We start from the raw sequence: 56837 nt of genomic DNA, 5'->3' as shown, positions 1-56837 counted from the left end.
TGTACAATAGAAATTGTATGCAATTTGACAGGCACAACCTTGTCAAGATGAATGGTTAATGTTGTAGTAATTAATTGCTTATTGCCATTCTAGGATTCTAGCAGAAACTTGTCCCCGACCTTATACTTTACGTTATATTTTTACTAACTACCATCTCATTATGCTCTTATTACCGTAGTGGAAGACATATTTGTTTATTATCACTGGAAATGAGTTTTCCATTAATTATATATTCCGCTGTGTGTGTGTTTAATTATCATAAATTAAATGTGAATATATTTAAAATGAGTCAAGGTAGCAAAACATTGCCTTTGTCATAAGATGTGAATTTGTATGTCATAGAGAGATAATAATGATCGACCTACGCAATGATTCAAATTAAGATTGAAAACTGTGATTAAATTGTAAAAAATTCCGTTTCGTAATTACGTTAACCACATAACCAGAGACTAATTTTCACGGAATGATCCAATTATTTCGGTAAGCTTGACTAATAATAGCATTATAGTGGGTAGGTGGTAAGGTAATTGTGCACGGCAACCTTTTTCAAATAGCGCCTGTAAATGTATTAATTGCCGTTCAAAAAGACCGTAAAAGTTATATTCGAAAGGTTAAAGTTAGATTCGGATTTCTGTCGCGTTTTTGGAGATTTTGGTGTAGATTATGGCCATTGTTTTTGGTCTTGCTATTATTATTAGAGCTGGTGGATGCGGTCAGTTGGTTGTCCGTTGTTCTCAGAATTCAAAACAGGAAGCATCTATTAAAGCTGAAAATACGCAATGGAAATATTTGAATATAATAAATCAGTACGAAATAATACCTATCAATGTCATCTAACGCAGCGATTCTCAACCTTTTTGTAATCGCGACCCCCTATTTTCTGGGTCTGATGATCGCGACTCCCTAGTACTTAATCCTATTGTTAATGCCATTGAGGAACCCAGTTAAATGAACTACACGCTAAACTAAATATTTTTTATTTATTGTTAGCGAGTTGAATACATACAACAGTTATGTAATGCCCTTATACGGGGTGTCAATTTTAAAACTATGCAGTCGGCCATATTTTCCAAACTAAAGAAGATATTGACAATCGCGCAAAACCGTTTCGGGGATATCGAGGGTGAACCAGAATGACGTTATGAGTGACAACCCCCCACCCCTCCTTAACTCCCCAGCCCCCCTCCTCAAAAAACCTAAATGGCAACCCCATACTTGTGACACATCGTTGGAAAGTTACTAAAAAATGCTTTCCAGTGGTTCCAATAAAGTCAGTATTCATTAAAACAACTTAACAAAAATTTAATAATTAACAAAAAAAATCTAAATGTTGACATTGAGCGATTTATGTTGTTATTGTCTTTAGCACTTCCAGATTTCGTTAAAAATCCAAACAGATTTTATTGCGTGCTCATTTTGAAACTAAATAAATTAACCACATCACACACATAAAGTTATTGGTAAATTGAAGCAATGTTCTCGACAAATGGCGAGTTCGTGTGGTATCACTACCAGGCGTCTCGGAGTCGGAACTCCCAGCGGTTGTAGCTGACTGTGTAAATTTTAATTACTACAAAACGACTTTTCCGTCACAACTTTCTTATGCACTTTGCATTTTGTTGAATTCGGAATTGAAATCGAAATTATCTTGCCTATCCTGTACCTACCGCGACCCTCAAAAATCTACGCGCGACCGACCCCCCAGGTTGAGAATCGCTGATCTAACGTACTCAAAGTGTAAAATGAGTTGCCTATACGCCTGAAGTGGATAAGTGAAAAACCAAATCATTTAACAATAAATCGTATATACAAGGTATAATACTCATTGCAATGTTGTCAAAACGACTACCCAAAATTAATAACTACGCGACGACTACACCACAGGAATATTATTCTGTTCTTTCAACGTCTTTAATCACACTGAAAGGGAATATGATCATGGTCTATTAGTGAGCACTCCTCGGAGCACTCTTAATTATCTGCACGAAAATCGGACACTAAATAATACATGAATATTATTACAGTACGCCGTGTTCCTTTCTACAGACGCTGTATATTGATAGCAATTGGCTGGCGGGTTTCCGGGTAATACACAATCTTGACACGTCTCTTCGTCAACCGGAACTGACTTCTACAGTTGGTCGCGTACTAAAAATGTCAAATCTTCCCTTCGGAAAGCGACCGGAAGGCTGCTAACCCCTGCTAACCCCTCTCTGTACAAAACTCGTACGCAAACTGACGCAGGTAAGTTAAGAGTTAAATGCCGATTCATAACACGAGTTTGCTTATAAATAGCTTACTACAAGTCTGACTCTCGTTAAGATTTTAAACGAACTTATGTCCTTGCTCTTGAGCTATTAGTTGAAATACGAATGGCTAGCGTTTTTAGTTATAATTAAATTGACGGCGATCAAATTAGGGAGAATACAACGGTGTACGGTACACAAAAAGAGCAAAAGTTGGAAATTGTTGGTTGCAATAGGATGATGCACCTACACACAACGCCCTAATTGTGCGGAAAAGTCCTATCGCACGAATGTCCTGGTAAATGGAAAATTTGTTCGATAGGTATTCTCGCATGATTGTGTGCGGGTCCACCATCCTGTTGAAACCAACAGTTTCCAAATTATGTTTTTGTATGTGTGCCGTATTTATTATATTGTGCCTTCACCGTATCCTGCGAAAATCAGATCTGGTTCAGAAATTCATGTCTTCATGTGAAGAAGTTGTAACGGTACGTTACGGAGTCAAAGTTTTACCGGATCGGATATTTACTGTATATGATACCGACAGGGATACCGATGACGCTCTGATCACACGGCATTTGGTTTTCCTTTTCTGCAAAAACCCGAATATGCTCTTGCCTTGTTCTTTTCTACCCCCCCCCCCCCGGTTTCTTTCGGAATTCGGTAAAACACCAAATCTGCACTCGCCTACACATCATTGTGCTGGTATCGACATGACACAAACACCATAGTTTTGTGCTTGTTTTATGCTGATTAATGCACCACTGCTCAGGTTTTCTGCGCCTTTCCCTTCGGAGTAATTCAAAATTTCTAAAAAGTGTTTTGTGTCTATTTTATCATTTCCTCAGATCGACACGATACGTTGCATACCTGCTGCCGGGAATGTAGAAATTATCAAAATTTGGATTTGTGCATGTTATAGCCATACCCAGGAGCTCGTTTGCTATATTTGATTACACGTTTATTATTATTTGATATTGCTGACTATTATACACTGCGTTCAAGATATCATACGGATCTCGAACACCATACAAGATACTATAATGATCAAATTAGGGAAAAGTTGGACAATTAAACAGTTATTATCATGCTGTGAATGAGACAAAATTGCGATTACTTTCGAAAAACCGAAATTTGTCGATTTTGTTTTTATCTTTTCGTGATGTTATTTGAGCAGTTACAGAAAAAGGAGAAACACTTTCTCATTGCCACTGTTTCGTTTCTGAGAAATAATCATCAATTTTTTTTTTGCCCCGTATAAAAGTACATACTGTATTGAGTAGCATTTTTTATTATGAAAATAACAATGTACGTCACACAAAAAAACAAAAGTTAGGAACTGTTGGTTTCAACAGGATGGTGCACCCGTCTTAATCGTGCGAGATTACATATCAGACAAATTTTCCATTTTCCAGGGAACTGGAATTCAAACCTAGAACTAGTGGGTCGCGTGTCCTGTGCCGGTTGACTTATGGGCAGATCAACGTAAGAACTAGTCAAAATTTTTAAAGCTGAAATGGACGAGTTGTTCTATTACTTCTATCCATAACTTTGTGCTACTGTTACTTACGGATAACAGAAAAAGTGGGATAATTCAAACAATTACAAGTGTTGGGAGAAGTTCAATGTTTTTGCGATAGATCGTGCCACATTGACATGAAGTTGGAGCATAAAATTTCTGCAAAATAAAAGGCGCAAAAAACCTGACTATTGGCGCACAAAACAAGCACAAACTAAGGGTGTTGTGTCTTATCGATATCAGCATGACGATGACGATTATTATGGTGAACTCCCAACTAAACATTTTGATTTTCTCTGAGGCGGAAGGCGCACAAAACCTGGGAATTAGCGCACAGATTAGCACAAAATAGGCACAAAACTATGACATAGGTTTCAAGTCGCTCCGATTGTAAGAGGTGCTACGTTACGGTGGCACTCCCTTTAGAAATGTCGAATTACTCCGAAAGGAAAGACGCACAAAACCTGAATATTGGCGCACAAATCAGCACAACACGAGCACCAAACTGTGGTATTAGAGAGGAGAATGATGGTGGTCCATCATTAAGTTGGACCCCCAATGGAAAATTTTGATTTTCTCAGCGTACACAAATGAGCGCAATATTTTAGTGATGTAACAAATTGGGGTGTCGATTAAGGGGTGCCAATTTAACCCGTCCTTTAAAACTGAATAATTAATCCAAGCAGTGTGCGATGAGAACGCTCGAATCTAGCTGAATAAACATAAATAAACTCCACGTTTGAATACCATCCACTTGCTTTTGATATCGTCTTGATACACGTATAGGCACTCTGTTCTAAGAAAGGAAGGGTTGATTTCGATTTTATTTACATGTTATTAGCTTCGTATCGATTCAAGTGTGACCTAAGGGGTACATTATATACTTACATCTAATAAAATAAATAAAAGGTTCGAGACGTCTCTTTTAAGTTATCCTGAAAGAAAAATAAATTGAAATTGTACAAAGAGATATTTTATCCAGGATTAAAAAGCGCCTTTGGAAAGACCACTTTATAGCGAAAAAACTTTAAGCCAAAGTGTTTCGGAAATTTTTGAAAGCTCTTTAATTTTTAAGTCAAAAGTTGATCGTGTCAGGCACCTACGGGTAACTGCGCGTTTGAGTTATGCTTTCTACAAACAATCGGGCGATGCCAAAAGTTTTTCCAATTAATGGCACTTGCGTGGAATGCTAATAACCAGGCACGATTTGCAGAGAAATGAAAGAGCGTTGAACGGTTATAGTGATACGGTTTTCAGTTTAAAGGATGTGATCTCTCGAGGTAATGGTCGTTTTATGCTTCTAACCGAGGAACGTATTTCATTAATTTTATCGACTTTTCAGGCGCTTCTAGTAGAAATACTCGCATGTCCGGATGTTCACTTCACTGTCCAGTTTTATTAATTGTTAAGTGACTTGCTCTGTTCATAAGATCAAACTCGGACGCTGTCGCAGTATTACTAAATTTACGACCAGATGCAAGGGGTGAACGTGTATGACGCACAGAAACAGAAGTAATGGAAAAATTAAATAAGAAATAGTTTAGAAACTGAAAATAAATCAGTTTAAAATAATATTACAATAAACGTGCAAAATATTTTCATTTTATGAACGTTTACACGTGGATCGTAGGTAATCAAATGTGATCACTTTTATGATAAACGGGCGCTCAGCATACTAGTTACACGTACAGGGTGTCACACCAGGCCATATCCATGGAACCCTTGAAACAGATTTTGTTAAAAACAGAAAGGCCAGGAGAATCCGCTGGAAATTATTTTCAAATTTCTAGGCTTGCCGCCAGAGGGCGTAAGATTCATGGATAAGTAGAAATAGTATATTAAGATACAAGTAGTGTATAATCAAGTATTTAAAGCACGCGCAACGAGTTTAATGGCACGACGCGAAGCGTTTCAAAAAATTAACTACAGCTGACACAATTCTTGGACACGAGAAGAAAAATCTGGCATGAAAACTCCATCCGGGTCGCACAAAGGATACGAATAACTACCTAATTGATTGACAATTACAAACATTGATTTTAAACACTCATGAAATGAAAAATTATAACAACATTCTTGAAAGAAAGAACATCTCACCAAGTTTGTTGGGACAAATTACACCGCACGCAAGCGTGCGACAAATAAAATAAGAAAATCTAAAAGTTACTTAGTTTTTTCTTTTCAAAGATCGTAATAATCTGGTCGTACAAAGGTTTGCGACAAAGAAGGCGTATGTATCTTCACACACAAATGCTGACAGCTTCTTTGGTTTTCTTTAACACGCAAACTCGACGACAAACAACTCTAACTTGATAAATAAAATGTCGAATTGCTTAATTCGGCTTAATTAAACAAAATTATTTTATAATTATTATGACTTAAGATCAGTTCCCGTGGTAAGCGTTAACGGAGTCACTGCCAAGTGTTAAAATGTTAACAAAGCTGTCAAAGCCAGAACGGAGGCTGCTGTCGGTTGAATAAAATCTCCCCCGTGTTTTATTTGTTTAATTTGAAAGAATATAGACAACATGCGGCATCTAACGGAAGAATTTTACAACATATAATACAGGATGTTTACAAACAAAATTTTGACTTTTGTTTTTCCTTGCAGTATATCCCGTTATTAGGACCAAATGTGCATTTTCGTTGAAAGCAATTAAATTTAGCGTTGATGCCATTTTCGTGAAGCTGATGAATATTGAGGTGGCATCCAAAGAGGCCTAAGCAATCTTCGAAAATGGCTAAACGAACGTCAGCAAATGATAAGCAAACGAATTGTATACAAAAACATGAAATGTTTGTGGGTACCACAACCGTGATAGCTGGTAGCGTCCATTTGGCATATCGGCATACAGATAAGGTGATCTAAACAAATGTCGAAAATGAATCGAATTGTATCGAGGCCTACGATACTTACAATGTATACGTACAATGTACATGGTCCTATACTATTTTGGTATTCAAATGTGCGTGTAATTGTTTTACATTCCAGGGATTAATAAATTGACACTTTTTTGTCTACAGGGATATAACTCTGTGTCATAAATACCTACTGTAAAAAGTGTAAGATGGTTGAAAATGTTTCACATGAGGGTACAATAAAAATATGGATGAGGTTCAGTACAAGAGATATCACACTACACAGTAATCCCTTGTGTGTGTGCTTGCAACTTTTAGGTTTGGGTCGGACAACAACCGTTACAAGGGTTACACCCTTCGTGCATTACTATAGTTTGTTATCTAGCGAACATTATGCTTATGCAACTAAATGCACTCTACAGATTATTCATCCCGTGGTTTATAAAGAGTAGTGGTTACGTTGGGGATGTGAGACCGGAATTAATTGAGTGTAGATAATTTCATTTTCTATGTATGCTATTATTACTGCCGTCTCTGAATATTGGGGTCCGGACAAATGTTACTACTGTTACTGTCTACAGCCTGACAATAACTTCTTCACGTAAAATAAAACAGTTGGTCATTCTTGGTGAACAGTTGCCAGTCACATTCCCATCTTTTGATGATCATCCATTTTCATCGATTTAGTTTACCTGTAAGAAAAACTTTAGGAAATGAACATTCCAGTTTCTAACATTCATCAGCATACATATTACAGTAATGTAGGACAGTGTTTAAATGAAGCCCTATAAAGCGAACTCCTGTAAAACCTTTAGTACTATTTTTCTGTAATAAATAGCATTCAGGCAGCTTCATAGACCATCGTAATCGATTCCTTGCCCTTGAAAACATACATTTAGACACCTTAATAATGAGTATAACTGTCACAGCAGCAGAATATATATATACCAAGTAAAATTGGTGTCGGTCATTTTGAAAATGGCGTCTAAAAAACCCCGTCCAGAATACGGTGATTTCTACCCAGTTTTTCTGATTCTCCTGTATGTATTTCATTCTGTTACGTAAGACAAATCATCACTCCAGTACAGGGACTGTATTATATAATATGATTATTATAAATATTATATTAAACAATATTTCTTTTTGTTATAGGTGAGTACCCTGTTCGTCAGATTGGGCATCCTTAACCAGCACCAGTGACGGTTGAATTCATGAAAGGTAGTAGCGCACAGTGAAATTCGCACAACGTATTTGGGAAGGCATGGTGAACGTAATGGCGGTTTTGCACAGGCATTCGGAAAACCAGCTGATATGTGGAAAAATTGTTTTTGAAAATTTCGGAGCCTTTAAAAAAGCCGACACTCATAGAATAATGCCCGGTTCAATCAAAATGTTATTGTACAGGGTGGTTCGAATTTGTGGTTAACCATTCGGATCTCTGTGACGGTAAGAGAGGAAGAAAGGTGTCTCCTTTTGAGACTAAAAAAACGCATTTGAAATTTTTCAAAAATCTTTGAAAATAACTGAGATATCACCGAAAAACTTGAAATATCAAATTTCGTTGTCATTTTCTCTAGCTTAAACGGTCTGAAATCACATACTTTATCACGGTCAATAAATACGACTAAATACTTCAAAAAACTGCAGTCATTATTATGGTATACAATTTTACAATAAACTCCCTCAGAGTTACCGTTCGTTATCTGTAAAAGAGTTAAAAAAAACCGTTACCAGTTATTTAAAATTAAACGCTTTCTATTCTAGTCATGAGTTTTTGTCATCTCGGTTTTGATAAATGAATGTGCCTGGTATATTGTCTGCGATTTTAATTATTTATTTAATGTATGTTATGTTTGTGACTAAATGTAATGTAATATGTACGTATATCTCTTACTGGACAAATCTTATATAGTCTATGGCTATTACAGAGAATAAACTTAAAAAAAAAAAAAAAAAAAATATAGCTTTTTTGTTTAAACGCTGAAATTTTCTTTAAAATCGGCTTTCTCTGTAGAAAAATAATCCTGGTAGCCGGTAGAGGGGCGTTAGTCGCTAGAAAATAATAACAAACATTTTCCGGTATCGCGTGTATAAATTGCATTGTGCGTTTGCCATTTATAAACATTTAAATTTAAAGTTGTGATTAGGATTTAATGCTTCCTGGGAAAGGTACCTACAGTGATATAACACAAACAACGATAAGGGGTTGTTGTGGTATTATACCACTGTACTGACCATTTTTGGTAAATTTATTTAATTTTAATATTCCAGTAAGATATTGTAGAAGTGACTTTTCGTGGCCCACTGAAAAGTTTCCATGACCTACCAATATTCTGTCTTTCGTTCGTGGCCCCTAAGAAATACGTCATGGTCCCCGTTGAAAAACACTGGATTAGATGACTGTCTCTTTGCTTGTCCGTTATGCATTACTACACTATATTATCCCCATAGGGCACTCCTGCGAAGTCTTCTAACAATCCCACCTGGTAAATACGTCCTACGACGAATGCCGGCTATGTATATCTCAAAAAGAACACATGGCAATATTTTGAAAATTTCACAATCAATAAGAGGAATTCATTTAAAATTTTTCAAGTTGGCTGCACTTCCGGTCATGTCGGAAGTTGTACCAGCCTGATTATTTTAGGTAGAACACCCTATATATTTCATTTTCATTTTCTACGTAATATCCTGTATACATTTCATGTATAATGTCCTATACCTAAATTTAACCGTATTTGACACATTTTAATTTTTATATGTTATTATATTTAATTTGAGCTGGGTAGCTTTTAGAAGAAGTTCTGCTTGAGTGGATTGTGCTGATGTGATTACAAATAAATATAAGGTCTCGGTGTAAATTACCTGTATAAATTTCACGCCCAACTTCTGAGCAACACCCTTCTGTAATCTAAAAAAATTCTCTTTTCGGAAACATAACACACAAAACAGAAATTTTCCAAAAAATTAAAACAAGATTTAGAAAAAGGCCAACAAAATTTAAAAATCAAATATCTTTTTCGGATTTTTTTAATCACCTGAACATTTTTTGAATTTGTTTAATATTTTCATCTTTGTTGAATTGCTTTCAACCAGTTTTCAATCACTTCAGTATAATCCATGGTATGTTACCTATACCTACTTTTAAAAAAATAATCTAGTATAATACCTTATTAGATTAAAATATACACCGTGTTCCATTTAAAAAATGAGGTTAGATACGATAATTTTTTTACTTGGCCTCGTATAATTATTCTGAAAGTGGAAGATTATTCAACAATCATTATAAAACACTTTTATATGACTTTTCTTTCAGTACCTCTTGTAACTAAGAAAATATATGTTCATTCTGAAATTGACAATTATTTTTGATGATTGAAACGAATATACGGAATTGGAAATGCATATAAATGCATATTCGGAAAGACTGTTTAGATGCTTGCATATTTAAGAAACTTTAAACATACCATCGCATTAATATTATAACAAATGCTAACTTATTTCGGAATTTTTAGAATCGGAGAATGTTTGTCCACGATTTTCTTTTACTTTTAGAAAGTATCTACAAGTAAAGTATTTACGGACTGTTGCGACGAACTTACCAGTACCTCGCGCGCCACCAGGAGACTTTGACAACTTGCTTCTAGTCAAGGACGGTCGGTTTCGGTTGCGGAAATTCGGAACACACCCACTACTCCAGGGTACGGGTAAATGGTGGCGGGTCACCGGCGAATAATCTAAAACAGAATTACGGCACACGGCAAAACAATGTACCAGAACGGGAACGGAAGCAAAATTTTAATTGCTATTGGAGATCGAAATCAAGGAAAGAGACCCCTAACGGTAATAAAAAGTGTCAAACACCTACCTTGAAATTATACGGTATGGTTAGTGTACGAAGTAAAAGCAAAAAAGATTTCTAAATAACGTCCTTTTATAAAATTCGGCAATTTCGGCACGAGGAAGTCGGATCATAACATTAAACGATTAGAACATTTTTTCATTACCGTTTCGGCTATCTATCATTCCAACAAACTTGAAAACGGCTTAAAATTCACACGCTTCATTTGACACCAAACACATGTCAATCAGACGCCGATTGCTGCAACACATCTGATTAGCTACCTGTAATTATGCTTTCTTAGTCCGGGAAGTCGAGGCACTATAAAGATTAGTCACCGGCGATAACTGTAACATTAAGCAATTATTTCCCTCTTTAGTATAAAAACAGTCACGTCAAGCATCGCAAGTAGCCGCCCACTGCAAAACTGGTCAGCTGTGAAGAGTACGCAAATTATGCTATTATACGTTCACATCTACCTAGCCCATGCAAACAAAAAGACATAAGTTTTGCAGTAGGCGGATATCTGTGACTGTTTTTATACTACACGAAATATAGGTCCCACCAAAGAACAAGCCCAATTTGAAGTACTCAGTTCTCGACTAATCAGAGAATGCAATTTTTAAACTGCGTTTTAGGAGAGGAAATAGTTCGTTAGTGCAGGGACCGCAATGACCGGGATCGAAATGGCCAGGACCGAAACGGCAAGGACCGTAACGGCGGAACCCAAATGTCCTGCTTCGTTCCGTAAGACGCACTCGCTAGTTATAAAGTGAGTGCTGATGTAGAAATTTATGATTCAAATATTACTCAACAAACATTACATGTAATGACACGTTTTCATTCAAGAACCGTACACTGAACCAAAAACTTAAAACACTAACACTTTTGCGTAAATTTTGTATGATCATACTGTATTCTTTCTTCTGGTAAGCCAACATGTTACAAGTCATATTTTGTGACAACTGAATTTTTTGTTGTAATGTGCCTCTTTGGAGGAAAGAGTGACTTTCAGTGCTTACTGTAATCGTGACCATAACTGCACGGTTCTACTATAATGTTGGGTTTAGCTTCCTGACGACTAATACGTTAAAATTGGAAAACGCAGAAATTGACTAATTCACCTGCTTCATTGCCACCATGTGTGAAAGCGCCAGTGATGCGTCCCGCGTCTTTTACAAAAGACCCTTATAATTGTTCCCTCTCCATCATCCTATGAATACGTTGCTTAGAAATAAAGCACCCAATGCGAAACTTGCTATGTAAGCGATTTCTGTTATATCCTCTTTCGCCTCGTCTTGTTTGCTTCAATTTATTTTCCCTTTACTCGGCCAAGATGAATTTAATATCAATTTTGCTTACGCTGCCGGATTGTATTAATTCAATTATTGATTACCAAGTTGCTTCTGGTGACAGTTTGTAGATAAATCAATGGAAGGAGAGTGATTGATGGCAAATATACAATATTATATAGATCAATCACGAAAGCCTCCTTTCCAAACCAATTAGGTCTTACTAATGAATTCCTATTTAGATACTAGGTAAGTAGCCGAAATTTAATGATTGCGGAGTTAAAACGCACACCGCTCGTACTAAATTAATCTGATTCACCTGTTGATTTTCGTGAAAAAAAAGGTTACGGTTTTGGAAACGTCTGTCCGTGTGACAAATACCAGAGCGCGCTGATTAATTTCGATTGAACCCAAATGCGATCACTTTAAAGATAAATCACAAATCCGTTTCCCACAAGAGCGTCTGAAGGATCGGGCGTTTTGTAGGACGAATTACGTACAAACAGTTCAATTTGCGAACTTCGGATTAGAGTGTCACACGTTATTATCATTCGTTCCGCATCTTACGATTTCGCATTCAAATTCGTTTTCAGTTGCGAAATTCGCGTCCAATTATTTTTTTTATTTATTTCGAGAGCGCTTTTCTAGGGATGGAATAATGCCTTCCACTCGCTTCCACTACTAAAAAAGTAGTCAATCGTACATCTCTGGTTAAATGAGCAGTTGTTCAAAAGGAGCGCAATTCAAGGTTCAACTGAACCACGAGTGGATACAAAAAATGTAACTAATGGATTTTCAATAAATGAAGGTTTTCTTATATGATTGCATTTGGTACACTAACGGCGTAAAACCCATCGCATCGATGATAAATTACTAGTTGGACTTGGGATAGCATATTTTCCATATCAAACCTTTCCAGAACTGTACTATAATATACCATTTCCTATTTCGATTTTTAAATGTTCTTAACTCGTGTTCTTATTAACCTATGAGTCCTATTAACGCACAATTTTTAAGTTGGTAACCTAAATTCCCTGCCGTATTTAACAATCGATTGCATTTATTTTCAAATTAGGGTTATGTTTTGACTTTTGATATACAGAAATACAAGATTCCCTTTCTAGTTGACTAAAAGCGAGACATGTATGGCTGATCAAGTGTTAATCAAATTACAAGAAGAAAAATATGAAAAAACCACTTTACTTTCTCCCAAAAGGGAATTAAATATTACGTTATGTAGCGTGACAGCCGAGGTAACACATTGTGGGGCTTTGGAGTAAATTTTACATTAATGATTAATGCCTTTTTTGTAACAAGTTCAAAGTCTACGTGCAAACTGTGACCAATTACAAGTACGAATTTTGTACCTATCTATTCCGAAAAAGAACTACAGGTTATGAAGTCGAAGATAGAGGAGAGAGAGAAGGATAACGAGGATACCGTCGGAGACGCTTGAATCAATTTTAAAGAAGCAGCTTATTGCGTTTAGCACTTTTCCTCTGTTATTAATATCGTGAGCCTGATTTGTGTAGTATCGTTATGCTAGAGGAAGGGGTACATGACGCTAATAAGCCCCCCAGGTATGATCATGAAATTAATGAAAATGAATAGAGGACACCTTAATAACGCGCTTTGAATAAAAAAAATTTGCAGAGGAAGCCTTAAATTTTCCACAATCTTAATTAAAAGTTCACTTCATTTCGTGGAAAGATGGTGTTATTTTGCTTATATTTCGTCATTCTTTAGTTGGCGATACTGAAAAATGTTATGTGACAGCTTTCTTTATTCATTTATAAACAAAGGTAGAATATTATACAATACAATTTTAGATTTTGCTCGTCTAATACACCGAATAAGCGACACTTCCATGTCACACGTGGATACACTTTGATAACACCACTTTTCGAAACATAGACACTCTAAACTTGAATGCATTAGGAAGAAGAACAAGAATGTCGTAAAAAAGGCTACATATTGCATCTCGCAAAGATCGACTTCTCTGTATCAATCACCGATAGGGGAATCCGGGGCACTTCCTCCATGTTTCATATACTAATTCGTTCGTATCGACTGCCGATTAACTTGGAACGCCTTTTTTGTATGAATCGCTGCTTAGCATCCACCGCCTTATACGGTCAAGAGGGGAAAGAATATATTTCGCATCTTCATGAATCGCCTGTATGCTAGAGAAATTGTGTTTCGTGATTATCAGATACTTGTCATGCATTCTTGATGCCTTTTATAATATGCTCTACACCGTTTTTTGATAGTATGGACCAAAATCGCTCTTCTTTGACTCTAGTTAACTGCAGAAACCCATTTTTCCTTATTTATCCAATAACCAATAACAGGACTATTAAACAATTTTGTCATTTTTGGCGTACTTTGAAGGGCACTGCATACATTTTCCAAATTACTACAATAATTTGTTAATGTAGGGTTCAATAAAAATTGTTTTGTTACGTTAACATATCGGTTAATTATTAATTACTTTTTTTTACCAAACTTGTATAAATATTGAAACTGTGTTAGGTGTCAAATTGTCCGTAGAATTCAAAAATGTAAAATTTATACAGGATGTGCCATTTAAAATTTGAAACTTGGTTGAACCGGAGATGACAGAAAAATGCTGTTTGAGTACGTCTTTACTCATATCACCCGCTGTTACAGTTGCGCGCCTAGTTTGTTTACATAAAACAAACATTTGAAGAGAGAAGTAGGGTACTTAACACACTATAACTTCAATTCAAATATATTTCTAGATTTAAATATGAATTTTCAATTTTGAACTGATGCGAAATACATTATAGAAGAGGACACTAATTGTAATTACACTGATATATATATTTTTAAAAAGTAGCTTACATTTTTTTATATATTGCTTGCTGTGTGCAATGGGGATTCACTATTTGATGGTTGCGCTGGTGTTCTTGTTTCCTTTAATGGGCCACCTTAACAATGGTTCATTTACAATACAGGGTGGCCCACTGAAAACAGTCAATGCCAATTTTGCCAACTTAACGACAGTTTTGCCAGAAACGCTCGAACACGTTAATGTTAGTTTTGAGCGGGACACCTAAATTAAGTAATACTACTTACATAACTAACTTTAACCCTGAGAAGGGCGTGAATTGCACCCCAAAAATTTTAAATGGGAAGGGGTAGTAAATGTTCGATAGGTCGAAAGGAATGTTCATTATGTTTTCAGTACTGTTTTTATTTTTCAAATCCGATCAGTAGTTCCAGAGAAAACTTGTACAGAAACTATTGCAACTTGCGCCCCAAGAATATGGTTGAAAAGAGGTTATTTATAGGCTATAGACAAGGGAAGTGTATTTCTCAAAGAGTTGGCATCCCTACTATTGGCGGTATACCAAAAAAAATATTTGCAGTTGGAGCACCCTGAAAGGTATACGGGGCATTGCTTCCGTCGTACGTCGGCGACTCTTCTGGCTAACGCTGGCGCCGATATCAACGTGCTCAAACGACACGGAGGTTGGAAGAGTTCTTCCGTAGCTGAAAATTACATTGAAGAGTCTATTGAAGGAAAGACGAAGGTGGCAAGAATTATTCAAGGGGTGAATTACTGTTAATATTACTAATAATATTCTTAAGCTTTAATTCGAATTTTTTTTTTTTTTTATTAAACACGCACTAGGCGTATACATTGCAACTAGTAGGTACTATCTAGCAATTTGTTTTTAACAGTTTCTTACCTACATCTAAGTCTACAGTCTTGAATCTAGGTAAGTCTTAGCGATTGGTGGATGTACTCCCATTGGCGCACTCCACATATGTTAAAAAACACTTAACTTACACTAGTTCGAAGGGTTTTTGCCTTTTCAATCTACGGATAAGTCCACTGTTGTCGAGCAGTCGTAGCACTTCGATATTTACATGTTCATGTAATCTTGCTTCATGTTTTTCCGCAAACCGTTTAATCACCTCGCTGACCATAGGCACTTTTAGGTCTTTGTGGATGTCTTCATTTCTGATGTACCATGGAGCATTTACAATGCTGCGCAGTACTTTGTTTTGAAAAGTTTGAATAATTTTTACATTAGATTTTTTTGTGCAACCCCACAGCTGCACTCCGTAGGTCCAGATTGGTTTGTACAACAATAGCTTGTTATGCAGTGACAGCTCAGAGTGTCTTCCAATTAGCCACCACATTTTTCTAAATCTAATGCAAAGTTCTTCGCGTTTTTTCTTTATATGTTCTTTCCACCTGAGTTTGGCATCTAGTGTCATGCCCAGGTATTTAGCTGTGTTAGCGTAAGGAATTATTTGCTGGTTGATCACTACAAGTAAGTAATTAATTCTTTTATTTGTGAAGTTTATGTGGGTAGACTTGGTCTCATTTAGTTTGATTCGCCATTTTTTAGTCCAATTGGTGACGTTGTTGACGGCTGCTTGTAGTTTGTTTGTAGCTGTTTGTATTTCGTTGCTTGTGGCTAGTAATGCAGTGTCGTCGGCAAATGTGGCTGTCGTCACTTCTACACTCATAGGGATGTCACTCGTGTAAAGCAAATATAAAACTGGCCCAAGGACACTTCCTTGCGGTACACCTGCGGCAATATCTTTTAGTCCAGAGTATGCTTCGCCATATCTCACCCTGAACTGGCGGCCAGAGATATATGACTTTAGAATGTGGCTCATCTGCTTAGGCAGATTTTTAGTTATTTTGTAGTCGAGGCCCTCGTGCCATACCCTGTCAAAAGCCTGGGCCACGTCCAGAAATAACGCTGCGCATATTTCTTTTTTTTCTAGGGTTCTTTCAATTGTATCGGTGATTCGATGTACTTGATCAATGGTCGAATGTTTGTTCCGAAACCCAAACTGGTGAGTTGGAATGAGCTGCTTTTCCTCAATAATAGGCTTGAGGCGTTTCAGAAGCAGCTTCTCGAATAGTTTGGATATGGTTGGCAATAGTGAAATCGGTCGGTATGATGCTTTCTCATTGGGCGGCTTCCCTGGTTTAGGAATCATAATAACTTCTGCAATTTTCCACTGCATCGGTACGTACTTTAATCGTAATGCTGCATTGAATAGATGCGTCAGCTTCATTATGCCCTTTTTTGGTAGTTCCTTGAGCAGAAGTCCACTTATTAGGTCATAGCCGGGGGCTTTTTTAGCACTGAGATTCTTTTGTATCTCATTGAATTTCTTTAGGAGTTGCCGGCAGGATGAGAACAGACTCCCTGTTGCTTATCTCCGGTAGGTTCTCGTTGTCGTCAGCTGGATGTGGTTGGAACGTATTCGCTAGGTGTTCTGCAAATATTTCTGCTTTTTCCTCATCTTTTTTTGCCCATCCGCCGTCATCTTTACGAATGGGTGGATTGTGATTATGTGGCCGTTTTAATCTCCTGGTTGCTTTCCAGAGAGAGTATTCGGTGTCTTTATCATCTGTTAGGCCCTTAAGGAATGTAGTGAACGTGTCATTTTTGACAGAGCGAATCTCTTCTTTGAGCTGTTGGCTTAATCGGTTTAGCAGTGTTTTGTCTGCCGGTGCTCTGGTTTGTTGCCATTTCTTACGTGCTTTTCGTTTCTCTGAGACAAGTTCTCTGATTTCCCTAGTGTAGTTCACGCCAATTTAATTCGAATGATATTGTAAATAGTCTTAAATAAATTTGACGTTCCATCTTGTCAGAAAATTATCAGTTGCTACGCAACACTTTTCGGCCTTGTGATGTAATAGGCCACTTTCTGGACTCAAATGAATGATGTAATGTACGGTATAGCGGACAGTATGAAATAAACATAATGAACATTCCTTTCGACCTATCTAACATTTACTAACTGTAACTAACTGTAAAAACGGTTTACGCACCGTATGGATGTCAATGGTAATTTCTTTATATCGAAAAATTTACTTTCCTAATTACTTTACAGCGAAGTAGTGTACATAAATTTGTTGTAGATTGTAAATTTCTGCCTCTATTCATGTGCCCACTTGTAAACAAAAATTAAGATTTTTACGCAAATAGTAAATTTTTTTTCCCGGTTTCCCGAGTTGAAAAATAATAAATTTAACGAGGACATGAGCAGACGCAGAATTGTTCAAACTACAAGTAAAGAAGCCTTTTTACAACTTCCCTCTAAATTATTTGGAGAGAAAATATTGCGATATAAAGAATTGCTGTCGGAGGGCCACGAACTTATAAATTAATATCGACTTCTGATCAAACAGTTGCATAGAGGTAGAAATGGCCTAAAGTCATTAGATATAGAAAGTGCCGCAATCATCCGCCATTTTTGGGCAAATTTGCTGCCAACTTAAAAAAATTGACAAATAAAATCTGAATAGCTGTAATTTTTTATAACCTAACTTCATAGTACTGTCATGTTTTATAAAAATATATACAGATATCTCCAAACAGGTGGAACAATCCCTAACATTAAAGTTACTAGAATCTGGTAACTTCCGCCATTTTTGGGCAAAAATCATGCGTTCTCTCTCTAACACACGAGCCCAATGGATTGCGATACTTTCTATATTTAGTGACTTTAGAAATGGCCCTAGCATGGGCGCCGCCATGATGTGCACATTTTAGTTATTTTCTAGGGGAATTTTCCTAGTGCTCAAGTTTTGAGACTATTGCAGCCTTGGAAAATGACATGTGTCACAGTAATTTATTTAGAAAACGTGAGGTTAATGCTTGTTTATTAGTTGATTTGAATTTCGCGCCAAGTTTGTGCACATCATGGCCATGGTACAATAAGACAAAGTATGCCTATAACTAAACGCAGATGACGTTTTTATCATAATGACGTCACAAGAATCACCGCCAAGTTTGAAAATGACATACACTTCATACTTGAATTAGAAGTGCAATTACTCAATTAATTTGGTTGAGTAATCATACTGAATGCATCTCGGAATGCATTTAGATATAAATATAAGGCAACAGAGAAGCTAAACGTACCACTTAATATACTTATTTCAAATTTAATTAGCCTTGTAAGTTTTTTTAATTGCCGCTAGAGGTCTCGTCCTTATTTGAAAACGCTAATATAATTTTTACTTTTTTTACTTACATATTTTATTGTAACTTTAAATATTTGTATTGATAACATGCAATAATTGATACTTCGTAAGTTTAATGTGAGACGCAGTTGACATGGATTGAACAAATCTTATCACATCCGTAAAGGGGATACACTTTTATTAACTGGTAGGACTATACAAACCCCATTACTTTATTGAACGGTAGAGCCAAGACCCAATGACGTCACGTATAAGCATACCTTGTCTTATTGTACTATGATCATGGCTGCCCTCATGTAGGTGTCATTTGTCAATTCAGCATTAGCGGTCCATCTTAATTTATGAGTTCGTGCGGAGGGCGTTTCTTTTGAGGTCGTTTGTAGGCACCGTTGTTGGATTAATGTACCGGTAGGGAACTGACACGTCAGCTAGCAAGCGGAAACTAGTACGGAAAAGTGTTTAAAGAAACTAAGAAGAAATTGTGGGGAGATAGGGAGAGAAACCGAACGATGACATGGACAATGAAAACTGTAATATAAAAACTTGAATATATATGAAAATTATGTAAGGTTGCCACATTAGGGATTTGGTTGAGAAATTTTGAAAAAACAGAGGCGAAATATGTTTAGCAAATCTCCATATCATTATATAGGGCGCAGTAGAAAGTAACAGGTCGCAAAAGCGGGAATAGCTTGAATTACACCTCGTGATAGCATAAAACGTAAGAAAATGAATAGCATTAAATGAAGAATCTAAAAATAGCAATCGGATTTCACAAAGAATGAAAACGATGGTGTTTGTATATGCAAAGAGGTTACTCTTTGGTATATGATCCAAATGAAGACGATCTTGCAAAAACAATAAGAACACAATAGAAACAAACATAAGAAAAGATATAATATCAAACAATAACAAATCCATTCTTTGGACTTAAATCAATACATATGACATACACCAGAAAACCATAGCGTAGAGTAGAAGCATTTATAATAGATAACATTATAATAAACAGAACATTTAGAAGAGGAATAACAGATGCGAGAGAACACAGAGGAGCATAAACATAGTTTGACCACGCCCTATTGGTATTCAAATACAAAGGCAAGACAGTAAACAAAACAAAACTTACAAGTTATATAAAAGTAAGATCCCAATATAAAGAAAAGGTAGAAAAAGGTCTAATCTTGAGGATAGATGATGCAAAACGAAAAAGCATAGACGAAGTACGAACGAAAATATAAGCAGCCACAAAAGAAACATGTGGAGTAATCGGGATAAACAATACCTAATATGTAACAGTTTATTTTCGTAAATACGTATTAATTATTTTTGCTTTATGGTCACTGTAATTAATTGTTTAAGGTTCGCTGGCATACTTAAATTTGTCAACTGTCATTGCGTTTTCTTGTCACCTATCGGTGGATTTTCTGCGCAGGCGCGCTTTTCAACTTTCTCTTCCGGCATCATTATTTTCTAAATCAAGCATGATGTAGTTTAGCACGTTGAAAGAGGGGGCAGAATTAATAATCCATGTGGGTCTAATTGCATCAAACTGTTTCTGGCGATTGACCCTGTCGTTATGCATATGCGAGCTTATAGGCACTTATCTCCAATTTGGGGGATATCTTTTGGATGTATTAATCTGTAAGTTGGCCGCCATAAACCCTTGATTATCTTGTGCATTCTTTTAGACCTCCTCATTGGAAGTTCGAACTGATTTCAGTGCATTGTTGTGTTGTGGTAATTTAATTGTTCATGAACAGTCCTCTTAGTTTATGAGGTAGGTTTAAAGGATTTAGTACATGTGGCTTTAATGAATACTCTTCAGTAAAAAACAGAATGTTGAAAGAATGCCCTAAATTAAAAAAAATAGTGATCATCTAAAAATGGTTAAACCAATTTATTTAATGAATATTCTAAAAAAAAATTAATAATCATAAAAATTATGAAACCCTATTAGGGACTTTATAAGAAGAAACACAAAATCTAAATAAATGAATAATATGAATGGTGGTTTTGTTGAAGTAAAATTGATTCAAAAAAAAATAAAAAAAATAAAAAAGTTTCCATTCAAACGGCTAGTGATTTTCCCAAGTGACAAATTTAGTTTTTTATTGGAACGAAATATTCTGATACCTTATATATATTTTTTTCCACGGTTTTTAGGGCTTTAGAAACGAGAAGATAGTTTTTAACGTAGTTTATACTTGTATTCTGCATGCATGGGATTTTTGTTTATTTTTATTACCATATCAGAAAATTTATTTTGTTTATCATTATCAATAGATAACTAAGTTTTGTATAGGTATAGTTCCATTCAGTATTTTGTATGTATAATCCAATCGTTCTTTTTTTAGGAGCCTCCTTAGGTAACACTTCTTAGTTTAGTTAATTTTTCTTTTTTTGCGGAAAAGGGGAACACATAGTGAACTGTAAGTACCCACTGAAGTACATTTTTCCGTACAATCCTTTTTCTTTCGTGTAAAATTTTTTATAGTGTCAATTTTAATTTATGAATACAAAAGATACTTGTGTTAATAGTTTATTTATTGTTCATGTCAATGTCCGTTCTTTAATGGGGAAGATTACGCAATTTAAAGAGTTTGTTTTAGAAAATGAACCAGATATCGTTCTAATAAGTGAAACATGGTTACATGAAGCAATAGATTCATCTCACGTTCATATTGCTAATTACAATGTACTGAGGAGAGATCGTCAGGAGCATGGAGGAGGAGTTGCTATTTACATTAAAGATCATCTGAAATATTCAATTATAGAAAGTGAGTATGACATAGAACAATTGTGGATCAAGCTTAAAAGTAAAGGTACTGTTTTGGTGATTGGAGTTGTCTATAATCCACATCGTAGATTTTATGATACGTTCTTGTCAGGACTCTATAATTCCTTATTAGAAAATTCCATTCTGTCAGAAAACTTGCTAGTGTTAGGTGATTTCAACATTGATTACAGTGATATCCTTCAGAAACCTACCTCTGAACTGATGTCTTTATGTGAGAGCTTCAATCTGAAGCAGTTAATTGAAATTCCAACTCACAGTGCATCTACAATTGATCTCATTCTGTGCAGCAAAACAATCACTGTGGTAGATTCTGGAATTATGGGGGCTAGTCGCATAGCTGATCACGAAAGTATTTTTTGCACCATAAATTATAGTCACTCAAAGCCTAAACAAGTAATTAAAAGGTATCGTAACTTAAAAAGTATAAATATTGATCAATTTAATTCAGACTTAAGATCAATTCCATGGAATAACATTTACTACTATGCTGATATCAATGCTAAAGTAAACTTTTTAAATACCTCTCTCAATGACTTATTTAATAAGCACGCACCCTTTAAAAAGAGCCTTATAACGAAATTACCGGCTCCTTGGCTAAACGACAACGTCAAATTCCTCATGCAGCAGCGGGACTTTGCTTTTAAACTTTACAAAGAAAATAAAACTCTTCATAACAAAATTCAGTACAACCAACTACGGAATGAAGTTAGCAAGTTACCACATTGTGTAGGCGTGTCAAAAAAAATTACTACGATGAGCTCTCTCGTAAGAAACGTACAAAACAAATTTGGAAAGATCTGAAAAATTGTGTTACTACAATATCCAAAGATAAGTTAACCCTGCCTGAACACTTGGAAGACGTTGATGCAATAAATGATTACTTTTTACGGTCAGTTCCTAAGTTTCAAGTAAGTCAGAATGATATCGCCCATTATTATAGGCAACGTTCCAATATCGATGGTGCCGATACACAGTTTAACTTTCATTCAGTCACAGAGTCTGATGTCCTTAAGGCGATAATGTTAATTAAATCCAACTGTGTGGGTCATGATGGACTTAATCTCACCATGGTAACACTTTGTTTACCGCACTTATTACCTATACTTACGCACGTTATTAACTTCAGCTTTAGGAGTTCTCAGTTTCCCCTTGATTGGAAAATTTCACATGTCTTACCTCTAAAAAAGATTCATAACGCTTCCGATTACAAAGACCTTAGGCCAATTTCGATTCTTCCAGTGCTGTCTAAAGTCATGGAACGTATTATGGATACACAATTAAGAAGCTACTTAACAACTCACAATATTTTGCCTGAACACCAATCAGGATTTCGAACGGGTTATAGTTCAGTCACTGCGCTACTTAAAATCACCGACGATATATTCTCAGCAATAGATAAACAACTTGCCACAATCCTAGTTCTGCTTGATTTTTCAAAAGCATTTGACACTCTTGACCACGCTTTGCTGTTGGTCATTCTCAAACATTGTGGTTTGTCCCTTCAATCAATTTCACTCATTGAGAGTTATTTGACTAATCGTAAACAGGCCGTAGTCTACAAGAATAATAAATCCAAATATGTGCATATCACCAGCGGTGTTCCGCAAGGATCCATTCTAGGACCTACTTTGTTTGCGATTTATACGTCAAGCATTGGAGGCTGTATCAAGGACTTGCGCATGCACATGTACGCAGACGATACCCAAATGTATTATTCTTTTCCTCCACGTGACGTTAAGCAAGCGTGCGATATAATAAACAGAAATCTGCAATCGTTTGTGCATTTAGTGGAATTACATTCGTTAAACATAAACCCGCAAAAGTCCAAAGTGATGTTGCTATGCAGTGAATACTTTTATAAAGAAACGCTTCCACATGTAAAGATTAACGTTCAGGGTAGGAATCTGGAAGTATGCCAAAAGATCAGAAACTTAGGATTAGTTATTGATAGCCATTTAAGGTTTAAATCTCACGTTAATCAATGTATTAAAAATGGTTTTCATTACCTACGCCTAATTTATCAAAATAAGGACTTTCTCAATTCAAGCCTTAGGAAAACGTTATGTGAATCTTTGGTCTTATCGCACTTAAATTATTGTGATGTAATATATGGACCCTGTTTAGACCAGAGGGACACACAACGCATTCAACGTCTCCAAAATGCTTGTTTGAGGCTGATATATGGCGTGCCCAGAACTGTTCATAGCATTTCTAATAAACTTATTAGTGCCAATTGGCTTAACATGAGAAATAGACGTGATTTGAACTCTTTATGTCTATATAATAAAATTATTAAGTCACAATCCCCTCCGTATTTATATTACAAAATAACTTTTAGGACTGATACACATAATCTAAATCTAAGATTTCGTGGATTATTAACAACCCCCAAACATAACACCTCCATGTTAAGACGATCTTTTTCGTACAACATCGCGGTAAGTTGGAACAATATCCCCGCCAAATTAAGAGAATTAGACGGAGTGAGGTTCAAAAAACAACTAAAGTCATATCTTCTGGATAACCAAAATAATAGCCTCTGTTAGCAATGCGTTTCACCGGGATCCAAATTTTATTTTATTTTATTTTTTTTTTTTTAAATTTTATCTGTGTGTACTTTTTGAAATTTTAGCTATCTACATTATGGTTCTATATTGTTTATTACCCCATTAAAGACTCGCACACATGTACTGCAAATGTAATATATGTTTGACGTTGCTAAGTTTACTTTATGTATTTAAACCTAGAGGTTAAGTGGAAGAGCAGCATTCGCTGAACTTCGCCTCTACATATTTATGTACTACAAAGAACTCTTTTCACTGCAATAAAGGCACTATTATTATTACTTATAATTATTATTAATTGTAATGTTGTAATTTTTTTAAATAAAATACGATAAATTAAAATTAATGGCCAGAGCCACCGATGCCCAAATAGCATATCGAAATAGACGATGTTTATGAACATTATAAAAAATAATTCAGAATATTTTTTATGCTTCAGACTATTTAATAGTAGACATTAGTAAGTAAATAAAAAAGTTCCTAAATGTAGCATTGAGCATTGAGCTAAATATTTTAATTATTCCTTGAAATACACAAATTATCGTACTATTTTGCGACCTCGCTTTGTAGCGTTAGTGTTTGGATTGTTTTTCTTTTCAAATATTGAATGGGACTGTAAACAGAACCACCATGTAAAGATATGTCAAAGATTTCTTGCGGAACGTAATCCCGCGATCCCAAGCGAGCCTTATCAAGTGTATCAGGTTTGAAAGAACAATTTTCACGCAGATAGTAGAAAAATCTTTTCCAGAAAAATTTCTCGGTTGAAATACATTTCAGATACAATCGCGCTGATCGGATCTGCCCGAAGGTAAATAGGATGCACGTCGGCCAATTCGACGTCGAAATTCGATATTAAGGTACAATAAATCAACAAATTGAAAGCACGCACGACATTGTCCACTCTTTCGTTTTATTATCCGGAATTATCGGTAAATCTTAACGTCTGTAGCTTGGAAAGGACTTGCCTCAATCTCGTATAAATATTTTTTTTTCCAAAGATTAGTCGGGAATTCAGGTGAATAAGAACACCCGCTGGCAGTTTTCGCAACCAAATCAGACGAGCAACAACGGTCTGAATGGTCTCGTATATTTTTTTAGTAGGTTTGGAAATCTTTCAGCTTTGTAAGGTTAGATCCCAGCATTGGAATAGAAAAAGATACGTCATTCGAAATGATACGATCGCATAGGGACAATACAATTGTTACGTTTTGAAAAGCAACAGAAATAGCCACAGTAATAACGTTGGGCACGCAAAGAGATTTATTTTGTGATTTTAAAGGTATAAAATGTAATTTTAGTAATATTATTAGATTTAGTACAAATTACATAAGCAGAATAGATCTTAATCAGGCTAAAAATAATAATTTAGTCGTCTAGACCTACACGAAATTCTACCCAGTTTCAATACAATTCAGAAATGTACGTAGGTATATTATTGTGGACTACATTATTTCATATAAGTATATTGTAGCAAGTGATTAACGAGTTAGTTAAAAGAGCGCTGAAATTGCTTCGTTACGAGAACATTCGGGGTGCTACAGAAGTAAGAACAAGAGATCCGACGGTAAAACTCATGATGTGGTAAGGCTCTTTTTTGGGACGTAACGCGCACTGATACCTTGACCACCTCTTACTTACGATGTACCTCCAAAAAAGGCAGGCCATGAAGAACAAAGTATTTTTTAGGTTATATTCTAGCTCTTATAGTGCCAAAGCTTTTCGATGTGCCTGCATTTATGTACTCGTACAAATAAAAATGAACCTACCTATCTCTCGTATTAAAATTTTCCCAGGACACATCTGAATCCTGGCACAATGAAAAATTTCAATCGACTTCGACTTCAAATTCCAAAATCCAAGTCAAATAATGACCACGATCAAATTCCTTAAATTCCAAAAGGATTACGGAACAACAAAATTGATCATAATTAAGCATGAGACCTTCATCTGGATCGTTAAAAGGGTTCGAATAAACACACGATTTACATGGATTCACACAAACAAAATTTATTTTAAACACACAAATCAAATAATCATAAGATTCTAACAATTAAGGTGGACTATATCAAGGTCAGTTTACACACCCTGCATAAGCGTTGGATAACAATTAAACAAATTAATGAAATCTTAAACTACTTAACAAAACGTATCGCTTTACTTTTGTTTTTCTTTAACTTATCTTCTCTTCAGGTAGGAACGTAATTTTCCTCAATTGACTTAGAATGACTGGCCAACAGACGACAGAAGAAACGATTGCTGTTCGAACATAGTAGACCACAATTTCAAGAAAACTCCTACACCCAACTTTTAAATACGTCTTCTCAAAACCTGATGAACAATGCCATACCTTAAACGCAGGACGCGCGTTTTCTAAGCTTCCAACGAACAGCAATTCGGCCTCCAAATTGACAAAACTCCGTTTCTTGACGCTCCTTAAGTCACGTATCAAAATTTTACGCTGAATTGTTTTATGCAGATAATAATTTTTTACGAAAAACACGCAGTTTTTGCCCATTAAAATGCATTGTTATGTCTAATAAATTACATCAACCTTTTACACTAAAGTAATCAAAGTGACCATAAATTAAATTTATATATTTATATTTGAAACGTTTTCAACATTAACACATTTATTGCCTCTTCTATTTTATTATCTTTTGGTATTTGATATTGATTTGAATATATGATTGAATATATGATTTCTGAAACTTTAAATAAATTTGTTCACATTACGATTTATATTGTTTCAAAATATTATCGGGTGCAGAAGTATTTTTTTAAAAAGTTCTAACTCTCACAGCACTCTAACGCGCAAGCTTAGAATGCAGGGCACTATAAAATACGATGTGCAATTTGAAATCAACACACGCCGCTGATCGGTCAGCTAGCTCCGTTAGCCAAATAGTTAACAGCGTAGAGAGATATGCTCTTACTCAGGGTTAGTAGGTAAGTTAATTAAAAACTTTGACCACAAATTATTATAAAAGGTTCCAAGTAAATCTCCGCCACTAATACTTACTGGTGCTTCGATTCAAGTCTTTCGGGCGCCACCTAATTCCGCTAAGAATTTTATCTGCAGCCACCGGAATTAGGAAAGGTAGCTTCAGTATAAAAAGAGTCAACAATTGACCCACAAGAAAAATTATTGTTTATTAACCAAAGTATATGCAAAATACAAAAAAAAATGAAATCTTCCCATGAACTATTAACACAAAAATTAACCCACCAACAACCCCTGAAGTTATGTGACACCTCGTACCGCTAAGCAACGACAAGTATAATTAATAGAAATTAAAATTGAAATGATGTACTATAATTGGTAGCTTGAGGTGTTGAAGTTAATCGTAGTAACGAGCTCTTTACCTTACAAGTGATTACTTCTCTAGAGTAATTCGTACTTGATAGTTAGATCAAGCATACTAATTACACGTAAAAATTTCCACTTACGTATGTGGGTCAAATAAACTGTTCGTAGGTATTTAGGTCGTAACAAAATAAAAAAAAGGTTGAAGGTACGTCATCGCTAACGATAAATTGTTTCGGCAATTCCACAGGTTCCTGTGCTCCAGGTATATTCCTCTCCCGATCTACGTTCGGCTGCCCTTAAGATCTTAATGATTCTACGGGATGTTTTACAGCACACTCATCTGCAGTAGGCCGATTATTTCCCAGGATTCAGCTGAATATTAACCCCCTTGCAAAGACTCTTAAAAGTAACCTAATTACGACTACGTTATAACCCACAATAATGCTAACCTCTTATTCAGAGAGTACACAAAAGAAAAGAACTGGATACCTACCAAATGTCCCAAAATATGGTCGGCATTTGTTCCCCTACAATAGAAAAAAGAACATTGGTAACCTCAATTCGTGCACAAGAAAACACTTACGATTTGGAATGCTTGAGTTTTCCGTATTAAAAGTCCATTTCGGAAAAAATTGTAACCGAACGTCCAAAAACAAATTGTCGGCACAACGGGTAATCGATTGATTAAAGATGTTTCCGCTAAATATTAAATCAATTCGACCATGGGAAAATATATCAAACGCCGAAATTCGGGAATTTAGCACGACCGATTGTATTGCAGGTTGCTGGAAGACGCCACAAATTTCGAAATTTTACCCAAGCCAAAGGTACGGATAGTTATCTCTGACAAATAGTAGAGCAATACTTGATACATGACCATATAAGGTAATGTAATGGTTAACATAAAAAAAGCAAAACAAACTAAATGTCCTCTACCGACAAGAAGTTAAATCGGAGAGGCAAACACAAAAATGCAAAAGTAACTAGAAATTGGTCGCATTCAATGACTCGAGAAAATGTAGAAAATATACAGGTGGAAACTGAAATATGGACAGAAATGTTAATATTATTTTAAAACTGTTACACTACGCTTCGAAGAGGGAGAAACGAGAGGAGAAGAAACACCAAAGGAACGCGCTCAGGAATTTTCTTTGACGTTCTCCAGTATCACCTTCGCCAGCGACTCCAAAGCCTCTTCACAGAGAAGAAATCCCCTGCAAGCTGGCGGAGTGGACTACGCTTGCAGTTCCATAGGAAGTAGTCTGCCTATGTCGAGTCAGTTTACAGGATTCGCATCGTTTCCTTATTCGTTCGTTGTTTCGCCGTTTACGTTTACGAAAATATTTAACCTTTGTTAATGTTAGATTTAGATTGTTCAATGTATCACGGGTAGTTGAATTGGCGCTACAATTTCTCAAAACCGACGCATAAACGACCAACTAGCTCAGGGAAAAACACAAAATGAGAACTTGAGAATCTTCTACAGCGGTAATTCGTTTTGGGTAAAATCTTCTTGCACTTACCAAGGTTGAGCGCCACTCAATTTCTAGCGCACCTCTCCCCGTATGAAATTGAGAAAGTGCGAGGGGATCAAAAAGAGTACAAGCCAATTTGTTCCGAACACAAATGCGTACATGTATGACCAAATACTAGTAAACCACAAGAAAGACAATGCTTACCTTCATTTAAAAGAGGTAATCCCGAGAAGTGAGCTCAGTTCTCGGATTTTCATAAAATCTGCAAACAAAAGAACACTCACAAGCGGAACTCGGAATGCAAAGAACTGAACAATGCCTGAAGGGTCTCGCCTTACTCGTAGTAAGTTTCTATAAGATACGGATACTTAGCCAACGCTTCGGAAGGAAGTGGCCGTCTACAATAACATACGTGAGAAAACTCGATCATAACTTTACAGAGGTCGCAAGATTTTTAACTATAAAAATTGAAGGTAACAAGTTAATTAAAAGTGACTGCATATAATCCTGAAGGGGCAAAAGTAGTTATTGATTAATACGCTAGAAAGTTTCCGAAGTTGTTTCTTGGTTGTGGATCGAATCTGGTGTATAACCCAGTTTCAGCAAATGGCGGTTCCCTTATCAGTAAATGGCAAGGCCGTCAAGCGGTGTTCGATACTTTACTTCAAGGTTACCCACATGCGTATTTAAACGTTAAAATGGAATTGGAATTGGTATCATAAATTAAAATAGCCTCGAGCGTGACATTAGAACTGAACATTAAAACCCTAAAAGAAATTAAATGTAACCCTCGTCGTTAATAACCTTAAAATGTACATACCTCTATAAATAAGAGGGCTAATAGATGAACGTGCAACTATCGTCGATGGAAAATTGTATTAAATGTCAGCCGGAACCTAAAGAAGATGTACGTCAAGCAGTTTAAATGTAAATGGCGTACTTACAATGAAGAAGAATACACAACTACATCCTACTACTGGAGTGAAGGGATAAAATTCATTCACAAATTGGCGAACAAAAGAGGAAAATGAATGCTAACCATCAATAACGACAAATCGCAGCGCCATAAGATTTCACCCCGAGATGTGCTTTGCCCCAATCGAAACTCATTTCCGTTATCAGCGGTCTAGTCAAAGACGAAACACGCTACGGATACATAGCGTGCAATTTGGAACCGTAGAAGTGAAACATATACTCACTAACCCATCTCAAGAATTTTGTTTTAATATTTTCATGGCTTACTATTCAAATTGATTTATTTAAACTCACGGATTGGTTTAAATGCAAAATTCATTATTTTATCTTTTAAAATGAGCTAAAATTGATCAAGGATTCGAACTATGCAGTAAGATACAGGGGATTCTATTTAAAAAATGCAACGTTGATATAAATCACCCTGTATAACAACAGTCAGTCCTTCAACATGCAGGCATTTTAATGAACAATTAGATTAGACAACCATGTGACAAAATTGGCGGTATAAATATTATAACATTTTGGTGGGTGATATTATCAATGAAACGAATTGAATACTTGATAATACGGTAAAAGTAATGCCCTGTAAAAAAACAGAAATGATTATGTAACAATTAATCAAAGCAGAGTCCAGCGTCTCCAAACATTTTCCTTTTCATAATCTTGAAACGCTCAATCATTTCAGACGTCATAGCCGTCTTATGACCTCCAACAATACCTTCTCTCACAAACGGATTACAGTGCCCGTTAAATTTCGCAATCAAATCTGCGTTGTTGAACGCCGGATTCACCTTCAACGAGTCAAAACTTAAATGCCTCACGAGTCTGGGCATCTCTTCCTCGGGTACGTTTTTGCCGAGAAACTCCGCGACTTGACGTATAACCGCAGCGAGATCTTCTTTCATATCCTCATACCTTATAAACAGCATCTTATGCTTGTCTCTTTGCTCCCACACGCTTAGCACTTGGGACCAGTACGATCCGAACATAACTGGCAAAGATTACCGTTACGTTAGTATCCAATAGTAACTCGCCCGGTTTTACCTTTTCCGGCCAAAAAGAGAATGCAAAACTCCTCAAAGCTACCCGTGAATCCTTGCGACGTTCTGGCATGGTAAAACATGGAAAGACAAACGTCTTCAGGGGTTCGCGTAACCACAATGAACTAGAACTCAACCTGATTTTCACTCTCATCTGCAAATGTGATGCTTAACCTTTGGTTTCTTGGAGTAGCTCGTTATATCGTCCGGACATAAACTCCAAGGCAGGTGAGTTTTGAGTAACCGAGGCCGCTTCATTTCCGATATTGTCTTGGTGATGTTAATATTGTAATGTGTAACGCCATCAAATCTAAATTAGTCTCATGATGACAATTCATACAGAAACTACTGAACTCACTCAAGGGTTGGAAATCTTCGGGTTAAGATCGTCTCCTTAGCACCCTCGTAGTCAAAATCATTGCAGATTAGCCACACCATCTCTTGCGTCCAACGCGTTCCTAACGCAGAAATCTACTAGACATGTGAAATCGCTTGTTGTACTTACCAGATTTAGGAAACCCGAGTAAGAAAACGTCGTCGTCGTAGACCGTTAGATTTTTTATTCCATCGTAAACCTGTTCGAAGTTATTTATCATAAAAACATTGCACGGCCCTACTTCTATGAAACCTTTGTTGGGCGAGGTGTACAAGCGTTTTACCATGCGATTTAGCTCGCAGCTATTGTCGAGCGGTCTACTGTTAGGCAATGACATTGTTAATCTGATGACTCTCATTGGATCGGTTGATATTTCTGTCGCACTTTGCTCTCCCACATTAATTACACTTGTGACGTTCGCGTATAATTAATATACACGCGTATTCAGTGTGATTGTTGCCTCTCTTCTGAAACTTGATATTATATAATTTCTCGCAGTACATTTTTCTGAACCATTACTAAACATAACCTTTAAATCTAATCCTGCTATTTAGTCCTAGCATTTATTTTCATTTTAGATACCCAGCGATATCTATTTTGCGGTGTCTGTCCGTCCATCCGTTAGCACGATAACTAACGAATGGATCGATTACGATGATTTGTTAGGTGGATTCTTTATAAAATGTGTATATCGGAGTTCGTGAATTGGCAATGTAGGCCAAAATATAAGGAAAGTCCTTTACGATGAAATTCAATATGGGCATAGCTTTAGCCATATAATACACAAATCCCAAAAGTTGAGTCTAATCGATTCACATATGAACTGAATTCTGAACTGAAAACCTTTTTATTTATGAAGGTATTTAAATGAAATTTGATACATAGGCACTTGGATTATAACGAAATCTAACGCGAGCTTCAAAATTTGGTTTTGCGCATGCGCAGTGCCAACTTTCTTACTTATGAAAGCATTTGAATGAAATTTGAAAATGTAGTCCCAGTTAAAAAATTTAGTTTTGTGCATACTATAGCCATATAGCTCGTGTTTGCTTTTGTTTACACGTTTATTCTTTAATAAAATTCTATAGATGGTGACTTATTGAACAGTTTTCGTATAATTGTTCGACGAATCGTAGCGCTTTTGGAGTACAAGATCGACTCCCTCTCCCGGGTGGGAGACCTTTGCCCCCCGCTTCGTTTGGGCAATGGCCTTAATGAAGAGGGTTTTCCGGTTGCTCGTGATAATTAACGTGCCACTGCAATATCGTTATGTTAACTACATCATGCGGACGATTTATTTGGCATCGGCACGTATAATAACAAATCTTGTGCAGATAAAGCGCATTTTTTTAACTGAAATAGCTTTTGTTTTGACATCACCAACGGATATATTTCTTGCAGACGTCTCAATCGCCCTTTGTGAGTACCCTCTTCAGGCAATCCGTTCTTGAGGTATAAGGGCATATACCCGATCACGATAAGAGGTCGAGGAGGAGGGCTATGGTTGAGACCTTTCATTAGAGTACCATGAAGAATATATCTAGTTCCACTTCCCCCTCCCCCTCCACCCCGTACTTTGATAAGAGGACAAAAAGAAGGGCAGTAGAAAACGGTTCCTTTACAAACCACTTTATTTCGATGAGACCTTTCATTAGAATATTAGAATAGAACATTGTTGGGCATCACTAAAGGCGCATGCAAAATCTGAGACCATTTGGATGTCGTATGTAAAAGTTATGCACGTTTTACTTTCAAAATCTACCTACTGCAAAAAATTCCAGGAGTCTAGGCCCATTTTCCTAGAAGTAGTTCAAAACGGTAGAAGTGGGTCCCGACGGACGGACGGACAAAACGCAAACAATAGCACATTTTTTTTAATTCTTAAAAAATGCGCTAACAATGAGTCACCGTATGTAGCTTTCAATTTTTTAAGCTAAATTTTAGATTGAACACAGATTAGATATATTATTTAAATTCGAGGTCAATGTGATTTTGTATCCGAATTATTAGCGTCAAGACAGTCGTAAAAACGAACGCGTCACTACTCGCTCAGGTGGTCCTCGCTAGGACAGCAGCGGTTGGTCGGGGTGTCTTACATGTTGGATTTTGTTTAAAAATCTTTACGATATTTTAAGAGCCCCGAATTCAGGTCTGTAAGAAACTCCAGGAGTCTTCTAAAGGCCGTGATACCCTTCAAGTAGCATACACTTTCTTAAAGAATCTTGAAGGTCCTTTATGCCCTTTAAAAGTGTTTACGAAACGTGTCTTGAAGAACCCTAAAGAGCTTTTAAGAGTCCTTTTTGTGGCATATTTAGTTTCCGTAGTTCTGGTAGTTACTACAGCATCTCGAGTTCCTGTAGTTCCAGTAGCTCTTGTAGTTTTTATACTGTTTCTGTAGTTCCTATGGTTCCGCGTCTCTTGTATCGCGTTTTTGGTTTTTGTAGTTTCTGCCTAACCTAAAAAGCCTACAAGTTTGTCTTATACGGCAAGAAATAGCACAAAAATTTTCAATTGTACATCTTGTTGGAGTTTTCTTCCAAAAATTTGAATGATTTTGCATAAGTGCATAAAAAAGTGTCGACATGGCAAAAAATAGCGCAAATTATTGTATATTCAGACACTGGCTATACACTGTGTCCAAGATGAGGATATCTATCATGGGGATCTCCGAAACCATAGAAGATACGACGAGGGTCAAATTAAAGAAAAGATGCGCATTTAAAGAGAAATTATCATGCTGTAAAGAAAACCAGAAACTTCTCATTACTTCCGAAGATATGTCAGAAAAACCGAAAATTGCTGGAATTGGTTTTTATTTTTTTAATGTTAATATTAAAAAAAAAACAAGAAACACTTTCCCATTGCTATTTTTTCAGTTCTACAAGACAGTCTTAAGAGATTTTCAATACAACGTTTCGTTTCGGAGAAATCATCAACTTTTTTTATGTGGTCAAAAAAATACATACTGTATTGAGTAGCATTTTTTGTTACGAATACAACGATGTATGGCACACACCCCAAAAAAACAAAAGCTGGAAACTGTTCGTGGTTATGGTGCACTCGCGCACAACGGCATAATTGTGCGAGAATACCTATCGGACATTACGTTGAGAAATAAATTAATTAAAAAACAAACAAGAATTTTTATTATAATTAAATATATATAATTTATATATATTATCTATTTTCCCGGAAATTGCCCGATAGGTATTCCCGTACGATTATGCCGTTGTGCGCGAGTGCACCATCCTGTTGAAACTAACAGTTGTCAAGTTTTGTTTTTAGCGCATTTCCACAAAAATAAACAAGTTGTAAATCAGCATATGCATGATTAAAGCGCATTTTTGGTAATGCAGGTCAGTATTTTATTAGCGAAGTTTAAAATTATCGATCTCACGAGTAATTTTGGCTGCGTTAAATAATTAATTTTATTTAATTTCAATTGACGGTACGTCTTCATTTTGTAAAACAAATCACAAAGTAAATAATAAGTTTTTATACTGGTAGCGCTATCTAACGGTAAAATTATAGCACCTCCGAAACCCATATCGAAATTATTTTCTTCAATTATCGATCTCACAAGTAATCTAACTCAAAATAGACTAGTGCCTGCACATCTACACTATAGCAGAAAGCTTTCAGTGAAAATTTGAATTCTCTAGCTATTGTAGTTGTGGAGATCTCACGCGGAAAGCCGGCCTGCCAGCAATAACGAATATAATAGCGTATTTTTTTCAAAAATGCGCTTAAAAAAATGCGCTATTGTGGCCACTTTGTCCGGCCGTCCGTCCGTCCGCTCGTTTTGCGACGCTACTAGTTCTTTATCTTAAGAGCTATTGTTCTACTTTTTTCGCTATTTGGTTCGTTATAGTGTCGAGGCCAAGGAAGGAATTTTTTCTGCGTTTATTGCTAAAAAAGTTATTGTAAAAAAACCAAAAAACCGTTTTTTACATGTTCCATAATTTTACACTTTTGCCGTTTATTAACGATCCTAGAGATCGTTTATAATTTTGCATTGCTATCAGTCGCCTGCCGGTTGGTCTCTCCGTCTGTTCCTTTGTCTGTCTGTCCATCTATCTGTCCGTGTGAACGATAACTTTGTTTAGAAATGTTCGATCGCTTTTAAATCTCCGTTAGTTATGAACTGAATTGCATGAAATTCAATATGGGCATAGCTTTAGCCATATAATACGCAATGCCAAAAGTTGAATCGAATCGATTCAAAATCACAGTGCCCTTTTCGCATCTCGACCATTTATAAACCGAATTGCAAACTTTTTTACTTATAAAAGTATTTGAATGAAATTTGATACATAGGCACTTGGAATAAAGGAAAATCAAACGCCAATTTCAAAATTTGGTTTTGCGCATGCGCAGTGCCAACTTTTTTATTTATGGAAGAATTTAAACGAAATTTGATACATAGGCACTTGGGATAAAGGAAAATAAAACGCCAATTTCAAAATTTGGTTTTGCGCATGCGCAGTGCCAACTTTTTTATTTATGGAAGAATTTAAATGAAATGTGATACATAGGCACTTGGAATAAAGGAAAATCTAGCGCCAGTTTCAAAATTTTATTTTGCGCATGCGCAGTGCCAACTTTTTTATCTATGGAACCATTTAAGTGAAATTTGATACTTAGGCGCTTGGAACAAAGGAAAATCTAACATTAGTTTTAAAATTTAGGTTTGCGCATGCGCAGTTCCAACTTTCTTATTTAGAAAAGCATTGAAATGAAATTTTTCTCATAAACTGAAATTGAAGTAGCACGTCAACAATGGATTGCCCATGTGCAACGCTATCTTTCATATTTGTGGCCGGATTTTTACGATTTTAACAAAAGTTGCATCTTACAAATGGGAAATGAATGCAAGTGGAAATGCGCTTTATGTAAATCCTTTACGATTACTTTTTAACTTGTTTTGTATGTGCCATACAGGGCCGGCTCAAGGCAAAAGTTACGTGTAAACAAGCACTAAAATTTTCGTCTCTGCCCGCCTCGCTAAAACCTGAATAATGGGAACTTTTGGCAAGCATGTTTTTAAAAATGAAAAAAGTTTTCGCTTTAAGGCGAGCAACTTAGCGCATTTTCCATGAATTCATCAGTACTTCCGGACAGGTCATACAACGGACTGTTTGTGTGTACAAACTAAAATAAGTTACCGCATAAATATTGTTATAAATAAGAAACTTAAGATGTAGTCTGCGCATGCGCACACCTGATGTTTAAAGTATGCCATATGTTTGTCTTTACTAGAAGAATCTGGTTAAAAATTTAAAAAATCTCTATAAATAATAATGTTGACATTGCGTAGTTTGCGCATGTGCACATCTGATTTTTACAATTTGCGATATGCTTGTCTTTACTAGAAGCATCTGTGGTTAAAATTTTAAAGAAATATCTCCATAAATAAGAAAATTGACATCGCGCAGTTTGCGCATGCGCACATTAATCGTCAAGATTTTTCTTGGTTGAGGTGCCAGAGCTACCGAATGCAAAAAGAACAAATTAATACAGGGCGGGAAAGTTTCAATGTTGTTCTCGTATTTTGCGTTTTCTCTCTTATGGTCTGGGATAATTGTTTCAAATTTGATAGATTTTTTAGAATCTCTACAATCAAGTATCAAAGTAGTTGGTTGCAATATATAGGGTGTTGCATTTTCTTTGCCCCCTGTATAACGAAAACGATAACTTTTAGGCCATGCATATATTTGCATTTTTTCGTATTTTGACGAGTATCACCCCCTGAAATATCTGCATGAAATTAATTAACACCCTGTATAGAGGTTCATTTATTACTAGCGAACTTTATAGCGCCTATCAGGCAATGTCAGCGGAATTGAACATTAGGTTACCTATTTGTAGGTTTATGTGTTCTCACATTTTTTTGAAAAGCAAAGTTGTACAAAAATGCTACAGTTTTCCGAAGGTGTATCGCGTCTGCTATTTATGAATATGCTTCCTGTGTACGGATTTTTACGTCTGTGATCCGTCAGTCATTAAACATAACATGAGTAATTTTTGCGCCCCTTCTTGTCTGCGGCGTAAGCGACGGGTTACACCGCTTACGCCTAAAGCCGGCCCTGGTGCCGTGCCGTACATCGTTGTATTCGTAATAAAAAATGCTACTCAATACAGGTATACCCTTTTACGGACTATATAAAAAATAAAGTTGATGATTTCTACGAAACGAAACGTTGTACTGAAAATTTATTGTGGAGCTCAAAAAGTGGCAATGGTCAAGTGCGTTTTATTTTCTTGCATCTGTTCAAATAACATCAGAAAAAAATAAAAGCAATATCGGCAAATTTCGGTTTTTCTAACATATCTTCGGAAGTAATCGGAATTTTCCGGTTTTATTTACAGCATGATATTGTATTAAAAATCTCTCAACGGTGTCTAGTAGAGGTCCTAAGGTGGCAAAGAGAAAGTGTTTTTTTATTTTGTTGTATCTGTTCAAGCAGAATCAGAAAAAAACTAAAAACGAAATCGGCAAACTTCGGTTTTTCTTCGTAAGTAACCGGAATTTTCTGGGTTTCTATGGTTTCAGAGATCCCCACGGACACGCAGACGAACGGACAACCGACAAGGAATAGATTATTGTCCGAAAAATTACACTTTAGTATGAAGGATAAAGGGATAATTTACCATTAAAATGCAAGGACTTTACACAGGGCGCTCAGAAAATGGTATCCATGTTCTTTTTTAAATGGAAACTCCATTCTGAAGTACTTTCCTTATTTAACCATTAATTTAACTTTAATTTACGTTTTCGCTCTCCTACGTATACTATTCAATTCAAAATCGTGAAGTCACCGTTCACAGTTTTCCCAAAAAATATTCACCGAGAAAAACGCGACAGTAAAATCAATTGTGGCGCATTCTCTAATAAAACACGGAAAAGAGAGGCGTTTTATAATGGATGGATGGTGATTAAATTTAAAATTCAATTAAATATAAACAAAATCGAATTTGCATAAAAATTGGAATAAATTAAAATATTCGAGTTTTCTTTTTCTCAATAGTGGATTCTATTATAATAACAAAAGCTATTGATAATGTTTACTTTACATTTTGCCATAAATATTTTTTTTTATTTTCAGGTAAGGTGCACTTCGATTTCCACACGGCGAGTCGACCGTAATAAAACAATTTCCCGTTCGTCAGCGATTTCCAAAGGTAAAGTGCGTAATGTAATTACTTCACAATAATTAATTTTTTAATTGTAATATCATTGAAGTTGAGCATAACCTTGCAATTTCGATTGGCACATCGTGGCTACGCCACTGTTTGGCCGTGCTCATATCTGTTGATTTCACTCTCTGGTAATAAATGCTAATTTAAAACAATTAATTTTTTAATTTTATACAATATGTTTATAGTTACAGTCTGTCAACACTCAACACATCTTAGTTATATGGTAGTCGAAAATCAAATAATTTTGGTGGGGGGGAGTATGGTTGTAAATATTTTCTGCAAGATTTTTTGTTGTCCTTTAATTAATAATATATATACACTATACATACGTATAGTACAAATGAAAAATGCAATCGCCAAGAAGGACAGCAGCATTTTCAGTTATATCACATAAAAGTAATTTACTTTTTAAATTAAAGAATCGACAGATCCATTTGACTTTAAAGGCTCTAAAAGCTTCTAAAGGCTTTAAAGCCCTTTAACACACAAATTGCAAGTCATAAATTTTACACATATATAGATAACCTCTTCTAACCGAATTCATACGCAAATATTAATTACAATGGAAATATGAATGGCGTCTTTCAAGAATGTTTCTATTTAAGGTTGAAACTTCAAAATTCTACTCGTCAAATGTCTAGAAGAATATAGTCTGAATTGCAATACAAATGCAAAAATACAATTTACCTTATTTATATGGGGTCTAAATCTACCCTTCGAGCAGTTCAACTTTGAGCGCTTGGAACATCCACAATAATTTGCACATCAAAGTTTTTCCGCGAGTATTTAACAATGCCTTTGCTTAATTGTTTTAGTGCTGTGGTTTTTAGTGTGGAAATTTTTAAATTACCAGTGGAATCCACAATACAATGACTCGGAGCTCAGTCGGACAGAAACGCTCAAGTAAAATGCTGTAATGTCTATCAGTTCATCTATTAAAGCACGGAAATTTAGCTGGTGTACATCAAAAGCAAAGCAAGCCAAAGCCTAAAGGTGCACTCTCGCAAAAGCAGACTGCCAAGGGAAAAAGAACACGACTAGAGAAAAACCTTGACTCAGACCTCCACAACTGCATAGTTACACTCCCCGGACATTGAAGTATATATTAATAAGCGAGGCGCCAGCCATAGGTATGGTGGTCTTAGGTTGCGGATGCTACGCGACTATTAGTTCTAGAATACGTTTCCATTCTATCGTCCGAGCTTGCCCTCTCACGGTAGGAAGATATTAGTTACATATAACAAGACACACGCATTCATGACTGCTACTAGTCACCCTAACCTAAGTACATAAAGCCATACCATGCCACACTTCACAATTTGCAGTTGTTCTGCTTACGATGAGTCGATCCACATAACATTGTAAGGTATTTCCTGTGAACTTGAGCTAATCTCGCGATAAACTGGCGACTGATCACGCTCACGCTGGTTTTATCACGCCATTACAGAACAAAAAATCCATGACATCCTGCTTCCGTCTTACTGAATAGTCAACGCGCAGACTAAAAAATTATTAAAATCGAAACAGACTTCCGCAGACCTATTATTGTTAAATGATCAAACAAATGCAGTAATTACACTTCGATTGTATTGAAAACCAGTGTGTAATCAAACGTTATATCAAGGAATCGGTGAAAATAAGAAAATTACCTTTGAACTCTGATTGTAACCTTTTGAGCTCAGAAGAGCGCTTTCTGCGACATCAGTAGCAGATAACAACACAAACAAACAAGCAAGAGGGATAGTGAATAGTAACAGGAAATTCCTTAAATTTCGCGCTTCCAATATTGCACCGTTGTCCGTATCCGCAACGGTATGCCTTATCTCGCAATTAAACACACAGTTTTAATGTTTGTGGATTCCACTATTGTTCGTATTTAAAGTGATAGTTGCTAAGTGGTAAATTATTTTTTGTGAATGAGGATTGCTAAACATTTAATTCACTTGTTTGACAATATTAACCTTAGACCACTACATGGTCTAAGGTATTAACTGGTCACAAGAATTTGATTCACCCACGACTTTGATTTTACAGGTATCTAACTTCGTGAGCGCGAGTTCTTTCCGAGCAAAAACGATTCGCACCTTAATCTTCGAGTGTCACCCCGACTATACAACCACCCTATGCTAATTGACAGATGCTTGACTATACTTCGCTCGCGGTTCAACGAGAATTTTAACACAAAATAAAAATCCATCGTAACATAATAACCAAAATTAAGAAATCCTGCCAAATAATGAGACCACAAGTTGAAAAACTGTGCATCCCCAAAAAATTCAACTTCAGACCTAACTAATAGAATAATTAATTTCTCTCCCACGCCCATGTGTCCTTTTTACTCTATCGGATTGGGCTTTAATTGACGAAGGAACTGTGACTCTGTAAACAAAAAGCGGCACCTAGGGACCCCACTTCCCTAAATATCCAGAAACGACATTATCTGAATCTTAAAACGTCACTACATCGCCTACGGTGCCGGGATCTTCACCATTCTTGGTGGCCTACTACGCTAGAGACCCTTAAACATCGCGAGTACCCGAGTCCCGTTGCAACACGGTTTTAAAGCTGGAGAGCAGTCCTCGGACTTCGCCCCCTGGCACTACCACAAATATCCTCAAAATTTCAACGCTTGAGTTGCGGCTGACTTGCTGTTACTTAGTTGTTTCCTACGACACACAGTGCCCTCTGCGATAGGATAATTCTTTTCCGCCCCTACACGAGTAAGTGCCACAAGAACATACCACGAAATCTTTTATACAGGGTGTTCATTTGAAAACTTAGTGTGTAAACCATTTTGGATTAATTCCCATAGCAACAAATAAGTAATATTTTCGTTTGTTTTTGTTGTCTATCTGAACGATTATCTGGTCGATTAAATAAATTAAATAAAGATTTTTCTAATTTTCCCGAAAACGAGTCGACCGATTTTAAAAAATCAAACGTCAAAATAACGAACTTCGAAAGACCTTTCAAACAAGGTATTACTCGCTACCATTTGTCATTTAACATTTTTAAGGCAATGGCCCTGGGGGGCAAATGGCGAAAGGGGGTGAAGTAGTTTTTGGTGAAAAAGTTATCCCCCTTAACAAATCTTTTGAGGAGTCTCGGCGTCTTTTCCCTTAATCAGTGGTTTTCGATAAATCCTTGGTGGGAAGTTTTCAAATGAACACCCTGTACATAAACGGTTGGACGGATTTTTAGGTGTCTCGGTGCGTCCCCGGTAGGTTAGATTCACAATTGGGTCCGATCGGATTACAGGATTCTTTAAAAACATTCCGTTTTTCGTTGATGTCGCATGCAATTTCGCAAATAGGGGTGCGAAAAAATCTGATTTCGACGAAATTTGGTATCTGGTGGTTTTTGAACATGAAAGTCACGAATCTGAATTTAGTTTTTGAAAATTCGAAACAAAAATTGCACTGCAATTCTTGGCCGGACATCGAAAATGGAGAAAATTCCAGGAAATTTGTTGAGTTAAGGAGAAAAATTATCTGAACAGTTTTTTGAAATCACTTTTAAAATAAAAGTCTCATTTGAAAGCCTATAGGTCGTAGAGGGTAAAGATTATTAAAATCATTTCAAGACTTTTTAGGAGCCTCGCAGGTATTCAAGTGCTCTAAAGGCCTCTAGACGCTGTGGGAATCATATTGAAAATTCTTGGAGAAAAGACGTTTCATGGCTTAAATGCCAATAAACCTCTTAAACATTCTTAAAGGCTGTCACAGTTTCTTAGAGACCTTAAAGACTTTTAAGAATTAATAAAAGTATTTCGGGTCCAAGACTCGAGAGTACTTCAATACACCTTTTGGTGACTTTTGAAGGCTTCTTGAATAATGTTAAATCAATCATAGGATGCCACATCCCCTCGGACAAAAGAGGGCAGGCGGAACTCAGAAATCGAAGTGAAACAACAAAGAAAAGTGCGGAAAGAAACTGGGTGTCATACTAGGCGACTTCAATGCGCAACTAGGCAGACTGGACGGACGTGAAAAGGAGGATGGGAACGGCAGCGACCTTTAGGAACATGGTACACCTAAATGGACTGAGGGTAGAAAACATATTCAGCAAGTCCAAAATGGTAACATTTAGGAGGGGAAACATTGAATTGCTGATTGACCACATCATAAGGACGAAATCAAAGGAAATAAGCATCACGAACACAGCAGACATATGGGCAAAAACAGTAGGATCGGACCACAAAATGGTAAAGGGGAAAGTAAAGGGGGAAGAGAACAGGAAAGGAAAGGACAAGGAGCACAGCGGGGAAACCGAAGGGTGGGATGTGAAACTTCTGTCAGGGGAGAAGAAAAGAAAGGAGTACCGAAAGGAGTAGTAAGAGATTAGAAGCAAAAAGGGGAAGGGATACCATATTGGAAAAGATCGGCGAAACGCTCAAAGAAGCAACAAGGAAAACACTAGGGAAACAGAAACCGCCCATGTGACCGAACAGAAAGCGGGCCAAAACCCACACTAACCTGAAACAAAGAAGGAGCTAAGGGAAGCCAAGGAAGAAGAAAACAGAGCCTATGAGCAACACGAAATCAAGGAATTCGCCGAGTTCGCGGAGAACATCGACAAACTCAGACCAATGAAGAGGAATGTGCAAATGTAATGGTATAGGCACATCAGAAAATACAAAAGGAGGAAACAAGGGGGAAACAGAAAATATATACCAATGACAGCGTGGGCGATGCTGGGACTACCCAAATTCCTAATCAACAGAACCATAAACGCGTGGCAAAGGGAGTATACTAGTATACAATGGTTTTGGAAGAAAACCGAACACCAAAAGAAAACCAGGGGAATCAAACAAGGATGTCCGCTTCCCCAAGGCTCTTCGCGATAGCACTTGACCACGCTATAGAACAAACAAGGATGGTGGTGAGGAACCTTAGCACAGGCGGCCAATTACAAATACCGACATTACTGGCGTACGCGGACGATCTACTCGTAATCGCGGATAATTTAGAAGACACTGAGGACTTCGTCCAGGCCAGCGAGGTACCAGGTACACCTGGAAATGGTGGACCTACAAATACACAACGAAAAGAGCTACATGATGACAAGAGTGCCAGGAAACAACACCCCTAGTACAAAGAAGGAGAGAAGACCATAATAGCCGAGAAGGAGATAACCATGAAGCACAAGATCAAATATCTGGGAACGTACATAAACAGCACCCTCAGCAGGCACAACGCAGTGAAAGACAGAATAACCAACGTATTCAGTATCACACACGGAATCTGGAACTTCTTACGAGAGAAGAAGATACCGGACAGCTTGAAAATGATGATTTACAACACTATCATAGCACCCACAATCTTATACGGAATTAGCACTTCAGCGCTAACAAGGAGCAACAGACGAACATTGAGGAGGGCGGAGTGGAAGGCACTCAGGATACTGATGGAAAACAACAACCTCAGAAAGCAGAGAAGAGAACTGCTAGAGAGGAAGACGATTACCAAGACACTGAAGATGAGGCAGATGAGATACTGGGGACATACCAACAGGAGGAACAAAGATCATATCATACGGGCTGCCAAGATTCTATGTGCCTCGGAATGGAAGGTAGGCCGATCCTGCCTCACATGGAACACCACCATAAACTAAACGGTAGAGGTCTCGGGGATTACCATGGGAAGATGGGAAGAGAAGAGTAGAGACAAACATCAAAGGAAGAAAGAAAGCAGAAGAATATTAGAGGTGGAGGAAGAATCAGACACAAGAACACGTAGCCAAGGGGAGGAGGAAAAGGGGACAGAAAGTAACGCAGGGAGAGGACAACAATAAAAAGGGCCTAACACGAGGGAAAACAGGGAAGGGAACGACGAACGAGACCAAAGCATAGGAACATCGGAAGCCAATGAACGCCCGGAGAAGAAGCTATCACTCTAGAAAGCAGAGTTCCCGCTAAGACAGATATACCAGTGGCGAAGCTGTGGCCGTACCCCTACCCGTTCGAGTCGGATAACACCCAGTTAGCCCCCTCCCCCCCCACAACCCCCCCAATCCACAAAATCCACCACATTGCTTGCAACAAAGTAATGGAGAAACGTCCCTGATAGTGTCTACCAGGGACGCATCCTCACGACAGTTCACTAAATCCTGGAAGAGGCGGCGACGCCAGGCATATGTCAAAGTTTCAAGTTTCAATTCTTCATGGTAGGAAGACTCCTTTTATAAACGAGCATTGCTTTAAGGACCTCTGGAAAGTGGTGAACACCAGAGAAGGCACAACTAATTTGGAGTGGACATCTACTCACCTAGGACTACCCTTAGCTATGTGCTTATTATGTGTCAAGTGTTTGAACTCAGTTTTGCTTTCGCAATGAAAGAGTAAATTAAGTGCAAGCAACAGTACTAGATCGGCAATTGAAGAAAGGGAAATTCGTTTAATTTAAATAGTCATTTGTATTAATAGTAAAATAATACGGTACACAGTTTCGAATAGTAGATACTGTTATGCCTCATCGAATACCTTTTTGTCACATCTTTAGTTCTGCATCTCGAACTCCCTCATCTGGTTTGGCCGTATACCAAATTACCATAACTAAGACCCATGAAATCAGGCGTGGTTCAATGGATTCGTCGAGAAACCGGCGAGATCACTCTCTCTCTTTCTCCTGTGCCCCCCTGGTGTTTGCTCTCAGGTCCTCGCGAGGCAACTTCGTTCGGTCAGTTTACGGGCCGCAAGCTTTGCTCTCTGTTGGTCTCTGTTGGTCTCGTGCGGCGAAAAAATCTAAACCCATGGCGCGCGTTTCGTTTTAATTACGGTTTCCGGCGCGTGAATTTATGACACGACCTTCCCCAGTTCGCGTTCCGTCCTTGCCCGATTTTTGAACCCGGTACCTGGGGTCTTCAGGTAGAGAAATACCGGAAGGGTGTTCTAGTAGTGTTCGGCGAAGTGAATTTTACACACCGGTTCTGTGCGTAACTGGATATCTCGAAATTTTCAATTGTGCTTCGGTTGTTTTCAAGTGCACTGAAACTGGAAGTGGAATTAAACAATTATGGTAATTTAATTTGTTTTCCTTGTACGATCCTTTTGTGGATTCTGGCTAATAGCCGCTACTTTAGTGACATGATTGCGTGTGTTGCATACGATAATAATTAACTAAGTACAATTCCATGTTATTACAGCATTATGACTTACGTCATGCCAGTAACGAAACTAAGTGTTACACTTTACCTTGGGTAATCTCACACCATTTGTAAAAAAAGGGTGACATTGAGGTGACACCGCTTCAAATTATCCATCTCAAGTGAGAGATTATGTTGACAATCAATTATAATCCTCGCGATAATTAGTAACAATTTGTTTGGGTGTGTTCCACAAAAAAAATGCCCACCTACAACTGGGTGATATCAGACCGTTACAAAATAGTTGAAACGGGTTTAAAAATGAAAACGGAATTTCTTTTCAAATACCAATTTTTGCATGTCCTTATCTCTATGGTAATCTCCGGTTGACATATAATCGATCATTGCTACTTCGGACACGTTGACCTCAGCACGGTTCCTTGATCGCTAGAGATCTTCAAAACTCGCCTGGTTTTTCGAAGTGTCCAATTCATTCTTCTACAGGTGTCAATTACGTGATACATTTTTGAGCGCCATAAAATAGATACAACTGTGATCTGTACGTGCAAAAAGTGCCATTAACTACGCACGCACGTTATATCACGACATAATAATTTACAACCAATTCTTCGTGAAGATTTATTTCAGAGTGCGCGCCCAAGTTCTGTTACTTTCTCCATTAAATTAACAGATCCTCAATTGTTTTTGACCTTTACGTAGAACAAATCACGCAACACTAAAAAACTGTTACTTTTTCTTGCATGCCATAGAAACAGGTCGCACTCGTACGAGTTACCAAAACGTATTCTTCACAGACAGCAGTTGCTATTAATTCTAGGTCCGTGAATATACCTACATTTTGAGTTCATTTGGTTCTATTTTTGTCGTATCATACTCATTTTCTGCTCTTACGGCTTTCGATTTACTCAAATTTTTAGAATGACAACCCCTAGGGCACTCCAATTTCACGCAGGTCCATAACGTTAGTAACAAACATTTCTAGCGACGTATCGTTATCAACGGTATGCGTATAACCAAAGCGGAACCCCCTACAAATGTTGGCGACAAACGATGATACGAAAAAACCGAGGAAAAAACTAACGTGGACACGTGCAATTGAAACAACGTATGAAACATTTCTATAATTCTTACAAATTTGGAAAGTATTTTCAAAATACATTACAAAATATCGTTTTTACACCTTTTTAAAATTTTTTATGCTTACGTTTATAAAATATATCCAACAGTTTTGAAAAATTTCCATATTTTCGTTCTTTTCCAACATGTGTATAATTACTTGAAAAATTTGGGAAGCATTTCTGAAACATTTTCCTCACATTCCATCACTTCTGAAATACTCCTTAATTTTTCTAAACGTTTCCAAAATGCCTCCAACATTTCAGGTACATTCCCAAAATTTCTATAATTTCGCACAAATTTCCAATACTTATTTATGAAACGATTCTAGTACTTTCGAAGCATTTCTGAAACATTTTCTGAAGCACTTTCAAAATTCTTTGAATATTCTAGAGCGATTTTCTTGCACTTTCTGAAACATTTCTGTCACTTCTGAAATATTTCTTAATGTTTCTAAACTTTTCCAAATTATCGTTTCTAAAATTTGTATACGTTTCTGAAACACTTCCAAAATTCTTCCAACATTTACCGAGCATTTCCAATATTTCCGAAGCATTTTTGAAACATTTTTGAAGCATTTCCATTTTAAACATTCAGGAATATTTTCAAATTTTCTTGCACTCTTCCAACATTTCTATAATTTCTTACAAAATGTTCTACACAAATGTACAAGAAATTCCAAAAATGTTGCTACACTTTTTTTAAAATTTTGAACATATTTCCAACGTGATTCATATTTTTTACATTTACGAATCATTTATCGGAACATTATTGAAACATTCCTACACATTTCCGAGACATTTCCAACGTTTTTACCCGTTTCTAATATTCTATATTCTAAGTTAAACGTAAAATGTCTAAATGACTGGTTACATTTTCTAGAAAAACATGTCCTACCAACAACACCTAATGTATTTTAGGTGTTGTTGGTCCTACACGTTTTGAAAATTTGGAAAAATGTCAAAAATTACCTTTTCTCAAATCTACTATTTATCTAGGTATCTATATTTCTAAGAAGCATTCTAGAACACTTCTCCAATTTCTTAAATGTATGTTAATTCCAAGTATTCCTAAGGTTTTTAAACACTTTCAGCATTTTTGCACATTTTTTATGTTTCCAAAATTTCCTACACATTTCTAAACATTTTTAAACGTTTTTAATACATTACCCTCGACATTACCGATCCAAATCCAGTATAACATATGAAATGGGCACTAGTTCTTCCGTGGCAAGTTAAAACCGTTTATCTATAAAGAAAAACATTGATAATTTAGCGAATATTCCAGAAATCTCGATAGACATCGCGGCGCCATGAAAGATTACGCATCGGCCATAAAGAACGAATGCTGATGTGACGCAATTTTTCCGCGAAATATGACTGTTTGTTCGAGAATATTCGGAAGCGTTCAGAAGCACTTGAGAACACAAAAACGATGATACGAAAAAACTTACGTGGGCACATGCAATCGAAACAACGTCTGGATCATTTCTATAATTTTTTACAAATTTGGAAAGTATTTTCAAAATTTCCTTCACATTACCCTACTTGAGACACATTTGTGAAGCATTTCCCTCATATTTCCGTCACTGAAATATTTCTTTATTTTTTGAAACATTACAAAATTTCGTTTTACCGAGGTTTTTACACCTTTTTAAAATTTGTGATGCTTACGTTTATAAAATATATCCAACAGATTTGAAACATTTCCAAATTTTCGTTCTTTTTCAACATGTGTATAATTACTTGAAAAATTTGGGTGGCATTTCAAAAATTCGAGACATTTCTGGAACATCCCATCACTTCTGAAATATTTCTTAATTTTTCTAAACATTTCTATAATTTCTTGCAAAACACAAATGTCCAATATTTAAAAAAAAATATGGTAACATCTTTGGAAATTCTTGTATATTTCCAACGTGATTCATTTCAAATATTTTTTTTACATTTACGAATCATTTACATGTCCTACACGTTTTGAAAATTTTCAAGAATGAGCTTTTCTCAAATATACTAAGAAGTATTCTAGAACACTTCTACAATTTCTTAAATGTATGTTAATTCAAGTATTCCTAAGGTTTTTAACACTTCCAGCATTTTTTTTGCACATTTTCTTTACGTTTCAAAACTTCCTACACATTTCTCAACGTTTTTAAATGCTTTTAATACATTACCGATACCGATATGGATGCGAATCCAGTATAATATATGAAATGGGCACTAGTTTTCCGTGGCAAGTTAAAACCGTTTCTCTATAAAGGAAAAAAATAATGTAGCGAATATTCCATAAATCTCGATAGACATCGCGGCGCCATGAAAGATTACTCATTGGTCATAAACAACGAATGCGGATGTAGCGCAATCTTTCCGCGAAATATTTTTTTTGTTGAAGAATATTCGGGAGCGTTCAGAAGCACTTGAGTACACTCGAGGTTGCTATGTAAGCGAGTCGATTTGCGTGTCAGTTCAGTTCCAATTTCAACGCAGAAGTAATAAATAGTTTGCGCTCTTACAAATTGTGCATGTGCGAATATTTTAACTGTTATAAATTAATTCATTTCAATTGATCGTTAATTAATTGTCAATAAAATGAAACACGTAATTAAATTTACGTCAGAAGAACTTTTTTATTTACTGATTTACAAATCGAGGCAAATTTAATTCAATATAGCAGACGAAATGGGATATCTCATAGAGTATTTCAACCCACGTTATTTATTCGTATCATCGTTCGTTATTTATTAAGTACCTACTCGTATTACACGATTTTTTTATTGCGAGCGATTTTGCTGAAGCTTCGACATTAAGACCTACTTGAGGGTCTATTAATAAAAGCAATTGGAACGCGCACGAAAAACAAGCAAAACATATTTGCTTATTTTCAATTAATTTATTGACCTTCCAGCACCCAATTGTTTTGATAAATTTACGTGCTGCATCTTGTATAATTGCTGTCTATTTTTTGTATAAAAAAATTAATATATACTTCACAGTCATGAGGTCATGACGCATCCACTCACGGCATCTTAAAATTATAAAATTCAAAATGACGAATCTTCGATGATCAATTCAAATAGTCATATGATGTATAAATGGTGTGTCAGACATTTGGACAACTTTTGACATTATTGAAAATAGGGATTTTAATGGGAAAGTTTTGAAAATCTTCAAAATCTCTTCAGAATCATTTCAATTTTTTCAGAATCTTTTCAAAATCTCTTCAGAATCACTTCGAAATCTCTTTCAAAGCTTTTCAAAATTTCTTTAAAACCTCTTCACAATCTTTTAAATTTCCATAATCTTTTCAAAATCTCTTCAAAATCTCTTCAAAATGTTTTTAAAATCTTCTAAATCTCCAGAATCTTTTCAAAATCTCTTCAAAAATTTCTTCAAAATCTCTTCAAATTATCTTTACAATTTCTTCAAAATCTCTTCAAAATCTTCTAAATTTCCAGAATCTTTTCAAAATCTCTTCAAAAATTTCTTCAAAATCTTTTCAAATTATCTTTACAATTTCTTCAAAATATATCTGACTACTGACAAGTGTAAAGGTTATGCCTACTAACACAATAAAGATTATTACTATTATTACAAAATCTTCTAAATTTCCAGAATCTGTCCAAAATCTCTTTAAAATCTCTTCAAAATCTCTTTAAAATCTCTCCAAAATTTCTTCAAAATCTCTTCAAAATTTCGGCGCAAATTATGCCCCATTTTAAATGATATTGGGCCCAATCAACTTCACGGATCCACGAATTTATACTATTTTTATTTTTCTTATTCAGAAATTCAACGCTAATTATGCGCTTTTTAGCTTTGTGCCTTAGTAGAAAATATAGTTATTACAAAAACATTTTCCTTTTAACGACTTTTTTCATAAATAAATTTTCTCTTACGAGAAGTTAGCACTTTTGTTACGTGCCTCTTTACACCGTTTTGGTTGGTTGCGCTCTAATAGAAAATGGGTTATTGCAAAACCACTATTCTTCGCGTTACTCCGACCATCTTCCCGCAGCCGCCTACTTATTTTATAAATGTTTTTTTTCTTATGTATAAATTAAGCGCTAATTACGTGACCTATTGGACCGCATTACTATTTGATCAACAACACAATATGTTTAATTGGAACGGCATATGCTTAACATGCAAATTTGTTTAAATTCGAATTATGTATTCACGATTAGTTGTCCGGCATTATCTAATTTTGGCAATAAATAGGTATATACCGTGTGTCCCCACCATAGGCACACAGAGTTAATGTATTTTTCGCGAAGGATCCACAAGGCCTTTGGTATGTATTTGAAGTTAGCACGTACGTTATTGCGCTTGGCTGATGCTAGAAAGAGATAGTACGTCGAACCCTAATTTCAAAGGCCTCGTGGATCCTTCGCGAAAAAATACATTGCTGTTCCTCTATGGTGCATTCTACATGGGACCTACTGTATTTATCGAGGTGCAAAATTGCACTTCAAGAAACTTCTACATTAGAAAAATCATTTCTGAACTCATTTTCTATTAAGACACAACAAAAGGGGTAGTGAATAGCGCTGCACATAAAATATTGCGAAATAGCAATACTAACGTCTGAGCCGGAGGCAATTGTATATTAAAACTGTAATTAATACTCAATCAATCAATAATTCTAATGACTTTACACTAGCAAAAGCAATATTTTGATCAACCACGGGTTATCCTTACAATCGTCGGGGTATAAGAGCATAAACGTGACGTTAAATTCCAAAAAAAACTTTACGATACACAAATAACTAAATTTCTATTGATCTAATCAATTCAAAACATAAACAAGATCATCTGAGACGATTCTTCGGAGTAAAACAAATAACGTGACTAAAACTTGTAAATATCGGCTTACAAAGCTTCGGTAACTTCAAGAACTTATTTACAAAGCAACGGTAGTTAATATCGATAAACCAATTAATATAACGGATACGAAACGTAGTTAAGCTAATACAAATGTATTATCGGAGTCACACAAAAGTAATCATAGGTAATCTAGCTCAAATCGGGTCTCGATAAGTATATTCTTGAGCAAGGACAGAGATAGTGTAAGTAAAATCAGAGAAATTTACACGAGTAATGTTCTCCAAACGGTTCGTCAATACTTGCGATTGCAATTCAGTAACAATTATCGGAAGTAGGTCACAAGTAATAGTTGGTAGAATGAAAGTAAAATTTTCCTAGCCGGTAATGTAGAAACTCAAAACCAATTCTTATTAAGATGGCAGGTTCAAATAAAAATGCTGTATCATCCATCTACTGCGTAGGTAATGCGTAATAAAAAGCTAATAAAAAAAACTTAAGAAACTTGTGAGAGAATGGTGTGGGAAGTTTAAGTCCTAAACGTAGTACGTAATGAGAAAAATGCTGCGTAATCATGTAACATACCTCGTATGGTTCATATGCAAATACAGATCCGTAAAACGTTTCAATGGAGCCATCAGAGAGATCAGAAGAAAGAGAAAACTACTCCAAAGAGAATTATGGTAAAACCAAAACAATAAATCCCTTACGGTAGACACAAAGTCAGAAAAGTAATGAACCAAGAGAGATTTGCATGTAATTAGTGCGAAAGCAGGAACTTCACTGAAGGAAAGATGTACAAATGCGCGAGCAAGATAAAATGTAAGAAGAAAGGATGGAATTAAGTGCAGAAAGGTACAAAACGTGTACTCTAGCAACAAGACAAAGAACTAGGTAAAAGAAAGCTCTAATACTAGGATGGCCTGTAACGGCAAGAGAATGAATTAAGTGAAAGAAACCTATAACGCGAAAATGAAAAACTATTGTAATAAGAAATCTATAAATAAGATATTAGGTTGCACATCCATGAGCAACAAACTTTAGAGTTTTTTATTATTGCAATGTTTTTTTTGCTTTTTTTTTAGCAAAAATGGCGGAATTTGTTCGTTTTATTATGAAGACTTCGGTTTTGGGCATTGCTATACTGGAGATTAAGTTTCAGAGTCGAAACTTCTGACTAGATACTTCTTACTTGAAACTATGGAATGCAGAATAAGTCTTTACGTTTTGGAAATTTCAAAACTTAAGCGGGAAATGTCGAAGTTTGAACCCTACAACCCGATGCTAGGAACCTGATTTGAAGTCTAAATGCAGTTTATTAACGAGGGCCACGTGAAATGAAAAAAAACCGGTAGTTCTTGTTTCTGTAGCTCCATAAATCGAATTAGTGAGGTCGAAGAAAAATCGGACGCGAAGCAACTCCAGATAATGATCTGAACTGAACCCTAATCTAATAAGAAGTCCCTGACATTTCCCGATACAGTTTGTAGGCTTCCGTGCTTCACATTTTGGGCGCCTAAATTAAAACACCTACAGGCGCAAAAAAACCCGCTAACATTGACCTTAGTTTTCTCCTCGAACGCAATAAATATTTATTCGAGTGGGTAATTTCGCGCACAGATCGTTGGATGATATTAATTAGCAAAAAGCCAGCTTAAGATGAGCGACGAATTTACCGATACGAAACGAAAAAGCAAATAACCGCGATGGAATTACTTGGTAGTTCAATAACATTTTTGACATTCGAACGTATTTGCCCACTCGCTACTTCAACGCTAACGAGTTCGCCTACATTTTCGAACAATATCTTTATGTTATTTTACTTTTATTGGTAAGGACAGGTGTGGTCACCTTTGCGGTAATTACTTTTGGTTTCGTATACGAAAAAGGCGAGCAAGCGTAATTGAAACGTGAAATGCGAGCCGTCTTCGTTTCGTCTACTTGGAGATGTTTTTCAGGCAATAATTGCGAAATTAAAATATCGAAGAGCAACGTGTGTTCACAGATCGCGAATGCTATAATTACGAAGGTGGTGAAGCATAAACGGTGAGATTTAATGGTGTGTATCCCAGATCGACCAAGATCAAGGTGAAGTGTATACGGAAAAAAAGCGTAACTACTATGGGCAGCGTGTCTTAAAGCCTAAATACATCTCGCAAAAGATAAACTGTAAGTAATCGGCGTACAATTTATTAAGGAGGAGCTATAGTGTTATTAACTGGACAAAAACTAAACGTGCATTCGAGAGATCGCGGTTTCGACTCACGCTACCGGTTTTTTTGGAAGTTGTCCTAACGCCTTCTACTGAAGAGTTCTGCATTTCTGCGCTCTTAAGCGTCCGTTTAAATTACAAAGTTCGTATCAAGACACATCCCCACTCATCCATTTCGTCATGCACGTTCCAATTTTTTGAGGCAGTTTCGGGACCTAAAATAAACAAGTGCCTATGTATCAAATTTCATTTAAATGCTTCCATAAAAAATTGGCACTGCGCATGCGCAAAACCATATGCGCTAAAAAAAAAGATAAAGTACAAAATAAACTACCTTGCTGTTCTGATATGAGTACCGTTTTGGAAAGAGTCCAATGAGTAAGTTCTACTGAGGTAGCGTTTACCCTAGGGCTAGAGATATCGCTTATAGACGGTAAAAAAGTTTTTCATCTTTTTAGTAAATTGTGCACAACTCTTGTGCAGATAAAACGCATTTTTTAAACCGAAATAGCTTAATTGTAAATTGTTGAGTTATGATGTAGTGGCATTTCTTAGTAGAAGATTAATGGAGAGGAAGCTCATTACACATAATAATTTAAAGACCGCCTGGCATACATTCAAAATTCTCCGACGCTCCATTCTGCAGATATTTGCACTGAAAGCTTTGACATCACCAGTAGATATGTCTTGTCCTGACGTTCCACTTTGTGAGTACCCTCTTCCGACAATCTGTTCTGGAGATATAAGGGAATATATTCGATCATGACAGGGGGTCGTAGAGCAGTATGGTTAGTAGAGAGCGTTGAGACCTTTAATTAGAGCACCATGAAGGATAAAACCAATTTCACCTCTCCCCCCTCCTCTCTCTGTCTTTTGATATAGAGTCAGAAAGAAGGGCGGTGGTTTGTAGATACCGGTTCCTTTCCTTGAGACCCCCCCCCCCCTCGGCCCCGTTACCCACTGATCTGGAACAAAAATGGCCAGTGTTAAAAAGAAATAAACATGTCAAAATTTTACACAAAAAAACAAACTGGTAGTAATTAAAAAAATATCCCCCCCCCCCCAACCACACACTATTACGTGGTTGGTGCTAGTTCTAAAAGTTGTGGCGCTAGCTTGCGCTATGTCCGATGATCATAACTTTTACATTTGGAAGTGCTAGGAGGCAATTGTTGGTGTAAACATAATACAACCCCCCCCCCTTCTTGAAAGTTAAGTATTTTTCTGAAACTGTTAACAATACTAGTTCAACTAAAAATGGCGCTAGCGGATCCCAGGTCAATAGAACATAGAATTTTACTGGAAAAAGAAAAAATGGAGGTGCTAAAAAAATTGCCCCCCAAACTTTGGAAGTTGGTTCTAGCTCTACAATTTCTGGCGTTAAGCCTAACGAACATAGCGCTTGCTTTTGGAATCGGATGCAATGGTATTACTAGCGTTAAAATAGCAGGGAGCTATACTCCTCGGTGACATGTTCATCCTCAAAACGTCCAGCTCTTAATCCTCTTTCCAAAAATTATTGTGTAAGTGCTAAGGGCTGTAAACGTTTTGAGAAGAATGTAGGATCGGGGGTCTGACGGGTATGGTATGGAATACTGCCCCAGTAACAAAGGAAATATTCAATGTTTATTTCTCTACAAGTATAATAATGATCTTCGTTTACTGGGGCATATTTCATACCCCCCCCCGTAACAAAGGTAAGAGTCTATGCTCATTTCTCTACAACTATCAAATCCTGTCGTCGAATAAACCTTCACGAACTCACCCAATCTCCCACAGTCTTCATGAATATTCCGGAATCTGAATTTTCCACAACCTCCCGCAATCTATCCTAATTCTCCCAAAGTTTCTGGAGTCGTCTCCAATCTTCAATTCTCCTCATCCTTATATGCGTCGAAGATTTTATTCTTTATTCCTGAATTTTTGTAAACCTTCACTTTTTATTTTGTAACGGTAGCTCCTAATTTATTTGGATATAATTTCCGAGGGGCTATGTAATCCCCCCTCCCCCATTAACAAAGAAATGTCTCTACAACACTCATAAAAAGGTCTTCGTTTACTGAGGGGTATACTATATCGCTCAGCCCCCGGTGATACCATCACCCTGAAAACGTTCAGCTCTTCACTCTTTTCCCAAAAGTTATTGTGTAAGTGCTAAGCGCTCGGTTCCTTTCGTTGAGCCCCCTCCTCCCCCCCTCGGCCCCGTCACCCACTGATCTGGAAAAAGAATGGCCAGTGTAAGAAAAAAAAAGAAATAAACATGTCAACATTCTACACAAAAAAAAACAAAGTAGTGGTAATAAAAAAATACCCCCTCCCCACCCAACCACACACTTTACGTGGTTGGCGCTTCCCATCTTCTACAGTCTTCATGAATATTCCGGAATCTTTTTGAATCTTCCTGGGTCAGAATTTTCCACAACCCCCCGGAATCTTTCCTTATTCTCCCCAAGTTTCTCGACCCGGGTACATCCAGTAACACATGAGTTTCTACAACTACAACTCCCCCCAGTAATAAAGGAAAAATTCAACGTACATTTCTCTTCAGTATCATCATCAGTATCACTCAAGTATCGTATCATAAAGAAGATGTTCGTTTACTGGGGGGGGGGGGGGGGGGGGGGTAGCACCCGTGATACTTTCCGCCTTCCAAAACGTTCAAGCCCTTAACCTTCGGACTCGAAACGTTTTGGAAGGAATGTAGAACCAGGGGGTTTGGCGCGTATGAAAATATTAACCCCCCCCCCCCTCCAGAAACAAAGGAAAGATTCAGTGTTCAGCATTACAGAAAATTTTCGCTAAGACTACCAGAGTGCTAGGGGTAATGGAGAAAGAACCATCCTTCGACGAGGGTGTTCTCTGCGTGGGGGGGGGAGGTATTCATAAACCCTCCCGAACCTTCACGAACTCCCTCAATCTCCCACAATCTCCATGAATAAATACTCCGGAATCTTGCTGGATCTGAATTTTTCACTCCCGAAATAGCACACACCATCGTGCATCCTGACAGCACACGGCATGCTAGATTACATAAGTTTTCTAAATATCGATTCACGAATTTCTCCATTTTTTTGTATGTGTATGTTTTCTAATATCGAAT

General features: G+C 36.6%; 1 protein-coding gene across 1 annotated transcript; it reads right to left on the bottom strand.

Annotated features, from left to right (window-relative positions):
- Positions 1–30297: 30297 nt before the first annotated feature.
- On the bottom strand, positions 30298–31662 carry LOC116174904 (sulfotransferase 1C4-like). The gene is made up of 5 exons (XM_031492928.1): positions 31415–31662; positions 31268–31367; positions 31084–31219; positions 30914–31034; positions 30298–30860 (listed from the first exon to the last, which is right to left on the bottom strand). Exons 1-5 carry the CDS (start codon positions 31641–31643, stop codon positions 30484–30486), a joined length of 963 nt encoding a protein of 320 aa, XP_031348788.1. The 5' UTR covers positions 31644–31662; the 3' UTR covers positions 30298–30483.
- Positions 31663–56837: the final 25175 nt, after the last annotated feature.

This window comes from Photinus pyralis, unplaced genomic scaffold (genome assembly GCF_008802855.1).
Source record: "Photinus pyralis isolate 1611_PpyrPB1 unplaced genomic scaffold, Ppyr1.3 Ppyr1.4_LG6, whole genome shotgun sequence".
Lineage (NCBI taxonomy): Eukaryota > Metazoa > Arthropoda > Insecta > Coleoptera > Lampyridae > Photinus > Photinus pyralis.
The sequence above is the reverse complement of the archived record's forward strand: the minus strand, read 5'-3'. Positions and strand labels throughout refer to the sequence as shown.

Excerpts from the sequence above, each read along its gene's own strand:
- LOC116174904 (XM_031492928.1), bottom strand. The coding sequence starts at position 31,643 with ATGAGAGTCATCAGATTAACAATGTCATTGCCTAACAGTAGACCGCTC. Across the intron at positions 31,220-31,267 it reads CGAAGATTTCCAACCCTTGA|ATTTGATGGCGTTACACATT; the intron begins GTGAGTTCAGTA and ends AGACTAATTTAG. Across the intron at positions 31,035-31,083 it reads GCTACTCCAAGAAACCAAAG|TTCATTGTGGTTACGCGAAC; the intron begins GTTAAGCATCAC and ends GTTGAGTTCTAG.